The following is a 72089-nucleotide window of genomic DNA, read 5'->3' as shown; positions in this document are numbered from 1 at the left end:
GTCGGGCCAGTGTCGCTGCATCGCGCGCAAAGGCTAGATTAAAATACAGGTAGGTCGTAGGATAAAAACCCGGGTCGGGCCTGTGTCGTTGCGCCGCCGTGGTCGTCGGCTCGCGAAGGGGGGGTGTGATGTTATGGGACATCCTGGTTATGGGCCTGGGTTAAGTATCTATGTCTTCCGCTCCTAACAGGCCGGTCTTTTGGGTAGTATTGGCTAGGTGCTTAACACCCAATCCCAAATACCATACATGGCTTCGTCAGGACAAGCTGATTTTTGGTGCTCTTGTCGGCTCTCTCATGCCATGCTCGTTTTGCTTATCACTCAATCAAGGACCTCTCATGAAGCATGGAATACTCTAGTCTACACTTATGCCCGCCCTTTGCGCACATCAATAAGATCAAGGAACAACTCAAGCATACCACTAAGGGATTTCAATCTATTGCCGAATATATGCAGTTTATTAAAACACGTGTTGTTGAACTTGCGGCCCTAGGAACACCTATGGATGTAGAGGATCTCACTGAGAAAATTTTGGATGGACTCGACGATGATTACAAACCACTCGTTGGTGTTTTCAATGGTTGTGACACGCCGATTCCATTCGAAGAACTGCATGACAAACTTAACAACAAGGAACTCTCACTACATGTCCATCTATCTCCCTCCTCTCCACTTCCGACTTCAAAAAATGCCGCCAATTCTTGCTCCAATTCCGGTAAGTCAAGTAATCATCATCATAGACAACCTGGGGCTTCCTCCTACCACCAACCTACAACTCTAGCCCTCAGTCTCACCAACACCGTCACTATTGAATTTATGGAAAAGTGAAATACTTCATTGACATCAATAACTTGTTGTAATCAGAGTACATGAACCTCTATTTATAATAGAGGAAGGTAGTAGAGTCCAATTACAATAAAACTACCCTTGTCCCAATTACACCCAAACTCTAACACTTAAAGATAAGTCCTAACATAATTAAATAACTCGATATAGATACAAGACAAACATAACTCAAACTAAAACTCTTCTTTGACGTGACCATAAGATAAGATACTTTTGTGAGTCCTTGATCTTCCAACTTATGTGATAAGAATGCCAGCTCATGGTAATCATTGTGGGTCCTACTTCTTATGGGTTTGGGCCCATCTTGTCGGCCTTTATTGGTCGTGTGACCCATCTTATAATAATCTTAGATATGTGCGCCTTCCTTGATCATGTGGGCTTGAGCTTATCTTCCAACACTCCCCCTGAAGCTGGGGGTGAGAGAACAACATGAACTCCAAGTTTGCTGCAATTGATGTATAGAATATTTTTTTTATAAAATGGTACATCTTCCAATACTCCGCTTCACGCTGTTGCATCCTTCCATGAGGCCCTACGGCTTTATATAAGTGAGAGTAAAAATCACTCCTAGCCGTTAAGCCATTGCTTCAAACTCCAGTCCTAATGCTGGATGTAGGGCACACTCCTTCTATCGGTAGTGTGTCTATTGGCATTGCTCTAAAGTGTCCACCACTGTGTCCCTCCACGGGACAATGACTCTCAAGTGGTAGGAGACATAAAAGGCATTATAGAGGGGGTGGGGGGAGGATAACATAGATGTAATAATAAGTTTCTCGGTCATGGTTTCCCAATGTGATATATAACATGAAAGAGAACCCAAGAAATAATGTCCCCAAACAGACATAATAGGTTCAACTGTATATAACACGACCATCTTCCAACACATATAACACAAACCAAATATTAAACTTTGTAAAAGAACCCATGAAATAATCGGATATAAAAATTTCTTCTTAGATCCACAAGCTTCATCTTTTGTGCTCCCCCTTTCTTGAATATTTTGGTCACATAAACTTATTCACAACATATACAATAAAATACCACTTTCTTGTACTTATTCTACTTCTCCCCCTCAAGCTGGGAGGCAATGGCAGTGATCCCAGCTTGAACCAAATATTAGAGATGTATAAATAATCCCTCAAATGAGGGAGAAGTGAGATATTTTCCTAATATATCAACTCAAAAAATGACACTAAACAATCGGCTTACATTCGGATTTTCAATGTAACAGAATACTAGCATGACCATTGATTCTTCCAATGTGAATATATCTTTAAATATAGATCATATTAAAATGAATTTTTCTTCGTCTAAAACTAGACTTAAATACCTTTCATCCAAGTATAACTTCACTTCATAAAATATAATTATTAGAAGATAAATAATCTGATAGCTTTCGGTCTCTATCATCTAACCGAACTACGTACTGTTTCTACTATTTTTTTCCAGAATGACCATTGACTCTTCCAAGATCATCATTTCCTTATAAAAATATCATACAGAGAATTGGTTAAATAGGTAAAAAAAATTACTTATAGATATTTCTTTTTATATATAATTTTCCATATAAAGTCTCTTTCTTTATAGCATAAAATACCTCGGAAGGTGAGGCTTTCTGCTACTGCTCAAAACTCTTTTTAAATTTGACCTTTGCAGCTTCAAATATCAATTTCTCTTTGTAGATAACTCAGATAAAAAATTGGTTAAATATGTAAAATAATATACTTACAGATATTTCTTTTGATATATCTCTTTCCATATAAAGTCTAGTTCTTGATAGCAAAAAATACCTCGGAAGCTGAAGGTTAATATTGTTGCTCGAACCTTTTTGGAATCTGACCTTCACTCATTAAAATATCGACATCTCTCTATAGATAATCCAATTGGAACAAATCAATTTTCTTTGGAAAGTAGACTCAAATATCTTTCCTTCCATATATAATTTTCAATATAAAAAACTGTGTATAGAGGAAAAAACTACAAAGAAATCTATGGGTATAGGGACTAAAAAAAATAACTACGACCTAGACTTAGGGTTTAGGGTTTGGGGTTTAGAGAAAAGGATCACATTACCTCCATGAGTTGACCAAGTCAACTCACAGTACCTGCTCTGATACCATGTTGAATTTATGAAAAAGTGAAATACTTCATTGACATCAATAACTTGTTGTAATCAGAGTACATGAACCTATATTTATAATAGAGGAAGGTAGTAGAGTCCAATTACAATAAAACTACCCTTGTCCCAATTACACCCAAACTCTTACACTTAAAGATAAGTCCTAACATAATTAAATAACTCAATATAGATAAAGACAAACATAAATCAAACTAAAACTCTTCTTTGACGTGACCATAAGATAAGATACTATTGTGAGCCCTTCTTGATCTTCCAACTTATGCAATAAGGATGCCACCTCATGGTAATCATTGTGGGTCCTACTTCTTATGGGCTTGGGCCCATCTTGTGGACCTTCCTTGGTCGTGTGGGCTTGATCTTATCTTCCAACAGTCACACAGAATGGTCGATATCAACCTCAACCCTACTTTGGTCGTTGTCTGTGGTGTCAGGAAAAAAAAGACACACCATTCCACAGTGCCCTATCTTTTGTCAGATGCAACCATACTTGCCACCATCCCAGGCCCTCTCCAACCTCATCACTGGCAACCTAACCCATTGGCACCATGGAAACCATAAGCTCATCTTGCAACCACCAAATTTTCTATTGGTTCTGCTTGGCTTCTAAATAGTGGAGCATTACACCATGTTACTATAGACTTGGACATGTTGTCGTCCTGGGTTAAGTACATGGCTTTCCGCTACCAAATAGATCGGTCTTTTGGTATGTATTGGCTCGATGCTTAACATTTGGTATTAGAGTGGGCACCACGTTGACAGTTCAACTCCCGACATGGGCGATCGCGTTGACCCAAACACAGTGACCATGTAAAAATGGACCAGCGTCACTGAGTTTTAGGTCACCGTGGTCGTCGGCTCATAATGGTTGATGTATTGTTGGGGTCCTGGGTTAAGTACATGGCTTTCTGCTACCAAACAGATCGGTCTTTTGGTATGTATTGCCTAGGTTCTTAGCATTCCACGTTGTTACGGTCCCTGGATCTAACACAATGATTCGTACAAAAGAAGAAGAAAAGAAACGAAAATCAAGCCGAATGGAAGCTTGAAAACCCTCGAGCTCATTTAGGAGAACTCAAACCCTCTATTTTAACCTAAATTAGACTTTCCTATTTTCATTCCATTCCCCCTCTAAATAGGGTTCATGTCCACAAGGTTCAAGAGAAAATCACAATTTTCCTCTCCCCCCCCCCGTCCATGGTATTTAACTTGAAAAGTAAACTAAATGACTCAATCAGAGTAATTGACTTAGCCATGGTGTCTTTGCCTGACTCGGCCTACTATTGGGTTCATAACATTAGAAAATTACAATTTTACCCCTCCATGGCATTTAACTTGAAAAGTAAACTAAATGACTAAGTAATTGACTCAGCCATGGTGTCTCTACCTAACTCGGCCTGCTATTGAGTTCATAATAGGACAATCTCTCTTTTCACCCTCCTTATGATGGCATTGACAACATTGTTGTTGAAGAGAAGATATGGAAGCTTCTTACATGACTCTCACAATAAGAATTCTTACATAGCCAAAATTATTATGGAAGGAGGTCTCATAGAAGATTTTCAGTTTAAAGGTGATTTATTTACGTTACTCTTCTATTTACATTGACTTATTTAATTATGCAAGGACTTATCTTTAAGTGTTAGAGTTTGGGTGTAATTGGAACAAGGGTAGTTTAATTGTAATTGGACTCTATTACTTTCCTCTATTATAAATAGGGGTTTATGTACTCTGATTATGTAGAATTTAGGATCCCATGAGAAGAACTTTAGATCTACTATGAAGAAGAAGAAGAAGAATAAGAGAGAAAGGAGAGGAGGAGAAGAAGAAGAAGAGAGAAAGGAGAGGAGAAGAAGAAGAATAAGAGAGAAAGGAGAGGAGGAGAAGAAGAAGAAGAGAGAAAGGAGAGGAGAAGAAGAAGAATGTGGAAGGAGAGAGTTTGGATTAAGGGAAGAAGGGTTTGTGTCAAATATGAAGGAGGGTTGGACGAATTTGTGGAAGGAGAGGAGAGGGCTTCAATGTTCTATCTCTTATCCCATGCCTTTATTTATAGTTTTACAATGCCCTTAGGGCTACAACTTGAAAAAACAAAAGACATAAAAGGAACACATATTTGCACCTCTATGCCATCTTTATGGAAAATACCATATTTTACACATATGCCACTCTTTTGACATGTGGGCTTCTTATCTTGAGCTTGTGGTCTTGAGCCCATCTTCCCACACTCCCCCTCAAGTTGGAGGAGAAAAGAAATCATAAATACCCAGTTTCCCACATATAAAAGATAGGATTTTAGATGTAATGGGTTTAGTGAGAATATTAGCTACTTGCTCTTGAGATGAAACATGTTTGAGGGAGATTATTCATGCTTGAAACTTCTCCCGTATAAAGTGACACCCCACCTCAATATGTGTAGTTCTTTCATGGAAGACTGGATTTGAAGTAATATGAATGGCTGCTTCGTTATCACAATGCAGACCCATGGAACCTCTTTTACGAAATCCTAATTCGGTTAGAAGGGTCCTAATCCATAAGAGTTCACTAACTGTATGGGCCATAGCTCTGTATTCTGCTTCAGCGCTAGATCTTGCAACCACATTTTGCTTCTTACTTTTTCATGTAACTAAGTTCCCTCCAACAAGAGTACAATATCCCGATGTAGATTTCCTATCATCAGGTGATCCAGCCCAATCTGCATCTGAGAAGCCTTCTATGTTTGTTGGAATATTTGTTTGTATCGACCAGGCCAGTCCTTGTATAAGATCCATGTGGATGCTTTCCTAATAGGTTCGAGCCTTTTAGCACACAGGTTTCAACATGGTATCAGAGCTAGGAGTTTAGGATCCCTCTTGATGAAGTTATTATGGAATCTGTTCAAGAAGTTGTAAAAGAAGGAGTTCAGTAATGAAGAGATAAGTTCATTCTCTTCTTATTTGAATTTTATTTCCTTTCCTTATTTACATACTCCTCTTTACTATTTTTTTTACTTCTTGAAATTTAAATCACGTCAAGTCAAGATAAATTTTTATATGTTGTGAAGATTTATTTTTATGACTAAATTGATGTTATAATCTTGATCTTCTTGTAAATCAATTAAAAATGTGATCAAGATCATTTGCCGTTTACGTCTTATTAAGATTGATGGGTGAGATTCAATTACCTTTTTGTAACTTGGATCAATCTCATTTGAGGTAGAATTCCAGCACATGTTGCTGTTACTTCTCCTACTTAATGTTGCTCATGGGTTTGAATTATGTTGTTGGATGCCCACTATATGTTTGGTGAAATTCCAGCAGCCATTTATCCTTTGTAGTTCCTTTTGAACTTCAACAATTGATTTTTTTTTTACGTTGAAGTATCCCATGAGTTGAAGATAAATTTCTTCCAAGTATCTCTATTTGCCTTTAAATCTTCTCTAAATATTTTCTCTATCTCTCGGTTTGTGTTGGAGTTTGGATTAAGGTCTAATTGGTTGCATGTACCTTCTTCTCTTTGTTTTTAAGAATACAAGAGGAGTTGAGTGATGACTGGATGTTATTCTCACATGCAAAAGGCACAAATTTGTTGATAATTTGGTGCTTGCTATAGTGAAAGAAACTGGTTCTTGTTCTCTTTTTTGGTGACTGATTTGGTCCACAGGTTCTTCAAATTACATTGAGTATTTGTTCTTTGAAGAATGCCCCTTCCCTTGACCTCCACATTTGACTTGCCTCATCATGGAGAGTGGACATAACAATAATAAGAGTGATAAACTTCGTATTACAATAATTCCACTTAGAGGTCTCTCCAATTACATGAACTGGTCAGAATCAGTTCGGAGGGTTCTTATTACTCGTGACCTCTTAAGCCACGTTATTAAATTTCCTCCTCCGATCGATAAAGAAGATGAGACCAACCACAAGTGGGTTAAGCATGATAACATGGTGATAAGTTGGCTCATCAATAGTATGGAAGAGCGTGTGGCCAACAATGTGGTCCACTTATAAACCGCCAAGGACATATGGGACACTTGTGCTAAGCTTTACTCAAGTACTACGTCATTACAAAAAATAAATGATGTCTTAGAAAATATGCTACATACGAGACATGGAGATAATATTCATGAATTTTTAGCACGGTTTCGAGGCCTTGTCCAATAATGGAAACTAGCTCAGCCATACTCCACTTATACAGCCATTCAAGAGTAACAATGAGAAGCTTTGGCAGCAGCCATTTGCTTATCGAATATTAAACCTTACCTTAAAACTCAGCTCCTAAGTTCTTCCACTCTTTCATCCTTCGATGACATTAATGCTACATTACTTCAGATACCGGGTCCATCCCCTCCTTCTCCTATTGATGCCCCATCGACGATGTTCTCCGGCAATCGAGGTACATCTTCCTCATATCGAGGACGGGGCACAAATATGAGAGGGGGTCGAACTAGGAAAGGGGCTGAAAATAGTGGTGGTAGAACGGGTTCGAATTCTTCTCGTACTGAGCCTCGAATTTGCACATACTATGGTGGTCAGAACCACCTTGTGGCAACATGCTAGAAACTTCATGGCAAACCTAATTGGGCTACGGCTAACCCAATCTCTATTAACGTTGAGAAACAAGAAGATAAGGTTGAATCATCCTTTGGAAATATGACTCTTACTGAAGCACTCTCCTCTCTTTCCACAAATTTGCCCAACCCTCATTTTCACTTTGACGCAAACCTCTTTTCCCTTAACACAAACTCTCTTCTTCCACGTCCTTCTTATTCTCCTCTCCTTCTCTCTACTTCTTCTTCTTCCTCATTGATCTTAAGTTCCTTTCATGAGATTCTAAATTCCACATTGTTAAAACTAGTGCGCTAAAAGGGTCGAACCTCTTAGGAAAGCAACCCCACGGATTTTATACAAGGACTGGCCCAGTCGATACAAACAAATATTCCAACACTCCCCCACATAATATTTGTGGGTTGACAAATTTGGTCCCACGGTTTGTGGGGGTTGCCCCGTGTTGTGGGTGTCACACGTGCGGGGGAGTGTTGGAATTGGCTGCCTGTCTTTAATATTCACGTTGCGCCTTCTCTAACTGGTCGATCTTTTAGAGCAATGGTTATAATATGGTATCAGAGCAGGTTGGTCTTGAAGTCGAATCCTGCTCCCACCGAATTTGTCCTAGGTTTTTCCAGGAATTTATCCCAGGTTATTTCGGTGAATTTGTCCATGGGTTTTCCCCGTGCGGGGGAGATTTTGAATATTTGTTTGTATCAACCGGGCCAGTCCTTGTATAAGATCCGTGCGGATGCTTTCCTAATAGGTTCGAGCCTTTTAGGGCACTGGTTTCAACAATGTTGAAGTGCCCATGTATTTATATAACAATCCTCTTCCTGGAGCTCCTTTTAGGTATTGTAATATTCTCTTTAAAGGCTTGCCAATTGGTAATTTGTGGTTTTGCATTAATTGACTCACCACACTAACAACATATGTTATGTCCGGCCTAGTTACCGTGAGATAGATCAGTTTTCCCACGAGTCTTTGATATTTGCCAATATCAATATCTTCTCCATTTGTGGCACACAATTATATATTTGTATCCATAGGTGTGTCAATTGGTCGACAACCCTTCATTCTTCTTTCTTCAAGGAGATCCAAGACATATTTCCGTTGAGACAAAATTATCCCATGCTTGGATTGAAGAACTTCTATGCCCAAAAAATATTTAAGCCTACCCAGATCTTTAGTCTTGAATTCCTAACATATCATATTCTTCACTTCTTGTATGTTCTGAGCATCATCACCGGTTAAGATAATATCATCAACATATACATCCAATAATATTTTCCCTTTGACAGTATCTTTATAATATACTAAATGATCAACCGAGCACCAATGAAAACCAAACCATAGAAGTGATTGACTAAATTTATCAAACCAAGCCCGAAGGGATTGCTTAAGCCCAGATAAAGATTTTTTTAACCGGCATACCGACTCCCCCTCAACCACATAACCAAGTTGTTGAACCATATAAATTTCCCCACATATATCACCATTTAAAAAGGTATTTTTGACATCCAATTGATATACAGGCCATGATGAGTTAGCAACAATTGATAAGATGATACAGACCAAATTAAATTTTGCAACAGGAGAGAAGGTCTCTTTATAATCTATCCCATAGCATTGAGTATAACCTTTCGCAACGAGTCAAGCTTTAAGACGAGCAACCGATCCATCCGGGTTATGTTTTACCAAAAACACCCATCTACAACCAACCGATCTTTTACCTTTTGGGAGTGATGCTAAGGACCAGGTTTGATTTTCATATAAGGCATGCATTTCTTCATCCATAACGGGCTTCCATCTTGAATGCTTCAGAGCCTCCTGATACGATTATGGAATGGAAGTAGAAGAAAGAGAAGCAAGGAACTTAAAACACTCAGAAGACAAGCGATGGAGAGACATAAAATTTGAGATAGGATGCGAAGTCATACATGAACGACGTTCCTTTCTTAAAGCAATAGGCTTAGCATCAAATTCAGACCCAAACATAGGAGGAGAAGGACTTACCTCTGGTGGATCCGACAACTCCGCAGGTGAAGGTACGGTCGGTGTGTTAGGGGGTGGATTAATATCAACATTGAAAGGCACAAGCGGACACGGACTGGCAGAAGGAAATGTTCATCCTGGAGGAGCATCATGGGAGGAGTAAAAGGAGATGTCCTCAAAGAAAGTCACATCTTGAGAAACAAGCATCCTCCGAAGGGTAGGTGTTATGGGCAGGTATGGGCTGGCCCATGGCCCTACCCTGGTCCGCCTAGGGGTTATGGTCCTGGGTTAAGTACCTATGTCATTCACTCCTATCAGGCCAGTCTTTTGGGTAGTATTGGCTAGGTGCATAACATTTGGTATCAGAGCTAGCCTATGTTGCGAGTTCAAATCCCGGCGGAAGCACTCCGCTCTATGTCCCCTATGCAAGGGTCCTGTTTCGGGAGTTGCACAGGGATGGGCTGGCGCAGGGTCATCGTGGACATCGGCTCTTCCAATGGGGGTATGGTGTTATGGGTTGGTATGGGCTAGCCCATGACCCCACCCTGGTCCGCCTGGGGCTTATGATCCTGGGTTAAGTACCTATGTCTTTTGCTCCTATCTGGCCGGTCTTTCAGCCACAAAGATTGTCAATAATCTAACCTCTCCCAATCCCAAGTACCATACATGGCTTCGTCAGGACAAGCTGATTTTTGGTGCTCTTGTCGGGTCTCTCATGCCATGATCGTTTCGCTTATCACTCAATCAGGGACCTCTAATGAAGCATGGAATACTCTAGTCTACACTTATGCCCGCCCTTTGCGCAATCACATCAATAAGATCTAGGAAACTCTCAAGCATACCACTAAGGGATTTCAATCTATTGTCGATTATATACAGTTTATTAAAACATGTGTTGTTGAATTTGCGGCCCTATGAACACCTATAGATGTAGAGGATCTCACTCAGAAAATTTTGGACGGACTTGACGATGATTACAAACCACTCGTTGGTATTTTCAATGGTTGTGACATGCCAATTCCGTTTGAGAACTGCATGAAAAACTTAACAACAAGGAACTCTCATTACATGTTCATCTATCTCCCTTCTCTCCACTTCCAACTTCAAAAAATGCAGCCAATTCTTGCTCCAATTCCGGTAAGTCACGTAATCATCATCAATGACAACTTGGGGCTTCCTCCTTCCACCTACCGACAACTCCGGCCCTCAGTCTCACCAACACCATCACTATTGAATTTAAGGAAAAGTGAAATACTTCGTTGACATCAATAACTTGTTGTAATCAGAGTACATGAACCTCTATTTATAATAGAGAAAGGTAGTAGAGTCCAATTACAATAAAACTACCCTTGTCCCAATTACACCCAAACTCTAACACTTAAAGACAAGTCCAAACATAACTCAAACTAAAACTCTTCTTTGATGTGACCATAAGATAAGATACTTTTGTGAGTCCTTGATCTTCCAACTTATATAATAAGGATGCCAGTTCATGGTAATCTTTGTGGGTCCTACTTCTTATGGGTTTGGGCCCATCTTGTGGGCCTTCCTTGGTCGTGTGACCCATCTTATAATAATCTTAGATACGTGGGCCTTCATTGGTCGTGTGGGTTTGAGCTTATCTTCCAACACTCCCCCTCAAGCTGGGGGTGAGAGAACAACATGAACTCCCAGCTTTCTGCAATTGATGTATAGAATATTTTTTTTAGAAAATGGCACATCTTCCAATATGCCTTCATCTTCCAATACTCTCCCTCATGCTATTGCATCCTTCCACGAGGCCCTGTGGCATTATATAAGTGAGAATAAAAATCACTCCTAGCCGTTAAGCCATTGCTTCAAACTCCAGTCCAAATGCTGGATGTAGGGCACACTCCGTCTTCTATCGGTAGTGTGTCTATTGGCATTGCTCTGCAGTGTCCACCACCGTGTCCCTCCACGGGAAAATGACTCTCAAGTGGTAGGAGACATAATTAGGATTGAAAGGCCAATTGTATAAGGACTCTACCTCTTCCTCTACTTTAAATAGAGGTGTTGTAATTCGGAATTAATCAAGTTACACATCTCCTTCTTGAGTTAATCTCTCTCTCTCTCTCTTTGCTTGGCGCCACCTCTCTTTTCTCTTGTATTTTTTTCTCTCTACCCAAGATCTCTTCTTCCCTTTTCTTCTTTTTTATTTCTTCTTTCTCTTACTCAGGATTATGGAAAAGGGATCCTAAATTCAACATGGTATCAGAGTATTAAATTTAGGACCCCTCGTCAAATGAATGCTCTAAAGAAGTGATGATCAACACTACTCAAAGAAGGCTCTTTTGTGAAGGAAGAACACAAGCAGTGAGATAAGTGTTCAAAAAAATTTTTCTTCATGTTACTGGTTTCCAAATTTTAGAAGATGATTTAAGGATGAGTATGTGAATGTTTTCATCTTATTATATTATGGATATGCATGCCTCTCTATCAAGAAGAAGTTATCAAAATAGTTTTGTCGGTTTGGAAATTTTGTTAACCGAGACCAATCCATGATCAGATTGTTGGATTTTTTTGTGGGAACAAGAGTCCCCTGATATATAAGATTGATTATTGAGTCTCTTATGAGTGGTATTAGAGAAAAAAATCAGAATGATAATTTATCATCCATGCTAAAATTCCCCATACATTGAGTTGTTTGAAGAGTACTACTTGGTGTTATTATTAGAATTTTTTTGAAGAAGGGCCTTTCATGGCTGAAGAGAATATGAATATCAAAAGTGATATACTGAGAATTACCACCATACCCTTACATGGGGTATCAAATTTTATGAGTTGGTCCACATCGGTTCGGAGATTCCTTATAACAAAATACCTACTGGGTAACCTCACCACCCAAGGACCACCTGTTGATGAAGGTGATATTTTTTTATACCAAATGGGAAAAAATGATACTTTGGTGAGTAGTTGGCTAATCAATAGCATGGAAGAACATGTCTCCAACAATGTCATTCATCTTGACACTGATAAACAAATTTGGGAGACATGTGCTAAACTGTACTCTTGTCCGGATACTTTAGATAGACCATATGACATTCTCCAAAGAATGTTGAATACTAAACAAGGAGAAAATATCCATCAGTACTTGGCCCGCTTTAGAGGCTTTCTTCAAGAGTGGAAGTTAGCTCAGCCTTCAACCACAAATATTTATATCCAAGACAAACAGAAGGAAGCCTTAATTACTGCTATTTGTCTTGCAAATATTAAACCCCATCTTGAGATTACCAAGAGTCAACTTCTGAGTGCTTTTGTTGTCCCCAAGTTTAATGTATTATGTGCAACACTAATTCATATTCCAAACACTTCTTCCTCCACTACTGACGTATCATCTGCTATGTATTCCGATCATAGAGGATCATCATCTGACTGCAACTAAGGCCGAGGCAGAGCTTATAGAGGAGGCAGAGGAAGAGGTGGAAGGACTGGTGCAGGAAGAGCAGATGGGAAAGAATGTACTCATTGTAAAAAAATTGGCCACACTATATATCAATGCTATTACAAGGATTCTAAGGCATGCACTTACTGTGGACAATATGGCCATTATAAAGAAATATGCTATAAAGCCAATGGATAGTTAGAATTGACAAGGGCTAACCAAGCCTTTATAAGTGATACAAAAGAAGAACATCCCACAAAATCAACCACACAAAATATTTTTACTGATGGAGAGTATCAGCTATTTCAGAAAATGAAGACAATGCTGGGTTCTTCTACTAGTTCCTCCGCAACTACTACTGCCACTACTGCTTCAAGTATGCTATATGCCTCATCTTCATCCTGGATAATTGACTCAGGAGCCTTCGAGCATCTTACAGGTAACAAAAATTTATTACATTCTCTATCTCCGAGTCTTTCACACAAGTTTGTTACCACAACTGATGGTTCTCAAACCAAAGTTTAAGGGTCTGTCACACCATCACTTCTGTTCACTGATATTCTTTTTGTTCCTACTTTCCTTTTGAATCTATTATTTGTTAGTCACTTGAAAAAATATTTTAATTGCTCTGTTGGTTTCTCACCCACTTCATGTGTCTTTCAGGATCTTATAATGAAGTAGGTGATTGGTGGAGACCATGAACAAGGGGGGCTTTACTACTTGGATGTGCGAAAAATGAATATGGTTTCCACAACTGAAAATGAGACACGATTGGCACAATCGGTTGAGACATCCATCTGCAAAGTCTCTTCATTATATGTTTCCTTCTCTTAAAGTAAGGTCATAATTTCATTGTGAGGTTTGTCAATTGAGTAAACATCAAATGAGTACATATTCTCTTCATCCAGAAGTCAAAAGTGTTACTCCATTTTCTTTAATTCATACTAATGTTTGGGGGCCCTTGAGTGTCTCCAACATTTCTCAAGCACAATACTTTATTACATTTATTGATGATTTCACTTGCACAACATGGTTGTTTATATTTATGGAGAGTTCTGAGATACCATTTATTTTTAGGTCATTTCATGCTATGGTACTCACACAATGTGGTTAGAAAATAAAAATTCTCCGGTCTGATAATGCCAAAGAATATGTTTCCAAATACCTTGACTCTTTTTGTTAAGAAAATGTCATTTTCCATCAAACATCATGAGCCTACACTCCTCAAAAAAATGGTGTAGCCGAACAGAAGAATCGTCATATTCTTGAGGTAGCTCGAGGTTTATTATATGCCATGAAAGTTCCATACTTTGTTAGGATCCTCACGAGCCATGGATCTTGTCACCCTCCTCTCTTCTCTTCCTTCCATTACCTTGCTTGACGTTGATATGGAATGATGGAATGATGAATACAGAATTTTGGAAAAGGAATTGGGGAAAAATGGGAGAGAGCTTGAAGGCGCTCTCAACCTATTTATCTAATTTAATCTAAGCTAGAGTAGACTCAATTGCTACTTTCTCATTACCTAGCTGTCCCCAACCCAAACCAAAGATAAACCCAAACCAAAGACAATTACATGGAAATTAAAAATCACATTAATTAATTCCTACGCTTGTTGGTAACTCGTGATGCTATAGAGTCCACAACATTACACCCCTCATGGACAAAGAGCTTGTCCTCAAGCTCGAAGGAAGGATATAGGAGTTGAAATGCTGATAATGGTTCCCATGTGGTGTCACTGGGTTCGGCATCTGCCCACTAGACGAGAATTTCCCAATCACCCTGAATGTGTCGTGCTTTTAAAACCTGAACTGGAATAGAAAGGACTTTGTCCTCATGTAGTGGCAGCAGTGGAGTGTGCAGTAGGGGTGAGTCACCCTGGAATGGCTTCAATTGGGAGACGTGAAATACATTATGGATCTTTGCTTCCATTGGTAGCTGCAAGAGGTATGCCACGAGCCCAATTTTGTCCAACACCTGAAATGGACCATAATATTTTGGAGAAAGCTTATGCGCTTGGATGCAGTCAGGGACAACTGGTGGTAGTGTTGAAGCTTTAACCACACATAGTCTCCGGGGAAATAAGATACCTCCCGGTGCTTCTTATCATAATAGAGCTTCATAGAGTGTTGGGCCTCCTGGAGATGAGTACGTACCTCAGTGTGCATAGCATCTCTTTATGCTAATGCTTGGTCCAAAGTGACAACTTTGGATACCCCAGGTTCATATGGTAACAAACGAGGTGGATCTCTGCCATAAACTACCCTAAAAGGAGTTGTTCCCAGTGCTGTGTGGTAAGATGTGTTATAGCAAAATTCTGCCCATGAAAGCCATTTCACCCACCATCTAGGTGTGTCCCCCACAAATCAACAAAGATACATTTCAATCGTGCGATTGACGATCTCTGTTTGTCCATCCGTTTGTGGATGATTTGCAGATGAAAATGCCAATTGGGTGCCCTGTAATTTGAATAATTCCTTCCAAAAGATACTGGTAAAAATGGCATCCCTATCACTGATAATGGATGTGGGAATTCTGGGTAATCGGATAATGTTGTCCATAAATAATTGAGCGACCTGAGTAGCAGTATATGGATGCGCCAAAGCAATGAAGTGACCATATTTTGAAAATCGATCAACGATGACGAATATCACTGATTTACCTGATTAAGTGGGAAGGCCAGGAATGAAGTCCATTGAAATGTCGGACCAGATTTGAGATGGTAGTTGCAGAGGTTGCAGTAGGCTGGCAAGACTTAAAGATTCAACCTTGTTTCATTGACAAATCTGACAAGCAGCTACATAATCAGTAATTGTGCTCTTCATTCCCTTCCAGTAAAAGTCCCGACTGATTCGGAAATATGTTTTTTGTCGGCCCTCATGTGTGCTATCATGGATAGAGGACAGGATGGTGTGAAGAAGTGGGGACGTATGATGCATAAAAATCCTGTTTTTGTAGAGTATAAGACGATCCTGAATTGTCCAATGAGGAGTTGTTGTCCCCTATTGAATTTCCTGATATAATGATATGAGTTCCGGATATTGATGTACTTCCTTATGAATAGAATCTAGCAGAAGTGAACGTGGGTGACTGATAGCATAAACTTGTGGTGCTGAAATATCACGATGTGACAAAGCATCAGCCCCCAAATTCGAACTACCTAGCTTATAGTGAACCATAAAATCGAAGCCCATGACTTTAGTTAACCAATGCTGCTGTGGGGATGTGGTGAGGCACTTTTCAAGAAGATACTTGAGGCTGCAATGATCTGTACGAATGAGAAATGGTCATCCCCATAGATAAGGTCGCCAATGTTGGACAACCTTGGCTAACCCAATCAATTCCCTCTCATATTTAGCTAACTTATGGTGGTGTTGTCCCAACTGACGGCTGAAATAAGTAATGGGGTATCCCATTTGTTGTAACACTGCCCCTATACCTCCCCCGAATGCATCACATTCCACCACAAAATCTCCCTCAAAATCTGGTAATTGTAGTTTTGGCACTGAGGCTAAGGCCTCCTTTAACAGCTGAAAGGCCTGATCTGCTGAAGAAGACAAGTGGAAGGCTTGTTTTTTGAGAAGGTTGTTGAGTGGTGGTGCTATCTGGCCATAAGATTGGATAAATTTTCGGTAATATCCCGCTAGGCCCAAAAATCCCCTTAAGGCTGTGATGGAGGAGGGAATCGACCAATCTGTTACTGCTTGTATCTTGCTCTAGTCAACTTTCATGCCCACAACTGATATGACGTGGCCCAAATATGCCACCTCAGATGTACCAATAGAACATTTGGATTTATTCAAAACCAAATGATGAGAGCGTAGAATGGTAAATACCTGATGGAGGTGTTGGAGATGTTCTACCCAATTTTTGCTGTAGACCAGAATGTCATAAAAAAATACTAACACAGTTGCGCAGAAGCGATGAAAATACCTCATTCATGAGGGCCTGAAAGGTGGAGGGTGCATTGGAGAGACTGTAGGGCATGAAGAGGAACTCAAAATGATCGTGATGTGTGCGGAACACAGTCTTCTCCACATCAGCCGGGTGAACTTTTATTTGATGATAGCCTGATTTCAAATCTAAATTGGTAAAAATTGTAGCACAATGTAATGTTAGGATCCTCACGAGCCATGGATCTTGTCACCCTCCTCTCTTCTCTTCCTTCCATTATCTTGCTTGACGTTGAGATGGAATGAGGGGTTGAAGGGGATTGAATTTCGGAAAGGAGAATTGGGGAAATTCGGAAGAGAGCTTGAAGGAGCTCTTGACCTGTTTATCTAAATTACGTTAACTAGAGTGAACTCAATTCATAATCTTCATTACCCTAGCCGTCCCCTTAAATAGGGTGGAGGACGTCCAAAACCCTAAAGACCTCTTGGGTCAATGGTTCAAACCAATAAATGCTAAACCAACCCAAACCAAAGACAATTACATGGGAATTGAAAAACACATTAATTAATTCCTACGCCTGTTGGTAACTCGTGATGCTATAGAGTCCATAACATCACCCCCCTCCTGGAGAAAGAGCTTGTCCTCAAGCTCGAAGGAAGGATATAAAAGTCGAAATGTTGATAACTGCTCCCATGTGGTGTCACTGGGATCGGCATCGGCCCACTAGACTAGAATTTCCCAATCCCCTTGAATGTGGCGTGCTTGTATTACCTGAGCTGGAATAGAAAGGACTCTGCCCTCATGTAGTGGCGGCAGTGGAGTGTGTAGTAGGGGTGAGTCACCTTGGAAGGGCTTCAATTGGGAGACGTGAAATACATTGTGGATCTTTGCTTCCGGTGGGAGCTGCAAACGGTATGCCACGGGCCCAATTTGGTCCAATATCGGAAATGGACCATAATATTTTGGAGACAGCTTATGGCGCTTGGCTGCAGTCATGGACAGCTGGCAGTAGTGTGGAAGCTTTAACCACACATAGTCTCCAGGGCAATAAGATGCCTCCCGGTGCTTCTTATCATAAAAGCGTTTCATAGAGTGTTGGGCCGCTTGCAGATGTGTACGTACCTCAGTGAGCATAGCATCTCGTTCAGCTAATGCTTGGTCCAAAGTGACGACTTTGGATGCCCCCGGTTCATATGGTAACAAACGAGGTGGATCTCTGCCATAAACTACCCTGAAGGGAGTAGTACCCAGTGCTGTGTGGTAAGATGTGTTATAGCAAAATTCTGCCCATGAAAGCCATTTCACCCATCTTCTAGGTGCGTCCCCCACAAAACAACGAAGATACATTTCAATAGTGCAATTGACAACCTCTGTTTGTCCATCCGTTTGTGGGTGATAGGCTGACGAAAATGCCAATTGGGTGCCCTGTAATTTGAATAATTCCTTCCAAAAGAGACTGGTAAAAATTGCATCCCTGTCACTGATAATGGATGAGGGAATTCCATGTAATCTGACAATGTTGTCCATAAATAATTGAGCGACTTGAGCAGCAGTATATGGATGCGCCAAAGCAAGTGCCCATATTTTGAAAACCGATCAACGACGACAAATATCACCGATTTACCTGATGAAATGGGAAGTCCAACAATGAAGTCCATGGAAATATCAGACCAAATTTGAGATGGTAGTTGCAGAGGTTGCAGTAGGCCGGCTGGACTTAAGGATTCGGCCTTGTTTCTTTGACAAATCTGACAAGCAGCGACATAATCAGCAATTGTAGTCTTCATGCCCTTCTAGTAAAAGTCCCGACTGATTCGGAAATAAGTTTTCTGTCAACCCTCATGTGTGCTATCATGGATAGAGGACAGGATGGTGTGAAGAAGTGGTGATGTATTATGTAAAAATATCCTGTTTTTGTAGAGAATGAGACGATCCTGAATCGTCCAATGAGGAGCAGCTGTTCCCTGTTGAATATCCTGATATAAAGACATAAGATCCGGATATTGATTTACTTCCTCACGAATAGAATCTAATAGCCGTGCATGTGGGTGACTGATAGCATAAATTTGAGTGGTGGAAATATCCCGATGTGATAAGGCATCAGCCCCCAAATTTGAACTACCTGGCTTATAATGAACCGTAAAATCAAAGCCCATGAGTTTAGTTAACCAATGCTGCTGTGGGGATGTGGTGAGGCGCTGTTCCAGAAGATACTTGAGGCTGCAATGATCTGTACGAATGAGAAACGGTCTTCCCCAAAGATACGGTCGCCAATGTTGGACAGCCTTGGCTAACCCAATCAATTCCCTCTCATATGCAGCTAACTTATGGTGGTGTTGTCCCAACTGACGACTGAAATAAGCAATGGGGTGCCCCAATTGTTGTAACACTGCCCCTATACCTCCCCCGGAGGCATCACATTCCACCACAAATTCTGCCTCAAAATCTGGTAATTGTAGGACTGGCGCTGAGGCTAAGGCCTCCTTTAACAGGTTAAATGCCTGTTCTGCTGAAGAAGACCAGTGGAAGGCATTTTTTTTGAGCAGGTTGTTGAGTGGTGCTGCTATTTGTCCATAAGATTGGATAAATTTTCTATTCTATCCCGCTAAACCCAAAAAGCCCTTTAATGCTGTAGTGGAGGTGGGAACTGGCCAATCTGTAACTGCCTGAATCTTGCTCTGGTCAACTTTCACGCCCCCAGCTGATATGACGTGGCCCAAATATGCCACCTCAGATGTACCCATAGCACATTTTGATTGATTCAAAACCAAATGATGAGAGCGTAGAATGGTAAATACCTGGTGGAGGTGGTGGAGATGTTCTTCCCAATTTTTGTTGTAGACCAGAATGTCATAAAAAAAGACTAACACATAGTGGCGCAGAAGTGATGAAAAGACCTCATTCATGAGGGCCTGAAAGGTGGATGGTGCATTGGAGAGACCGAAGGGCATGACGAGGAAGTCGAAATGACCGTGATGTGTGCGGAAGGCAGTCTTCTCCACATCTGCCTGGTGAACTCGTATTTGATGATAGCCCGATTTCAAATCTAATTTGGTAAAAATTGTAGCACCATGTAACTCATCCAGCAACTCGTCCACAACTGGAATGGGGAACTTGTCCTTAACTGTGTGCAAGTTTAGTTGCCTATAGTCGACACAAAATCTCCAAGATTTATCTTTTTTACGTACAAGTAACACTGGTGAGGAGAAAGGAGATCGACTGGGCTGGATCACACCCTAAGCGAGCATATGCATGCACTGTCGTTCTATTTCATCTTTTTGGATATGTGGGTAACGATAAGGCCGCACCACTACTGGATCAGTTCCCAACTTTAAACGAATGCGGTGATCGCAATGACGCACTGGTGGTAGACCTGTAGGGTCATTAAATAAATCCGCAAATGCTGTAAGTAAAGGAGCTAACTGATCATCACCCGTATGTTGAATGTGCAAAGTGTGAAGTGCGTAAGGGACCTGTGCCACAATGCCTTGTAATGTAATCTGGCCCTGTGGTGCTGAAAATGTCATAGTCCGAGCCTGAAAGTCCCATAATATCGGTCCTAATAACTGGAGCCATTTGACCCCGAGCACCAAATCAAATCCAGCCAATGGAATGACTAGTAAATCTGCCTGAAAGGAATGCCCCTCAATGGTGAAAGGGGTGTTAGCACATAACCCCACGCTAGCAATTTTGGCCCCATTGGCCACTGAAACTGAGAGACCCCTTTGTTGTTGAATTTCCAAGCCCAATTGTTGCGCGGCTGGTTCACCAATAAAATTATGTGTACTGCCCGAATCAACTAAAGCAAGTAGCATGAGATGATGTAACCTGGCCTTTACCTGCACAACAGGGATGCAATTTTTACCAGTCTCTTTTGGAAGGAATTATTCAAATTACAGGGCACCCAATTGGCATTTTCGTCAGCCTATCACCGACAAACGGACGGACAAACAGAGGTTGTCAATTGCACTATTGAAATGTATCTTCGTTGTTTTTTGGGGGACGCACCTAGAAGATGGGTGAAATGGCTTTCATGGGCAGAATTTTGCTATAACACATCTTACCACACAGCACTGGGTACTACTCCTTTCACGTCTCCCAATTGAAGCCCTTCCAAGGTGACTCGCCCCTACTACACACTCCACTGCCGCCACTACATGAGGGCAGAGTCCTTTCTATTCCAGCTCAGGTAATACAAGCACGCCACATTCAAGGGGATTGGGAAATTCTAGTCCAGTGGGCCGATGCCGATCCCAGTGACACCACATGGGAGCAGTTATCAACATTTCGACTTTTATATCCTTCCTTCGAGCTTGAGGACAAGCACTTTCTCCAGGAGGGGGGTGATGTTATGGACTCTATAGCATCACGAGTTACCAACAAGCATAGGAATTAATTAATGTGTTTTTCAATTTCCATGTAATTGTCTTTGGTTTGGTTTTGTCTTTGGTTTGGGTTGGTTTAGCATTTATTGGTTTGAACCATTGACCCAAGAGGTCTTTAGGGTTTTGGACGTCCTCCACCCTATTTAAGGGGACGGCTAGGGTAATGAAGATTATGAATTGAGTTCACTCTAGTTAACGTAATTTAGATAAACAGGTCAAGAGCTCCTTCAAGCTCTCTTCCAAATTTCCCCAATTCTCCTTTCCGAAATTCAATCCCCTTCAACCCTCATTCCATCTCAACGTCAAGCAAGATAATGGAAGGAAGAGAAGAGAGGAGGGTGACAAGATCCATGGCTCGTGAGGATCCTAACAGAAAAACTAGAGAAAAGAGGAGGAAAAGTTGGAGAAGATAAAAAGAGGGGGTGCGGGGGAGGGGGGAGGGGGCGATGATGAGACACAAAATTTGAAATGGGATGAGGGTCTAGTGCATGATCTAGGTTCCTTCCTTACAGCAATAGGATGGATATCTTATTGAGGGCCAAAAATAACTAGGGATGAAGGACTTACCTCTGTGGGATTTGTCAACTCGGTAGGTGTGGTGTCAACCACTTGCTCTGGGGTTTGAATAATCTCTGTATCATGAGGCACAATTGGTCGAGGGGAACCTAGTACTGAGGACAAACCAGGAGGAGCATTGTCAGAATAAAATGAGTCTTCAAAAAATGTTACATCCTTTGACACAAATAAAAGTTGAAGAGTGGGACTATAACAAACATAACCCTTTTATGTGCGAGAGTATCCCAAGAAGATACACTTGATAGATTAAGGATCAAGTGTCTAGGAAATGAATTATGAATCAAGCATTGACATCCGTAGACTTTCAAAGGTAGTGAAAACGGATAATCATTTGGTAATAATCTAGAGTAAGGAGATTTATTACTAAGAACTGAAGATGGTAGATTTATAAGAAAGCAAGCCGTAAGGATTGCATGAGGCAAATAAAAGTAGGGAACTTCCATGGCATATCATAAACCTTGAGCTACCTCAAGAATATGATGATTTTTTAGTTCAGTTTGAGTGTAGACACATGATGTCTGATGGACAATGTCATTTTCTTGACAAAAAGAGTCAAGGTCTTTGGAAACTGAGTATCAGACCGGAGTATTTTATTTTCTAACGAAACTGTGTGAGTACCATAACATGAAATGACTTAAAAATAAATGATATCTGAGAATGCTCCTTAAATACGAACAACCAAGTAGTGCGAGTGAAATCATCAATAAATTTAATAAAATTTTTTGCTTGAGAAATGTTGGAGACACTCATGGGAGCCCAAAAATCAGTATGTATTAAAGAAAATAGAGTAACACTTTTGACTTTTGGACAAGGAGAGTATGTACTCCTTTGATGTTTACTCAATTGGCAAACCTCACAATGAAATTCTAACCTTGTTTTAAGAGAAGGAAACATATAATGAAGAGACTGTGCATATGAATGTCCCAACCGATTGTGCCATAACCTTGTCTCATTTTCAGTAGAGGAAACAATATTCAATTTTGGCACATCCAGGTAGTAAAGCCCCCTTGTTCATGGCCTCCACCAATCACCTGCTTCGTTATAAGATCCTGAAATACACATGAAGTGGGTGAGAAGGAAATATAGCAATTGAAGTATTTTGTTAGCTTACTAACAAATAATAGATTCAAAGGGAAAGTAGGAATGAAAAGGATATTAGTGAGCGAAAGTGATGGTGTGACAGAAGTGGATCATTTTCCTTGGATCATTTTTGTAATATTTTATCTATAGGGGTATTTTTGTAATATTTTATCTTAAACCTTGTAAGGGTGAACCCTATTTAAGGGGTAAGAGTAATGAGAAAAATGAAGCATTGATTTTGAGTAAACAAGGGTTTTGAATTCTCCTCAACGAGCTCATGGGTGTGCGTTCTCCTTAAAGAACCTAGGGTATTCAAGCTTCCCTTTGGCTTGATTTTCGTCTTTATCTTTTTCCTCTCTACGAATCCATGTGTCAAATCCGGGACCATAACAACTGGTATCAGAGCTGGAACACAAAGAACAATTTTTTGTCCCAAGGAAAATAGATTGTCATGCTCGATTTATTGGAAGAAATACGTGCAGGACTTATAGTATGGGAAGAAGCCTTGCAGGACAGAATGCGTAAAACTTCCATTAAAATTTATGCAATGGAGAGGCATCTCGCTACCGTAGAAAAGATCAAATGACCTAAACTCGCTCGAGACGCTGTCTCGGATGGGGAGAAAGGCCACGGGCCAGAAAAATTTTAAAAATCCTGAGCAGGGAAATCCTCGTCCTACTGTTCACCATCCGAAGTCCCTGTGGACGATTTGGGTGTGACCGCAAATCCAAAATCGGAGGGTTTTGGGGAAAAGAAGTGTTTTTAAAATTGGTATCAGAGCTATTAGAGCTTTCAGTACCATAATCTGCTATGTGTATGTGTGTTGTCAAAAATGGTATTAGAGCAATAGTGCTTTTGGTATCAGTATTCTGTGTTAAAGTCTATTAAAGACTTGTTATGTTTAAAATGGTATCAGAGTGTAGGTTTAAATGTCCTACAAAGCCATGGAATCCGTTTCCTGGAATAAGTATGAGTCAATAATCAAAATTAGCTTTGACTTCTTTCTGTTTAGGTATATAAACTCCTAAGCAGTTACGACCCAAATAGGTCACATCCCATGTAACATTTGTAAAGAACAAATATACAACAACCCAAAACTTCCAATATGGAACAAAGTAAGTCTAATGCATCGATAAGACTTATAAACTATTCGCAACTGTGAGAATATACCATGACTAGAAGGTATAATAATCAAATTGAATTCCAGAAGGTTTGGATTCGTCAATTAAAAGATCGGCTCTTACGAGTTCAAGCCAAACTCAAAGAGTTAGAAGAAAATCCTTTATTTGTCGAATACAACAATGAAGGAGGAAGGATAATCTGTAATGGACGATTCTTAGGACTCGGTCCAGAAGGATTAAAAAGACCTGAAACATCAAATCAGGATTGAACAACTCGAACTTCAAGAATATGCTATCTAAGCAATTCTTAGAAGATTTGGTTATCATTTTGCAAAGAGAAATCTACAGAATGACCCAAGAAGAAATTGTATCTCAACCTGTAGACACCGCTTCAACAGGAGAAGCCTCTACAAGTATATACGAAAAACCAAAAAAAACAAAATATTGGTATGTTGTCTTCATAAGAAGAGAAACAGGAATATAGTACAGCTGGGAAGAAGCCCAAGAAAAAGTCATAGGATATCCCTAAAATTCTCATAGAAAATTTCGGACAAAGAAAGATGCTGAACAAGCATGGACAACATCCCAAAATAAATCGTTTACAGAGAAAGAGAGATGGCCTTGCCTTCAATCTCTTACTAAGAAACATGCTTCAACCTGAAGATGATACATTTTATTCCATGGAAATATACTATTTCCATTGGGAAAGATATACGAATTGCATCCATAGACTACGATGCAAGATCGAACAAATTAAACAAAAGCTAAACCTCTTAGCTTTGTAAAAATGGATGATTTTTTCTATTTAATGGATATGGAAACTCCATTACCATTAGGTCTTCCTAACATCACCGGATGACTTAAAAATCTAGTATACATTGCAACACCTTGCATTGCTCCTAGGAAAAAAAATCCCACACCACCTGCGTTTCGGATCCCATCAAAAACATCAACCTCTACTGATGATGAAGTTTACACAGAATATAATACTTTAAGTTGCCAACCGATTTATTATTTTAGAGAGGAAAAACCTTCCTCTAGTAAACAAAAAGAGCAACACGATAGTGAACCAGAGCCTGGGAATCTGATGAAGTTGGAGAAGAAAATACCAAGAAAACAAACTACTCTGCTAAAGACAAAAAAGCAGATGATCTTGGTAAAAGATTTAGAATGCTTCGAGGTAGCAACCATTTTGAAACAGAAACATCAAGGGTACGAGACACCCACATGGAAGATAGGTTTCAAGATAACTTTCGAAACCGTACTGTGGATCACCCGCAAGAACGAGAAAGTTGCTCCCACTCAAAAATATCTTTGGGAGGACAAAGGTATTCGACAAAAACACAAATGTCGATCCTTCAAATGCTACTAAGGGACACACATCCATAGATAGCATAAACTCTTTTGGATTTTATCTCAACTTGGATTGTCCCAAGGATGGAGAAAAAGTCCTTAAAGAATGGGAAAGAAGCATGAGCAATGCTGAAAATTGTTATGGTTCTGGGTTAAGTACCTATGTCTTCCGCTCCTAACAGGCCGGTCTTTTGGGTAGTATTGGCTAGGTGCTTAACATTTGGTATCAGAGATAGTGCTCGATCGTGAGTTCGAATCCCGGCTACGGCGTAGAGGCTGGATTTAAATACTGGTAGGTCGTGCCGCTGTTGCAATGCTGCGGTTGGGCCAGTGCCGTTACATTGTGCGCAAAGGCTGGATTAAAATACTTGTAGGTCGCGCCACTATTGTGATGTTGTGGTTGGGCTAGTGTCGTTGCACCGCCGTGGTCGTCGGCTCGTGAAGGTGGGGTGTGATGTTATGGTCCTGGGTTAAGTACCTATGTCTTCTGCTCCTAACAGGCCAATCTTTTGGGTAGTATTAGCTAGGTGCTTAACATTTGGCCAGTGTCGTTGCGCCACCATGGTCATTGGCTGGTGGGGTGTGATGTTATGGTCCTGGGTTAAGTACCTATGTCTTTCGCTCCTAACAGGCCGGTCTTTTGGGTAGTATTGGCAAGGGACTTAACATTTGGTATCCCGACTTCGAATCCTAGCACCCCTAAAAATGGATGCGGGTGGTCACGTGCCTGGACTGACCCGGGTTCGACCCGGCTCCGGTTGCTCTGTTGTGGTAGCCTCCACGGTCATTGACTCGGGGAAGGGTGGGGTACTGTTAGGGTCTTGGGTTAAGTACCTATGTCTTCCGCTCCTAACAGGATGGTCTTTTGGGTAGTATTGGCTAGGTGCTTGGTATCAGAGCTAGCGCTCGGTCGCGAGTTCGAATCCTGGCAATGGCACGGAAGCTGGATTTTAATACTGGTAGGTCGTGCCGCTGTTGCGATGCTGCGGTTGGGCCAATGCTGCTGCATTGCGTGCAAAGGCTGGATTAAAATACTGGTAGGTCGCACCGCTGTTGGGATGCTGCGGTTGGGCCAGTGTCTTTGCGCCGCCGTGGTCGTCGGCTCGTGAAGGTGGGGTGTGATGTTATGGTCATGGGTTAAATACCTACGTCTTCCGCTCCTAACAGGCCAGTCTTTTGGGTAGTATTGGCTAGGTGCTTAACAACTCCATAGCATCACAAGTTATCCATAGGCATAGGAATTAAATTATGTCAATTTACTTTTCATGTAATTTCAATTCGGTTTGGTTTACATTAATTGGTTTGGTTTACTTTGGGTTGGTTCAGTGTAATGTGGCATGAACCACTTGACCTAATGGGTCATCTTTGTATTTTCATCCTCAACCCTATTTAGGGGGACGTGAAGGAATAGAGAGGCAAGTATTGAGAAAATTAGATTAAACAGGTCTGATTCTCCCTCAGAGGTTAAGGTTGGATTCTCCCTTTGAGGTCCAAGGTTGAGCTTCCTCCAAAGCTCCTTCATTCTAAATTGAGTTCCACCATTACTCGTTCAAGAAACAAGGGTCCTCTTCCAACGTCAAGATCATCCATGGAGGGAAGAGAGGAAAGAAGGGTGACTCGATCCATGGCAAGGGAAGAACCTAACATCTTGGGATCAAAGCTAGCGCTGCGTCCCAACTTCGAATCTCGGCACCCCCAAAACGGATGCGGGTGGTCACGCGCCTGGACTGACCTGGGTTTGACCCGGCTCCGGTTGCTCTGTTGTGGTAGCCTCCGCGGTCGTCAGCTCGGGGAAGGGCGGGGTGATGTTATGGTCCTGGGTTAAGTACCTATGTCTTCCGCTCCTATCAGGCCGGTCTTTTGGGTAGTATTGGCTAGGTGCTTAACAAAAATATGCATGAATCTTGGGACAAAGATTAAGCTTTTAATTTCTTTACCCATGCTTTACAGGGTAATGTAGCTTATTGGTGGGACAACCTTCCCGCAGACCAAAAACGAGCTAATACCTCAATATCTATATTCAATATCTTAAAAGGATTGGTGGCTAAGATATCAAAGGAATTTCTAGGAATACATCCAACCCTAGAAGCTTACAATATCTTTACCCATGCTTGCAGGTAACTCGTGATGCTATAGAGTCCATAACATCACCCCCTCCTAGAAAAAGTGCTTGTCCTCAAGCTCGAAGGAAGGATATAGGAGTCGAAATGCTGATAACGATTACCATGCGGTGTCACTGGGGTCGGCATCTGCCCACTGGACGAGAATTTCCCAATCACCTTGAATGTGGCGTGCTTTTAAAACCAGAACTAGAGTAGAATAAACTTTGCCCTCATGTAGTGGCGGCAGTGGAGTGTGCATTAGGGGCGAGTCACCCTGGAATGGCTTCAATTGGGAGACGTGAAAGACATTATGTATTTGTGCTTCCGTTGGTAGCTGCAAGCGGTATGCCACAGGGCCAATTTTGTCCAACACCTGAAATGGACCATAATATTTTGGAGACAACTTATGGTGCTTGGATGCCGTTAGGGACAGCTGGCGGTAGTGTTGAAGCTTTAACCACACATAGTCTTCGGGGAAATAAGATACCTCCCAGTGCTTCTTATCATAATAGAGCTTCATAGAGTGTTGGGCCTCCTGGAGATGAGTACGTACCTCAGTGAGCATAGCGTCTCTTTCTGCTAACGCTTGGTCCAAAGTGACGACTTTGGATGCTCCAGGTTCATATGGTAACAGAAAAGGTAGATCTCTACCATAAACTATCGTGAAAGGAGTAGTTCCCAATGTTGTGTGGTACGATGTGTTATAGAAAAATTCTGCCCATGAAAGCCATTTCACCCATCGTCTAGGTGCGTCCCCCACAAAACAATGAAGATACATTTCAATCGTGCGATTGACAACCTCTGTTTGTCCATCCGTTTCTGGATGATATGCAGAAGAAAATGCCAATTGGGTGCCCTATAATTTGAATAATTCCTTCCAAAAGATATTGGTAAAAATGGCATCTCTGTCATTGATAATGGATGTGGGAATTCCATGTAATCGGACAATGTTGTCCATAAATAACTGAGCGACTTGAGCAACAATATATGGATGTGCCAAAACCATGAAGTGACCATATTTTGAAAACCAATCAACGACGACGAATATCACTGATTTACCTGATGAATTGGGAAGGCCAGCACGGAAGTCCATTGAAATGTCAGACCAGATTTGAGATGGTAGTTACAGAGGTTGCAGTAGGCCGGCAGGACTTAAAAATTCAGCCTTGTTTTGTTGACTAATCTGACAAGCAGCTACATAATCAACAATTGTGCCCTTCATGCCCTTCCAGTAAAATTCTCTACTGATTCGGAAATACGTTTTCTGTCGACCCTCATGTGTACTATCATGGATAGAAGATAGAATGGTGTGAAGAAGTGGGGATTTATGATGCATAAAAATCCTGTTTTTGTAGAGTATAAGACGATCTTGAATCGCCCAATGAGGAGCTGTTGTCCCCTGTTAAATCTCCTTATATAATGACATGAGTTCCGGATATTGATGGATTTCCTCATGAATAGAATCCAGCACAAGTGAACGTGGGTTACTGATTGCATAAACTTGTGTTGTTGAAATATCCCGACGTGACAAAGCATCAGCCACCAAATTTGAACTACCTGGCTTCTAGTGAACCGTAAAATCGAAGCCCATGAGTTTAGTTAGCCAATGCTGTTGTGGGGATGTGGTGAGGCTCTGTTCAAGAAGATACTTGAGGCTGCAATGATCTGTATGAATGAGAAATGGTCGTCCCCATAGATAAGGTCGCCAATGTTCGACAGCCTCGGCTAACCCAATCAATTCCCTCTCATATGCAGCTAATTTATGGTGGTATTGTCCCAACTGACAGCTGAAATAAGCTATGGGGTGTCCCAATTGTTGTAACACTGCCCCTATACCTCCCCTGGATGCATCACATTCCACCACAAAGTCTCCCTCAAAATCTGGTAATTGTAGTACTGGTGCTGAGGCTAAGCCCTCCTTTAATAGCTGAAAGGCCTGATCCACTGAAGAAGATTAGTGGAAGGCATTTTTTTTAGAACGTTGTTGAGTGGTGCTGCTATTTGGCCATAAGATTTGATAAATTGTCTATATATCCCCATAGGCCCAAAAATCCCCTTAATGTTGTGATGGATGTGGGAATCGGCCAATCTATTACTGCTTGTATTCGTCTCAGGTCAACTTTCACGCCCACAGCTGATATGACGTGGCCCAAATATGCCACCTCAGAGATACCCATAGAACATTTGGATTTATTCCAAACCAAATGTTGAGAGCGTAGAATGGTAAATACCTGATGGAGGTGTTGGAGATATTTGACCCAATTTTTGCTGTAGACCAGAATGTCATAAAAAAATACTAACACATAGTTGCGCAGAAGCAATGAAAATACCTCATTCATGAGGGCCTGAAAGGTGGAGGGTGCATTGGAGAGACCAAAGGGCATGACGAGGAACTTGAAATGACCGTGATGTGTGCGGAATACAGTCTTCTCCACATCTGCTGGGTGAACTCTTATTTGATGATAGCCCGATTTCAAATCTAACTTGGTAAAAATTGTAGCACCATGTAACTCATCCAGCAACTCGTCCACTAATGGAATGGGGAACTTGTCGTTAATTGTCTTCAAGTTGAGTTGCCTATAGTTGACACAAAACCTCCATGATTTATTCCTTTTGCGTACTAGTAACACTGGTGAGGAGAAAGGAGACTGACTGGGCTAGATAATTCCCTGAGCAAGCATATTCAGGCACTGTCTCTCTATTTCATCTTTCTGGATATGTGGGTAACGATAAGGCCGCACCACTACTGGATCAGTTCCCAACTTTAAACGAATGTGGTGATCACAGTGACGCACTAGTGGTAAACCCGTAGGGTCATTAAATAAATCCGCAAATGCTGTAAGTAAAGGAGCTAACTAACCATCACCATTGTTTTGAAGCTATAAAGTGTGAACTGCGTTAGGGACCTGTGCCACAATACCTTGTAATGTAATGTGGCCCTGTGGTGCTGTAAATATCATAGTTCGAGCCTGAAAGTCCCATAAGATAGGACCTAATAATTGGAGCCATTTGACCCCGAGCACCAAATCAAATCCAGCCAAGGGAATGACCAGTAAGTCTGCCTGAAATGAATGTCCCTCAATGGTGAAAGGGGTGTTTGCACATAACCCCACACTTGCAATTTTATCCCCATTGGCCACTGAAACCTAGAGACCCCTTTGCTGTTGAATTTCCAATCTCAATTGTTGCACTGCTGGTTCACTGATAAAATTATGTGTGCTGCCCGAATCAACTAAAGCAAGTAGCATGAGGTGGTGTAACTTGGCCTTTACCTGCATGGCATTAGAACTACGTAGGCCATGCATGGCATGGAGGGAGAGCTCTGGTTCTTTCTGTACCTCTTCCACCAATTCATTTTCTTGAAGCTCTTCTGAATCTTCTTCCAAAAGGTCAATACTAAATAAATGTTTACAGGTATGACCTGGAAGGAATTGTTTGTCACAATTAAAACATAGGCCCTTGGCCTTTCTATCCTCCATTTCCTGTTTAGTAAAAAATTTGCGTGGAAGAGTGTGGGGAGGCACACTTGTAGACTGGTCTACTCGGTTAGGGGCAGAGGACCCAAAACGTGGACCAAATGCAGTACCCTGTATTCTGTTGTTCCAAAATGGTTTTCGGTGTAAGGATTCTTTTAGAACTCTTTGTTTGTGTTCCACAGCTCTAGCATAATTCATGGTTGAGTTCAAATCTATCAGACCAAATAGTTCCACTTCCAATCTAACCGCCACAGTCAATCCAACATTAAAAATCTGACCGTGTAGATGAGGAGGAACAAATTCACTGGCTCGGGCAACCTTTCTTGGAGTGTTTTTTGGTACACTTCTAAGGTGCCTGTCTGTTTAAAGTTAACCAATTCCCCCACTGGGTTGCTGCTAGCTGGAGATCCAAACCTCATCTGGCATGCATGTTTAAAGTGTAGCCAATCTTGAGTGGAATGGACATTTCGGTAGTGATGGAACCTGTTAAGCACCTAGCCAATACTGGCCAAAAGACCGCCTACCACATGCTCAATGAAGTGCTTCTATGGTACCACCAATTCCGAAATGACCAAGTGGTTCAAGATTGGGCAACTTTTAAACAGTCTTGCATGATGAGATTTGGTCCTCCTGCTAGTAGCAATCCATTGGGCGAATTAATCAATTACAAACAAACTGGAACACTAGAGGTGTACCAAAAGACCTTCCAGGAAAGGTTAGCCCGAGCAAACCAGTTTGTTAGCCACACACAGTATGTTCATATTTTTACTGCTGGTTTGACAGAAGCTCTACGTTTAGAAGTTGAATTACAAGATCCTACAGATTTAGACCACGCTATGGATTTAGCCAGGGCAATTGAGCACAAGCAGCGTGTTCTAAAGGAGTCACTATTAAGAAAACCAGCTTGGCCAGGGAGGCACAATGCCTCTGCGCCAAACCCTTCCTATGGACCTCCAAGAATTAGAGACAATGATGCCCCATGCTCAGACATATCTAATTCGGCTCCACCTGCTCCTTACTTCAAAAAACTTACTAGACAGGAAATGGACCAGAGAAAGGCCAAGGGCCTCTTTTTTAACTGTGATGAACATTATGTCTTTGGGCACCAATGCAAATGATTATTCAGTATATGTCTGTGGGAGGATGGAGAAGAAATACCACCAGAGGAAGAAATTGTGGAAACTGACCAAGAAGGTCCAGAGATTTCCCTTCATGCTATGACTGGTCTACGCAGTGCAAGCACATTGCAGGTTAAAGCCCAATTACATCATTTACAGTTACTGGCTTTAGTTGGCTCGAGTAGTACACATAATTTCATCAGTCAGCAGGTGGCAAAACAACTTGGGTTAGTAGTATAGCAACAGAATGGTCTTTCTGTATCAGTAGCCAATGGGGCTAAAATTACTAGTGTAGGCATATCACCAGCCACACACTTTGATATTGAGGGATATGAATTTGTTGCAGATTTTCTAGTGATTCCACTATCAGGATAAAATTTGGTTCTAGGAATTAAATGGCTACAATCGTTGGGACCAATACTATGGGATTTCCAAGCTCTGACCATGTCTTTTATAGAGGAGCACCATCAGATTATATTGCATGGCACACAAGCACCACTCACCTGCGCACTAGAGGTAGCCCAAGTCCAGTCCACAAACACATGTAAGTTATCTCACTTACAGAATTTGAGAATATCTTTCAAGACCCTACTGCCTTATCGCCACTTAGGCACTGTGATCACCGTATCCATTTGAAAAAGGGGACCGAGCCGGTAGTGGTACATTCGTATCGTTACCCTCACTTACAGAAGGATGAGATTGAAAGGCAGTGCCAACAGATGTTAGCACAGGGTATTATTCAGCCCAGCAGGTCTCCTTTTTCTTCACCGGTATTACTAGTCCGCTAGCATGATAAGTCATGGAGGTTCTGTGTGGATTACCGACAACTCAATGCCCATACAATTAAAGATAAATTTCCTATTCCAGGGGTGGATGAGCTGTTAGATGAGCTACATGGAGCTACTATTTTTACTAAACTTTTATGGACTGGTATGGGTTGGCCCATAACACGACCCTAGTATGGGCTAGGCAGTTATGGTCTTGGGTTGAGTACCTATGTCTTTCGCTCCTAACAGGCCGGTCTTTTGGGTAGTATTGGCTTGGTGCTTAACATTTGGTATCAGAGTAAGTGCTCGATCGCGAGTTCGAATCCCGGTGGGCGCATAGGCTGGATTAAGAGCACAAAGGCGTGAATACTGATAGGTCCTCATGTAATCCTTGGGTCGGGTCAGTGTCGGTGTGCCGCCGTGGTCGTCGGCTCGCGATGGGGGGTGTGGTGTTATGGACTGGTATGGGTTGGCCCATAACACGACCCTAGTATGGGCTAGGCAGTTATGGTCCTGGGTTGAATACCTATGTCTTTAGCTCCTAACAGGCCGGTCTTTTGGGTAGTATTGGCTACCATCAGATTCGGGTTTATTTGGAGGATATCGAAAAAACTGCCTTCCGCACCCACCATGGTCACTACGAGTTCTTGGTGATGCCATTTGGGCTAGCCAATGCCCCATCCACCTTTCAAGTGCTTATGAACCAAGTATTTCACCCTTTCTTATGGAAGCATGTCTTAGTTTTTTTTGACGATATACTAGTTTATAGCAAAACTTGGGAAGCACATTTGCACCAATTGAGACAGGTTTTCACAATTCTCCAAGCACACCATTTGTTTCTCAATCGTGCCAAATGTGACTTTGCCACATCCGAAGTAGCTTATTCGGGGCATGTGATCTCGGCATCTGGGCTGAAACCAGATTTCAGCAAGATACAATCGGTTATGGATTGGCCCACACCTCACTCCGTTACAGCTTTGAAAGGGTTCCTTGGTCTCGCAGGGTATTATAGAAAATTTATCAAAGAATATGGTCACCTGGCAGCGCCATTGAACAATTTACTGAAGAAGCATGCCTTTCAGTGATCTCAGTTGGCAGACTCCTCGTTTAACAACTTAAAACAGGCATTAGCGTCAGCACCAGTTCTCCAATTGCCCATCTTTGCCAAAAATTTCATCATCGAATGCGATGCATCCGGGGGAGGGATAGGTGCCGTCTTGCAGCAACAGGGTCACCCCGTTGCCTATTTCAGCCGCCATCTCGCTCCTCACCATCACAAGTTAGCCACTTATGAATGGGAACTCATCGATTTGGCCAAAGCCGTGCAGCATTGTCGGCCGTATTTGTGGGGCAGACCTTTTGTGATCCAGACAGACCACTGTAGCCTCAAATACTTATTGGAGCAGCGCCTTACTACATCCCCACAACAACATTGGCTCAGCAAATTAATGGGATTCGATTTTTAGGTGGAATACAAACCGAGTTATCTCAACCGGGCAGCAGACGCCTTGTCCCGCAGAGAACTAGGGGATTCACACTTGCACGCACTGAGCCACCCCAAGTCCCCTTTGCTGGACACAATCCATCAGGATACTAGCCATCATCCAGATCTCCTTGAATTACAAGCTCAAATCGACAACCATTCCAAGGACAAGAACTGGACACTACAGGACGGTCTCATTCTATATAAAGGATGCATATATCTTCATCCTTCATCGGTACTCCTTCCTGCCATTATTGCCTCATTTCATGATAGTACACATGAGGGCTAGCAGAAGACATACTTCCGCCTCAGTCGGGAGTTCTATTGGAGAGGTATGAAGCGGCTCATTGCTGAATATGTTGCATCGTGCCACGTCTGTCAGAGGAATAAGTATGAATCCTTACAACCCGTCGGCTTGCTACAGCCACTTCAACTTCCTTCACAGGTATGGGCAGATCTCTCAATGGATTTTATCGATGGTCTTCCTCCTTCTGCAGGGAAATCTGTTATTCTTGTTGTGGTAGAACGGTTCTCGAAATATGCCCACTTTATGGCCCTCAGCCATCCGTATACAGCAACACAAGTCGCTCAGCCCTTCATGGATAATATTGTCCATCTCCAAGGCCTTCCAGAGACCATCACCAGCGATCGTGATGCTATCTTCACCAGTAAATTCTGGGGGGAACTATTTAAGCTCCATGGCTCTAAGTTAGGTTTTTCTTCAGCATACCACCCTCAAACAGACGGCCAAACAGAGGTGGTTAACCGCACATTGGCAATGTATTTGCGGTGCTTTGTGGGGGACACACCCCGACAGTGGATTTGTTGGTTAGCATGGGCGGAGTATTGTTATAATACCTCATACCACACCGCACTGGGTACTACCCCTTTTCGAGTTGCTTATGGACGCGAACCTCCGCGCCTACTTTCTTATGAACCGGGGTCTTCTCGGGTAGCGGCATTGGACCAAGCATTAGCCTACAGAGATGCAATGCTTGCGCAAGTACGCCTTCAGTTACAACGTTCACAAGCAACTATGAAGCATACTTATGACAAAGGACATCGTCCCCTTTCCTTTTCACCTGGAGAATTTGTTTGGCTCAAACTTCAACCATACCGCCAACTATCTCTGGCCGTCATCAAACGCCATAAGCTTTCTCCAAAATTTTATGAGCCATTCCAGGTCATGCAGCGTATTGGCACTGTGGCGTATCGTTTGAAACTACCACCAGAAGCCAAGCTCCATGACGTCTTCCACATCTCCCTTCTCAAGCCGTTCAAGGGAGACTCACCACTGCTGCATACCCCTCTGCCTCCTCTCAAAGATTGCAGGTCCATGCCCACGCCCGCTCAGATCCTTCAAGCCAGGTGAGTGAACAACGCTTGGGAAGTGCTGGTCCGGTGGACTGACAAGGAATTGATAGAAGCCTCTTGGGAGACACTCGAGTCCTTCCAGACTCTATTCCCCACTTTCGAGCTTGAGGACAAGCTCTTTCTTCAGGAGGGGGTGATGTTATGGACTCCATAGCATCAAGAGTGGCTAACCGGAGAAGAGAAGAGATGGAATAACTTGTATTTTAGTACCTTAGGGGTTTAATTGTAATTTGAAGTTCCATAAGGGTCTAATTGTAATTATAGAACCTTTGATGTTTTCCATGACCTATTTAGGGCGTCAAGTGATGGAATGAAAACAAGCATTGATCATTAGTCTAAATGAGATCAGGTTCTCTCTCTAAAGAGGCCTAAGGGTGGAGCTCCATCGAAGGCTCACGTCCCTTCATCATTGGGCGTTCCAAGAACCCCAAATCCTTCCCTTCTTCGTCATTCAATCTGGAAGCTAGAGGAGATCGTCGGGTGACTCGATCCATGGCTAGAGAGCCTAACATAAACTCGATTTGAAATATGGCTATCATCAAATCCGAGTTCATCCATCTGAAGTGGAGAAAACAGCGTTCCGCACGCATCACGGCCATTTGGAATTCCTCGTAATGCCATTTGGTCTGTCAAATGCACCTTCCACCTTCCAGGCCCTCATGAATGATGTATTTTCCCCTCTCTTGAGAAAATATGTATTGGTCTTTTTCAACGATATTTTGGTCTATAACAACAGCTCGGAAGAACATCTTCAGTACCTTCACCAGGTATTTTCTCTTATACGTTCACATCATTTGGTTTTAAATCGGTCAAAATGTTCTATGGGCACATTAGAAGTGGCATATTTGGGCAACATTATTTCAGCATCAGAGGTGAAGGTGCTTAGAGTAAGATACAAGCGATCACAGATTGGCCTATTCCTACATCTATTACAGCCTTAAGATAATTTTTGGGCCTAGCTGGATATTATAGAAAATTTATTCATAGCTATGGCCAGCTTGCAGCTCCGCTCAACAATCTCCTCAAGAAAAATGCTTTTACCTGGTCAGAGACAGCAGCTCATTCTTTTCAGCAATTGAAAGACGCCTTATCATCAGCCCCAGTTTTGCAGCTCCCCGACTTTGAGGAATCTTTTGTAGTGGAATGTGATGCTTCGGGGGGCGGTATTGGTGCAGTGTTGCACCAACAAGGCCACCCGATTGCTTATTTTAGCTGTCAACTGGGCCAACACCACCAAAGGTTGGCAGCTTATGAGAGGGAATGAATTGGATTGGCGAAAGCTATACAGCATTGGAGCCCTTACTTTGGGGACGTTCTTTTTTGATTCGCACTGATCATTGCAGCCTCAAGTATCTTCTTGAGCAGCGTCTCACTACTTCACCACAACAGCATTGGTTTAGTAAGCTTATGGGGTTTGACTTTTCTGTCGAATACAAACCGGGAAGTTTGAATGTAGGGGCTGATGCCTTATCTCGCCGGGACATTCCATATCCACAATTACACACCATCAGTCAGCCCAGAGCACTCTTGTTGGATTCTATACAGGAAGAGGCACAACAGTACCCGGATATTATCTCCTTATGCCAGGATATCTAGCAGGGCATAGACGTACCACATTGGACGATTCAGGACAATCTCGTCCTCTACAAAAACAGAATTTTTCTACACCACACATCCCCTCTGATTAACAACATTTTGGCCTCCTTCCATGACATTACACATGAGGGTCGACAGAAAACATATTTTTGGATCAGTAGGGAGTTTTATTGGAGGGGCATGAAGCGTAGTATAGCTGATTATGTGGCGGCTTGTCAGACTTGTCAATGGAATAAAGCTGAAACATTAAGTCCAGCGGGGTTGCTCCAACCACTTCAGCTTCCGTCACAGGTCTGGTCTGAAATTTCTATGGACTTCCCTCTTCGTCGGGTAAATCTGTTCTCCTTGTAGTGGTGGATCGTTTCTCTAAATATGGGCATTTCATTCCTCTAGCACATCCTTACACTGCTTCTCAGGTGGCTCAACTTTTTATGGATAACATTGTACGATTACATGGGCTGCCTAATTCAATTACCGGTGATAGGGATGCAATCTTTACAAGTACCTTCTGGAAAGAACTCTTCAAGTTACAAGGCACCACGTTAGCCTTTTCTTCAGCCTACCATCCATAGACTGATGGTCAGACAGAGGTCATCAACAGAACCATTGAAATGTATCTCCGCTGTTTCGTGGGGGACTCACCTAAGAGGTGGGTTAAGTGGCTCGCCTGGGCTGAGTTCTGTTACAACACCTCCTACCACAGCGCACTCGGCACAACCCCATTCAAGGTGGTATATGGAAGAGAACCTCCCCGTCTTTTAGCCTATGAACCAAGGGCCTCTAAAGTCGCCACTTTGGACCAAGCATTAGCTGAAAGAGACACATTCATCACTGAGGTGCGTACTCATCTACAAAAGGCACAACATTCTATGAAACAATATTATGACAAGAAGCACCGAAAAGTCTTCTTTTCTCCTGGAGATTATGTTTGGTTGCATCTCCAACACTACAGGCAACTGTCGTTGACAGCCTCCAAACGTCACAAGCTCTCTCCAAAATATTATAGTCCATTTCAGGTGATGGACCACATTGGGACAGTGGCCTACAGATTGCAGCTACCGCCAGAGGCCTGAATTCACAACGTCTTTCATGTCTCACAATTAAAGGCCTTCCACTGTGATTCGCCTTTGCTGCACACTCTGCTGCCACCACTCCCTGAGGGATGTGTACTTTCTACCCCGGCACAGGTATTACGAACTTGCCGTATTCAGGGTGATTGGGAGATCTTAGTGCAATGGGCAGATGCTGACCCCAGTGACACGACATGGGAGCCATTAGCGACGGTTCGCACCCTCTACCCATACTTTGAGCTTGAGGACAAGCTCTTTCTCCAAGGGGGGGGTGATGTTATGGACTCCATAGCATCACGAGTTATCCATAAGCATAGGAATTAAATTATGTCAATTTACTTTTCATGTAATTTCAATTCGGTTTGGTCTACTTTAATTGGTTTGGTTTACTTTGGGTTGGTTCAGTGTAATGTGGCGTGAACCACTTGACCTAATGGGTCATCTTTGTATTTTCGTCCTCAACCGTATTTAGGGGGTCGTGAAGGAAAAGAGAGGCAAGTATTGAGAAAATTATATTTTACAGGTCTGATTCTCCCTCAGAGGTCAAGGTCGGATTCTCCCTTTGAGGTCCAAGGCTGAGCTTCCTCCTAAGCTCCTTCATTCTAAATTGAGTTCCACCATTACTCGTTCAAGAAACAAGGGTCCTCTTCCAACGTCAAGATCATCCATGGAGGGAAGAGAGGAAAGAAGGGTGACTCGATCCATGGCAAGGGAAGAACCTAACAGAACCACATGAGCGCTTCATCGAGCAGGTAGTAGGCGGCTAGTGTAACCTTGTCCATATCCACCATTTGTTGATGATAGAAAATTTGTTCACATTTCGTGAACCAAAGTAAAAGATCTTTAGAGCCATCATATGTTGGAAAGTTAAGTTTAAAGTAACTTGGCACTGTGGTTGGTCCTTGTGTGTGAGTAGCCATGGGAACAGGTTGTTGGCGCAGTGGTGGGTTTGGTGGTGGCGTGAATTGTGGTTGAAAGTTGGTGGCTGGTGGTGGCATTGGTGATTGAACTACAGCAAGTTGGCGGATGACTGTTTGGAGAGATGATTCCAGCGTATGTAATGTATTATGGATGTGAGAAATTTTGGTACCTTGAAGAGTGGATCATTGTTGAAGTTCTAAAAATACTTGACGTATGTCCTCTAGAGAACAGGAATCACAGAGGGTGGACCTATCTGATACCACATTGTTAGGATCCTCACAAGCCACGGATCTTGTCACTCTTCTCTCTTCTCTTCCTTCCATTACCTTGCTTGACATTGAGATAGAATGATGGAATGGTGAAGACAAAACTTCGGAAAAGGAATTGGGGAAAAAATGGGAGAGAGCTTGAAGGAGCTCTCGACCTATTTATCTAATTTAATCTAAGCTAGAGTAGACTCAATTGCTACCTCTTCATTACCCTAGCCGTCCCCTTAAATAGGGTTGGGGACGCCCAAAACACTTTAGACCCCTTGGGTCAATGGTTCAAACCAATAATGCTAAACCAACCCAAACCAAAAAAAATTACATGGAAATGCTAAACCAGCCCAAACCAAAGGCAATTACATGGAAATTGAAAATCACATTAATTAATTCCTACATCTGCTGGTAACTCATGATGCTATAGAGTCCATAACAGCATATCACTGTCTAAATCCATTATATTAGTTAATATTGGATTATTCTTGTCATGCCATCCATGTGGATAGCCTATTATTGGACAAACATGTGTGTGTCCAGTTTTTAACCCAGTGTCGTAAGAAGGACCGTTGAGTTCCTTCTGACCTACCAGTTGGGATCTTTGGTACATTAGTACATTTGTAGTATACTAATGGTACATGGGATGTGACCGATTTGGGTCGTAACTATTTGGGAGTATGTATACCTAAACAGAAAGAAGTCAAAGCTAATCTTTGATTCTTGACTCATACTTATGCTAGGAAACTGATTCCATGGCTCTATCCAACAAGTGCCAGCACCTTGTAGCTGCTCTCAGTCTCCAGCTGGGAAATCCATCTTCTCTGGAAATTGTAGAAAAGAAGATTTCGTCAAAAGATTTTGTCGATATGGGTTCGACCTCAAATTGACACTGTGCAAGATAGTCTAAAGGTCTGTTGTTCACCATCAAGAGGGAAAAATTCCAAGCTGACAAACCTGAAGGGCTGCTATTTAACGACGGGAACAGGTCAGTATCTCACTTTCACTCTTGCTCTCGTCATTCCAGCGGGAAAAGGACTGGAACAATTTTTGGATAACTTCCTAAGATGATTTTCTACCACTTTCATCTTCTCCTTTCTCCCGTCCATAAATGTTTTTTAGAAACAACTCTAGAATTGCATTGAGGGTGTTATGTGGGGCTGAGAAACAGAGGGGTTACTCACCTAAGCTGGAAGGGATTGTCTTTCTTCTTTTTGCATTTTATTTTGCTTATTATTTGGGAAAAGTTGATTCATTAGGCAGTGGAAGTAGCCAATGAATGATAAATTTCTATCAAAATTTTAGGAAAATAAGTAAAAGGGACGATGATAGGCAGTTGTATGATGAAATGCTTGGCAAAAAGGTGTTAAGCACCTAGCCAATACTACCCAAAAGACCGGCCTGTTGGGAGCGGAAGGCATAGGAACTTAACCCAGGACCATAACAAAACACCCCGCCCTCCCGATCCGACGACCACGGTGGCATTAACACAATGACGAGAGCCTTTGGGGAACGTCTGGGGATAGCGGTCGCCCGCACACATGGGGATTCGAACTCGAGACGTAGTGCCTGCTCTGATACCAAATGTTAAGCACCTAGCCAATACTACCCAAAAGACCGGCCTGTTAGGAGCGGAAGGCATAGGTACTTAACCCAGGACCATAACAAAAGGGGGAGTACTTCAATTCTATACTAAGGAGTTTGGGTATTCCGGGTTTGATAGAAAAAATTCTATGGGGGATGAATACTTTTTTTATTGATGAGAACAGTAGCAGTGAGTCTGATCTTGGTCAAATTCACATCGTTGTGCTAAAAGTTTTGGATCCCATATTTGCTGTTCGGGCCCTGTTCATGGAAAATTTTCAATCAGGTGAGAGTTCTGAATATGAGAAGGTAGCCAACGTGGGAAAAATAAGAGATGAATTTTTTTTTTTTTTACCGATCTTTGTAGCTCCCAATTGTTTAAGCTAGGCCCAGTTGAATCTTTGTGTTTCTGTGAAGATTCAAATCTCAAAAGAACTGATGAGAAACCTTATTCGAGGGCAATCACTATTAGATTTAGGACAGAGAATGAATGTAAAGATTTCCATCAAGCATTTGAATAGTGGAAGAAAGATGTTACTGGTACGAGAGTTCGGGCGAAGCTGGAAAATGGACCACTCCTGGTTTCTAAGTGAAAATTTGATGATAAAATAGAGGTTGCTTCTGCTAAAATGTATTTCCATTACTATGGTCACTTCTACATCAGCAAAATATGTTACGGGATTAAGTGAGAACAGGAACCTATTATGCTGCAGTAATTGTGAACCGTTCAGATTTCCTTGATCATGTTGTAGTCGACGTTGGTGCTGGTAGTGGTATTCTTTCATTATTTTTAGCTCAGGCTGGTGCAAGGCATGTTTATGATGTGGAGGCATCTGAAATGGTTGAACATGCATGTAGACTGATTGCAAGAAATCCATCATTTGGACAAAGAATAACGATTGTCATAGGCAAAGTTGAGGTAGTCGAGCTGCCTGAAAAAGCAAATATACTCATTTCAGATCCCAAGGGCACTTTACTTGTCAATGAAAGAATGCTAGAGTCATATGTAATTGTAAGAGATCGGTTTCTTGTTCGCAATGGGAAAACGTTTCCAACAATTGGGAGGATATACTTGGCTCCCTTCAATGATGAATTTTTGTATGTTGAAATAGCAAACAAGTCCCTCTTTTGGTAGCAACATAATTACTATGGGGTTGATCTTACCCATTTACATGGACCCGCATTTCAGGGTTATTTTTCTCAGCCTGTAGTAGATGCTTTTGATCCAAAATTTTTGGTGGCTCCAATAGTTACCCACACATTAGATTTCATGACTCTGAAGGAAGAGGAGCTATATCAATTTGACATCCCCTTAAGTCTCAAAGCTTCTGTTGGGACTAGGATACATGGGCTTGCATGTTGGTTTGATGTCTTGTTTAGTGGGAGTTATGTTCATCGGTGGCTTACAACTGCACAGGGCCTCCAACAACACACTGGTACCAACTTCTTTGTGCTCTCTCTCAGCTGATGGCCGGACAAGAAATTACAAGTCATCTTCACATGGTTGCGCACAATGCTTAGAGCTATACTATGAACCTTACTCTCTTAGCTAAAATGTGAGGTGTTGAATCTGAACAAGGAGGCATAATCCGAAGCTCTATGGGTAAGCTCGATCTTAGAGTACCATATTATCGAATGTCTCAACCACAGGGCTAAAAATGGAGCACTCATATATCTACATCCCTGGGTAGTCTTCTCACCAACTTCTCAGCCCAATTCCAACAACAATGTTGTTGCCAAGTCATCCCTCCAACATACTTTGGTTGGGGACATGCTACATTTTGCCCATGAGGCAACCGTTGGGGCAGCTTGCACAAGGGTTGTTAATGTCGAAGCACCAGTTGACAGTTTGGAGCTGGTGATATTTCAACTTGTTGTTTGGTTGCTTATCCATATTGGGGGGCGCTACAGTAAGTGATGCTGGCAGTGTCAAAAAAAAAATTGCTTCTCAGTTGGAATGCTCTAGTTTTGTCATCTAGAGGGCTGCCATAGATACAATGGATGTTCCTTGGGAATAGGTGGAGACGTCGACAAGCAGACCCTACCTTCGAGCGTGAGGACAAACTCTTTCTCCCTAGGGAGTGTAGTGTTATGCACGCAATAACATTATTAAGAGTCTAATTAATTGTTTTTCCTTAATTTATTTTATTTTATTTCGGTTAAATAATTAATAGGCCACAGGGGCATTATCTACAGGGGTATTTTGTAATATTTTATCTTAAACCTTGTAAGGGTGAACACTATTTAAGGCGTAAGAGTAATGATAAAAAGGAAGCATTGATTTAGAGTAAATAAGGGTTTTGAGTTCTCCTCAACAAGCTCAGGGGTTTCAAGCTTCCCTTTGGCTTCATTTTCGTCTTTCTCTTCTTCTTCTCTACGAATCCATGTGTCAAATCCAGGACCATACCACAGAACCATCCGGATTGTGGTTAATCATTAAGACCCATTTACAACCCATTGGTTGTTTCTTGGATGACCACGTGCGCAAGACATATTTTCGTGTAGGGTTGCCATTTTTTCATCCATCACCACTTTCAATCCAGGATGTTGTAGGACCTCCTGATAAGACTGAGGAATAGAGGTAGATGATATGGATGCAAAAATATGATGACAAGATGGTGATAATCGATGAGTCAATAAAAAAATGGAGATGAGGTGGCAGGTAGACTGTCTAGTTGAAGACCTCGACTCCTTTCGAATAGCAATTGGTCGAGTATCAAAGGGAGGACCAAAAATGAGGGGAAGAAGGAGAACTTACCTCTGAATGAGTTGGGGACTCTACAGATGAGGTGTCAACCAATGCTTCAGGGGGCTGAAAAGATAAGTCATCTAAGCCATGAATCATAGTCTTCGATGGGCACAATAGGCATAGGAAACTCATTCATAGGTGTTAAATTTAGGGACCCATGATTAGAACCTTGTACAAGATGAGAGAGGGAGAAGAGAGGGGAGAGAGAAGTGAATAAAAGAGAAAAGTCAGAGAGAGCACATGTAGAGAAGAGAGAAGATAAAATGGAGAAGAGAGACTGTGAAGGATAGTCCCACATACATTAGTGAGTATAAATATCTTGCATTGATTAGTTGGTAGAAGAGGTTTCCTAAGTGGCTAGTCATTTTGGGATAGGGCCTTCGACCCAATTTAACATGGTATCAGAGCAAGATTCTCATATGTGGGCATCCACCCAAATTATTCACATGCCATCATGTCAGGGCCTCTACCCAAATTATCCACGTGCCACCACATGAGGGGGAGTGTTAAGGATAGTCCCACATACATTAATGAGTATAAAGATCTTGCATTTATTAGTTGGCAGAAGTGGCTTAAGGCTAGGAGAGAGATTCTTCCACGAATTGTGAGAAGGGGAGAGCTTGATTGAAAACCCTTCAACAAAAACGCCTATTTTTACCTTTCTCATTACATATTTAGGGAAACTCCTCAATCAATTTGGATCCCTAATTATATCAATAAAGGAAGATTATAAAATCTTCCACCTCGTGAGATGACACCTCATGCTACGTCTTGGTCGTGTGGGCATGGTGGGCTTGGTCCCACCTTCTAACACTCCTAGTGAGGCTTGGGGTGAGAAAACATCATGGATGTCCAGCTTGTTTCAAATGGTGGACATGATTTTATGAGTGACTAGTTTGAGAGATAATATGCCAGCTTGGAATTTCTCTTGTATAAAGTGGCAGTCCACCTCAAAGTGTTTTCTTCTTTCATGGAAGATCGGATTTGAGGTAAAAAGAATCGCCACTTGATTATAAAAATATAGATCCATAGGGGTTTCTTTATAGAATCCCAGTTCATCTAGGAGGGACTTGATCCATAAAAGCTCATGGACCGTGTGTGTCATGGCGCTGTATTTTTCTTCTGTACTGGACCTCACAACTATATTCTTCTTCATTCTTCTCCATGTAACCAAGTTTCCCCCAACCATCCATCATCCGGGGTATTACCGTTTGTTGGAATGTATATAAAATAGGATTTATGTTTATATTTTGTTGTATAATTTATGTCATGTACATAGGCTAATTAGTTGGGCTGGGCTGCATTGTATTTAGTCTATGGGCTGTAATGTAATTAACCTAACCCTAAGTTCAAATAGAAAAGAAAAGGAGGGGAGTAGCACTCCCGTTTTTCAAGCTTCTATTAGGTTCTTCCCTTGCCATGGATCGAGTCACCCTTCTTTCCTCTCTTCCCTCCATGGTTGATCTTGACGTTGGAAGAGAAACCTTGTTTCTTGAACGAGTAATGGTGGAACTCAATTTAGAATGAAGGAGCTTTGGAGGAAGCTCAACCTTGGACCTCAAAGGGAGAATCCGACTTTGACCTCTGAGGGAGAATCAGACCTGTAAAATATAATTTTCTCAATACTTGCCTCTCTTTTCCTTCACGTCCCCCTAAATAGGGTTGAGGACGAAAATACAAAGATGACCCATTAGGTCAAGTGGTTCATGCCACATTACACTGAACCAACCCAAATTAAACCAAACCGAATTGAAATTACTTGAAAAGTAAGTTGACATAATTTAATTCCTATGCCTATGGATAACTCATGATGCTATGGAGTCCATAACATCACCCCCCAACCCCCCTGGAGAAAGAGCGTGTCCTAAAGCTCAAAGTATGGGTAGAGGGTGTGAAACGCCGCTAATGGCTCCCATGTCGTGTCACTGGGGTCAGCATCAGCCCATTGCACTAAGATCTCCCAATAACCCTGAATACGACGAGTTTGTAATACCTGTGTAGGGGTAGAAAGTACACATCCCTCATGGAGTGGTGGCAGCGGGGTGTGCGGCAAGGGCGAATCACCGTGGAAGGCCTTTAATTGTTAGACATGAAAGACGTTGTGAATTCTGGCCTCTGGCGGAAGCTGCAATCTGTAGGCCACTGTCCCAATGCGGTCCATCACTTGAAAGGGACCATAATATTTTGGAGAGAGCTTGTGACGTTTGGAGGTTGTCAATGACAGCTGCCTGTAGTGTTGGAGACACAACCAAACATAATCTCCAGGAGAAAAGAAGACTTCCCGGTGCTTCTTGTCATAATATTGTTTCATAGAATTTTGTGCCTTCTGTAGATGAGTGCGCACCTCTGTGATGAATGTGTCTCTTTTAGCCACTGCTTGGTCCAAAGTTGTGACTTTAGAGGCCCCTGGTTCATAGGCTAAAAGACGGGGAGGTTCTCTACCATATACCACCTTGAATGGGGTTGTGCCGAGAGCACTGTGGTAGGAGGTGTTGTAACAGAACTCAGCCCAGGCGAGCCACTTAACCCACCTCTTAGGTGAGTCCCCCATGAAACAGCGGAGCTACATTTCAATGGTTCTGTTGATGACCTCTGTCTGACCATCAGTCTGTGGATGGTAGGCTGAAGAAAAGGCTAACGTTGTGCCTTGTAACTTGAAGAGTTCTTTCCATAAGGTACTTGTAAAGATTGCATCCCTATCACTGGTAATTGAATTAGGCATCCCATGTAATCGTACAATGTTATCCATAAAAAGTTGAGCTACCTACGTTGCAGTGTAAGGATGTGCCAGAGGAATCAAATGCCCATATTTAGAGAAATGATCCACCACTACCAGGATAACAGATTTACCTGACGAAGAGGGAAGTCGATCTATGAAGTCCATAGAAATATCAGACCAGACCTGTGACGGAAGCTGAAGTGGTTGGAGCAACCCCACTGGACTTAATGTTTCAGCTTTATTCCGTTGACAAGTCTGACAAGCCGCCACATAATCAGCTATACTGCGCTTCATGCCCCTCCAATAAAATTCCCTACTGATTCAAAAATATGTTTTCTGTCGGCCCTCATGTGTACTATCATGGAAGGAGGCCAAAATGCTGTTAATCAGAGGGGATGTGTGGTGTAGAAAAATTCTGTTTTGTAGAGGACGAGATTTTCTTGAACAATCCAATGTGGTGCCGCTGTGCCCTGCTGGATATCCTTGCATAAGGAGATAATATCTGGGTACTGTTGTGCCTCTTCCTGTATAGAATCCAACAAGAGAGCTCTGGGCTGACTGATGGTGTTTAATTGCGGCTCTGGAATGTCCCGGCGAGATAAGGCATCAGCCCCTACTCGACAGAAAAGTCAAACCCCATAAGCTTACTTAACCAATGCTGTTGTGGTGAAGTAGTGAGACGCTGCTCAAGAAGATACTTGAGGCTGCAGTGATCAGTGCGAATCAAAAAACAACGTCCCCAAAGATAAGGGTGCCAATGTTGTATAGCTTTCGCCAATCCAATCAATTCTCTCTCATAAGCTGCCAACTTGTGGTGGTGTTGGCCCAGTTGACAGCTAAAATAAGCAATTGGGTGGCCCTGTTGGTGCAACACTGCGCCAATACCGCCCCCTGAAGCATCACATTCCACTACAAAGGACTCCTCAAAGTCGGGGAGCTACAAAACTGGTGCTGATGATAAGGCGTCTTTCAATTGCTAAAAGGAATGAGCTGCTGTCTCTGACCAAGTAAAAGCATTTTTCTTGTGGAGATTGTTGAGCGGAGCTACAAGCTGGCCATAGCTATGAATAAATTTTCTATAATATCCAGCTAGGCCCAAAAATCCTCTTAAGGCTGTAATAGATGTAGGAATAGGCCAATCTGTGACCGCTTGTATCTTACTCTGGTCTACCTTCACCCCTGATGCTGAAATAACGTGACCCAAATATGCCACTTCTGATGTGCCCATAAAAAATTTTGACCGATTGAAAACCAAATGACGTGAACGTATAAGAGAAAATACCTGGTGAAGGTGCTGAAGATGTTCTTCCCAGCTGTTGCTATAGACCAAAATATCATCGAAAAAGACCAATACATATTTTTGCAAGAGAGGGGAAAATACCTCATTCATGAGGGCCTGGAAGGTGGAAGGCACATTTGATAGACCAAATAGCATTACAAGGAATTCATAATGGCCGTGATGTGTGCGGAATGCTGTTTTCTCCACATCTGATGGATGAACTCGGATTTGATGATAGTCAGATTTCAAATCGAGTTTAGTAAATATAGTAGCTCTATGTAGCTCATCTAACAGTTCGTCCACCACTGGAATAGGAAATTTATCTTTAATTGTATGGGCATTGAGTTGTCGGGAATCCTCACAGAACCTCCATGACTTATCATGCTTGTGGACTAGTAATACCGGTGAAGAAAATGGAGACCTGCTAGGCTGAATAATATCCTGTTCTAAAATCTGCTGGCACTGCCTTTCAATCTCATCCTTCTATAAGTGAGGGTAACGATACGGACGTACCACTACCGGCTCGGTCCCCATTTTCAAACGGATACGGTGATCACAGTGCCTAAGTGGCGGTAAGGCAGTAGGGTCTTGAAAGATATCCTCAAATTCTGTAAGTAAGTGAGATAACTGGCATGTATTTGTGGACTGGACCTGGGCAACCTGTAGTGCGCAGGTGAGTGGTGCTTGTGTGCCATGCAATATAATCTGATGTTGGTCCTCTATAAAAGACATGGTCAGAGCTTGAAAATCCCATAGTATTGGTCCCAACAATTGTAGCCATTTAATTCCTAGCACCAAATCGAATCCTGATAGTGGAATCACCAGAAAATTGCAACAAATTTATATCCCTCAATATCAAAGTGTGTGGCTGTGTTGTGGACTCAATAGCACACCGAGTCACACAACGAAGAAGACAACAACAACTCACTCAATAGGATTTAATTGTTATATTTCTTTGAGTAGGATTTATTTCTAATATTGTTTTAAGTAGGATTTATTTCTTATATTGTTTTAAGTAGGAGTTATTTCTAATTACTTTTTATGTAAGGGCATTATGGGGAATTATTGTAACCCTAACCCTAAAACTCCCTATTTAAGGGATAGGTATGAATGAAATAGGTAAGCTTTGAGATTTTAGAATAACCTAGTCTAAATAGGTTGGGATCACCTCTTGATCCCGAGTTTAGGGTTTACTCCAAAAATCCAACCTATCATTCACCCTCCATTGCCATCCATCTTCACCCAAATTCATCCACCATCATCCCTACTAAGAAAAGGAGCTTCCTGCCCCTTTTCCGAGCCCAAAGAGGAGATCTATCCTCCTTCTTGGCAGCAGCAACAAGAGAGGCCGAATTCCTCCCTTACCAAGCAGCAAAGTGAGGATTTTTATCCTCAAATCTTGAGCAATTCCTGGTGCAACGTGGGAGCTGATCATAGCATCAAAGAAGAGGTATTAATCTATCCCAAACTCGTGTTTCAAGTTATTTAAGAAAGAAGGATTGCATTCTTAGCTAGAGCAGCAACAAAGAGGGCCAAACCCTCTTTGCCGTGACCAAAAAAAGAGAGCACCTTGCTCTAGCAAGGTCAGCATTGTTGTGGGGTCTTCTACCAAGCACAACAACTCGGTAGGACCCTCAAAAGAGGATCTTTCCTCCTGGCCAAGCATTGGTTAAGGAGAAATACTCATACACAGACCCTTGACGTGAAGTGAGTAAATTCTGAGTGCTGGATTCACAAATCCCACGCGTGTTACTCGATCCATGACTCGGGACCGTAAGAACTTGGTATCAGAGCAGGGTAACATGGGGGATAATATCAGCAATGAAGAAATCCGAATCAGGATACAAAAGATAGAAGATAGCCTTGAAACAGCACAACCAGTGTTGGGAAAGGTTTGTGGTTTGGAAGAAGAGATGAGCCGAATCATTAGCATGCTACAGGAGTTGAGGATAGAGAGACATCAGAGTCCAGAGGTGAGAGAGGTTGCTCAACCATATCACAGAAGAGGGGAACAGTGGCCTGGGCATACTGTTGTCCAAGCACCTCAGCATGGAGGCACAATCCCAAGGTACACCAAGTTAGAGTTTCCCTCTTTCAATGGTTATGTGGATCCCGTAATTTGGTTGCATAGATGTGAAAATTTTTTTTTGAACCAAGGGACTACTGAATGGGATAAGGTGCAACTAGCCTCTTTCCATATGACAGATGAAGCCATGTTATGGGTGACTCAAGTAGAGAAAGAGAGACCGGGAATGACTTGGGGAGAATTTAAAAATCTATGCACAGTTAGATTTGGGCCTCCCGCCAACAGCAACCCCTTGGGAGAGTTAGTCTTATTGAGACAAACGGGTTCAGTGGAACACTATCAAAAACTCTTCCAGGAAAAGTTGGCTCGTGCTGGAGAGAGGGTATTGGTTGACCAGCAGGTCTCCTTATTCACAGCAGGTCTCAATGAGTATTTACGGCTAGAGGTAGAACTCCTTATGCCCACGGATCTAGCTCATGCCATGAATATGGCCCGAGCAATGGAACAACGACAACAGTTGCAGCAACGTAAGCCGGGTTGGTCGAGTGAGAGGAACACTTCCTCCACGTGGCAAGGGCGCCGCTATAATTCATCTCAGGGAACATCTACAGCAGCACCATCCAGACACACTTCGACTACGACTCGGGTAGCCGATCCCCGCCCTGGTAATTCCTTACCAAGCTTTATAAAAAAATTGACGAGTGTGGAGATGGCAGAAAGGCGGTCCAAAAATCTCTGTTATAACAGCGATGAGCAGTATCGGGTCGGACACCAATGTAAACGATTATTTTGGCTCGAGATGGAGGATTCCGAGGATCCAGAGGAACCAGAGGATATTATCGAGGAGGAACCACCAGAGATATCCTTGCATGCTATTACTGGGCAGAAATCGCCTACTACAATGCAAGTCCGAGCTCATGTCATTGACCGAGAACTGGTGGGACTAGTCGACTCGGGGAGTACACACAATTTTCTGAGTTTGACAGCCGCACAACATCTCCAGCTCCAGATACACACTCATCCGACAGCCACCGTCTCAGTGGCCAATGGCAAGAAGGTCCCTAGCTATGGGATTAGTAAGGCGGTAACTTTTTCCATTGGATTTACTTCATTTAATGTGGAATTTTTTGTTATTCCCCTAGTGGGATTTGATATGGTTTTAGGCATTAAATGGTTACAAACATTGGGGCCCATTTTGTGGGACTTTTCGGCTTTAACCATGAGCTTTGATTTGGCCGGAAGTCGGGTGCTCTTACAGGGCTGTCAGGTGGACAGGGCCCACCGCATACACACTTTGCAGACACAGGATCTGCCTGACAGTACTAGTGATGGTCTGGTTGAGGAGTTCTATGACCTCTTCCAGGAGCCTTCGGGGTTGCCTCCCATGAGGCACTGTGACCACAGGATCTGTCTGAAACCAGGTTCTGAGGTAGTGGTCGTGCGACCATACCGTTACCCACACCTTCAGAAGGACGAGATAGAGCGTCAGTGCCATGAGATGTTGAAACAAGGTCTTATTCGTCCCAGCCGCTCCCCGTTCTCTTCACCTATCTTACTTGTGAAGAAACATAATGGGACATGGAGGTCTACGTGGATTATCGGAGTTGAACGTGCAGACAGTAAAAGACAAGTTCCCGATTCCGGTAGTGGATGAGCTTCTGGATGAGTTACATGGGTCGTGGTTATTCACTAAACTCGACCTCCGTTCGGGATACCATCAGGTCCGGATGCACCCCTCTGATATCGAGAAGACGGCGTTCCGCACACACCATGGCCACTTTGAGTTCGTTGTCATGCCATTCGGGTTATCCAATGCACCCTCCACTTTTCAAGCTTTGATGAACGAGGTATTTAGCCCCTATCTTTGAAAATTTGTTCTTGTATTTTTCGATGATATTTTGATATATAGCAAGTCGGTTGAGGAGCACTTGGCACACTTGAGGATTGTTTTCGACTTGTTAAGAGCACATCAGCTCTATTTGAAACACTCCAAGTGTTCTTTTGCGGCTTCACACGTGGGATATCTGGGACACATTATCTCACATGAGGGGGTTACGGTGGATCCCGAGAAGATCCGAGCTATTCACGAGTGGCCGCAACCACAGTCGTGTTCTGCATTACGGGGTTTTCTGGGTCTTGCGGGCTACTACCGTAAATTTATTCAGAACTATGGGCCAGTGGCAGCACCATTGACGAGTTTACTCAAGAAAAATTCCTTTATTTGGAATGAGGGGGCCACCACGTCATTTGTGGCACTCAAAGCTGCCCTCGCATCCGTGCCAGTATTACAACTTCCCAACTTCGACGAATTGTTCGTGGTAGAGTGTGACGCTTCGGGCGTGGGCATGGGGGTCGTTTTACAGCAGTTGAGCCATCCTATTGCTTATTTTAGCAGACAGTTGGCAGTCCGCCATCACAAACTGGCAGCCTATGAGCGCGAATTGATTGGGTTGGCCAAAGCGGTCCAACATTGGAGGCCTTATCTCTGGGGCCGGGCTTTTCTCATACGCACGGATCACTACAGCCTTAAATTCTTACTAGAACAGCGTTTGACGACGTCGCCACAACAGCACTGGATCAGTAAGTTGTTGGGGTTTGACTTCTCGGTGGAGTATCGTGCGGGGAGATTAAATAAGGCGGCAGATGCCTTGTCACGGTGTTTTGAAGATCAGCAGTCGGTCTATTCTATCAGCCAGCCGAGATTTCTCATTATGGACTTGGTGCGAGAAGCACATGCTACTCACCCTGCACTACAGGAACTGCATCAGCAGATCTCAGAAGGGACAATGAATGTGAAGTGGTCCATCCAGGATTCACTTATTTATTATAAGCATCGGATTTTCCTTCCACCTGAGTCCGAGTTGATTCCAGCTATTCTCTCAGCCTACCACGACAGTACACACGAGGGGATCCAGAAGACCTTGCATAGAATTCGAGCTGATTTTTACTGGCAAGCCATGAAAGCCTCTATTGCGACTTATGTTGGCGACTGTCAGGTATGCCAGCGTAACAAAGCCGAGCACTTGAGTCCAGCCGGTCTTCTCCAGCCTCTGGCCCTTCCAACGCAGGTTTGGGCCGACATTTCAATGGATTTTGTGGAAGGCCTACCCCTGTCAGCCGAGAAATCCGTACTTTTCGTAGTGGTTGATCGATTCTCCAAGTACGGGCATTTTATACCGATGGCTCATCCGTATACAGCAACACGGGTTGCTCAGACTTTCCTGGAGCAGATAGTCCACTTATATGGCATTCCAGAATCCATTGTGAGTGACAGAGATGCAGTTTTCACGAGCACCTTTTGGCAGGAACTGTTTCGCTTGAGTGGGACGAAATTGAAGTTCTCCTCCGCCTATCATCCACAGACAGACGGGCAGACTGAGGTGGTGAACCGCACCATCGAGATGTATCTACGGTGCTTGGTGGGGGATCGTCCGCGACAATGGGTTCAATGGCTTCCGTGGGCCGAATATTGTTACAACACTTCGTTCCACTCTGCATTGCAATCCACTCCTTTTCGGGTTATATATGGTCGGGATCCACCTCGCCTCCTCTTGTACAACCCAAGGTCCACCCGCGTGGACACGATTGATCAGGCACTCATAGACAGGGATCTACTGCTACAGAATATCACAGAACGGCTACGACGTGCCCAAGCTCGGATGAAGGATGTATACGACAGAGGCCACCGTGAGGTCTCTTTTGAGGTTGGAAAGTATGTGTGGCTACGGCTCCAGCCCTACCGTCAGCAGTCTCTAGCGGGACCTCCACGTCATAAGCTCTCACCCCGATTTTTTGGGCCGTTTCCCATTCTTCGACGCGTGGGACCAGTCGCCTATCAACTCAAATTACCGGACACCGCCAAAATTCACGATGTGTTTCATGTCTCTCTTTTGAAGCCGCATTTCGGAGCACAGCCTACATCCACTCCATTCCTACCACCAGTTGATCATGGCGAGGTTATTCTTAACCCAACTGCGGTGTTACGTGCACGCTTGACCAATGATCATTGGGAGATTCTCGTTCAGTGGACGGACACTGACCCCGACGCTGCAACATGGGAACGTGTGGACATCTTCAAACAAGTCTACCCAGCTTTTGAGCTTGAGGACAAGCTCTTTCTCCATGGGGAGGCAGATGTTGTGGACTCAATAGCACACCGAGTCACACAACGAAGAAGACAACAACAACTCACTCAATAGGATTTAATTCTTATATTTCTTTGAGTAGGATTTATTTCTAATATTGTTTTAAGTAGGATTTATTTCTTATATTGTTTTAAGTAGGAGTTATTTCTAATTAATTTTTATGTAAGGGCATTATGGGGAATTATTGTAACCCTAACCCTAAAACTCCCTATTTAAGGGATAGGTATGAATGAAATAGGTAAGCTTTGAGATTTTAGAATAACCTAGTCTAAATAGGTTGGGATCACCTCTTGATCCCGAGTTTAGGGTTTACTCCAAAAATCCAACCTATCATTCACCCTCCATTGCCATCCATCTTCACCCAAATTCATCCACCATCATCCCTATTAAGAAAAGGAGCTTCCTGCCCCTTTTCCGAGCCCAAAGAGGAGATCTATCCTCCTTCTTGGCAGCAGCAACAAGAGAGGCCGAATTCCTCCCTTACCAAGCAGCAAAGTGAGGATTTTTATCCTCAAATCTTGAGCAATTCCTGGTGCAACGTGGGAGCTGATCATAGCATCAAAGAAGAGGTATTAATCTATCCCAAACTCGTGTTTCAAGTTATTTAAGAAAGAAGGATTGCATTCTTAGCTAGAGCAACAACAAAGAGGGCCATACCCTCTTTGCCGTGACCAAAAAAAAGAGAGCACCTTGCTCTAGCAAGGTCAGCATTGTTGTGGGGTCTTCTACCTAGCACAACAACTCGGTAGGACCCTCAAAAGAGGATCTTTCCTCCTGGCCAAGCATTGGTTAAGGAGAAATACTCATACACAGACCCTTGACGTGAAGTGAGTAAATTCCGAGTGCTGGATTCACAAATCCCACGCCGTGTTACTCGATCCATGACTCGGGACCGTAACAGGCTGGTGATATGCCTACACTAGTAATTTTAGCCCCATTGGCTACTGATACAGAAAGACGATTCTGTTGCTGTACTACTAACCCAAGTTGTTCTGCCGCCTGCTGACTGATGAAATTATGTGTACTACCCAAGTCAACTAAAGCCAGTAACTGTAAATGATGTAATTGGGCTTTAACCTGCATTGTGCTTGCACTGCGTAGACCAGTCATAGCATGAAGGGAAATCTCTGGATCTTCTTGGTCAGTTTCCACAATTTCTTCCTCTTGTGGTATTTCGTCTCCGTCCTCCCACAAACATATACTGAATAATCATTTGCAGTGGTGACCAAAAACATATTGTTCATCACAGTTAAAACAGAGGCCCTTGGCCTTTCTCTTCTCTATTTCCTGTCTAGTAAGTTTTTTGAAGTAAGGAGCAGGTGGAGCTGAATTAGAGATGTCTGGGCGTGGGGCTGCACTGTCTCTAAATCTTGGAGGTCCAAAGGAAGGGTTTGGCGCAGAGGCATTGTGCCTTCCTGGCCAAGCTGGTTTTCTTACTAGTGACTCCTTTAGAACACGCTGCTTGTGCTCAATTGTTCTGGCTAAATTCATAGCGTGGTCTAAATCTATAGGAGCATGTAATTCAACTTCTAAATATAGAGCTTCTATCAAACCAGCAGTAAAAATATTAACATACTGTGTGTGGCTAACAAAATGGTTTGCTCGGGCTAACCTTTCCTGGAAGGTCTTTTGGTACACCTCTAGTGTTCCAGTTTGTTTTTAATTGATTAATTCGCCCAATGGATTGCTACTAGCAGGAGGACCAAATCTCATCATGCAAGACTGTCTAAAAGTTTCCCAATCCTGAACCACTTGGTCATTTCAGAATTGGTGGTACCATAGAAGCACTTCATCGAGCATGTGGTAGGCGGCCAAATATACTTTGTCATCCGCAGGAGTTTTTTTATGGTAAAAGAACTTATCACACTTGGCTAACCAAATCAAAGGGTCCTTAGACCCATCATAAGTAGGAAAGTCAAGTTTTAAATACCTGGGCACAGTGTTAGGTCCTTGAATGGCAGGCCCTAGAAGGGAATGGTGTTGACGCATTGGTGGTTGTGGGGGAGGTGGTGGGTGGAATCGATGGTGTTCAGCCAGTGGAGGTTGGGCTCCTGTATCATGGTCCTCTTGTCGCCGGAGGAGAGCTTGGATGGCAGCATCCATTGATTTTATTGCCTCATGCAAATCAGAGGTTGTTTGACGCACCTCTTCCAGGGCATGAGCCTGGTTATCTATCCTTTGCCTATTATCTTCCACTAACTGTCTCAAATCGTCATGGGAAGAGGAATCTCCAAGGGTGGACCTGTCTGATACCAAGATGTTAGGTTCTTCCCTTGCCATGGATCGAGTCACCCTTCTTTTCTCTCTTACCTCCATGGTTGATCTTGACGTTGGAAGAGAAACCTTGTTTCTTGAACGAGTAATGGTGGAACTCAATTTAGAATGAAGGAGCTTTGGAGGAAGCTCAACCTTGGATCTCAAAGGGAGAATCCGACCTTGACCTCTGAGGGAGAATCAGACCTATAAAATATAATTTTCTCAATACTTGCCTCTCTTTTCCTTCACGTCCCCCTAAATAGGGTTGAGGACAAAAATACAAAGATGACCCATTAGGTCAAGTGGTTCATGCCACATTACACTGAACCAACCCAAATTAAACCAAACCAAATAAAGTAAACCAAACCGAATTGAAATTACATGAAAAGTAAATTGACATAATTTAATTCCTATGCCTATGGATAACTCGTGATGCTATGGGACTTAACAGTATGTTGCAGTGTGCTAGGTCTGTCAGAGGAATAAGTCTGAATCCTTACAACCCACCAGTTTGCTCCAGCCACTTCAACTTCCTTCATAGGTATGGGCAGATCTCTCAATGGATTTTATCGATGGTCTACCTCCTTCTGTAGGGAAATCTGTTATTCTTGTTGTGGTAGATCTCTCAATGGATTTTATCGATGGTCTACCTCCTTCTGCACTGAAATCTGTTATTCTTGTTGTGGTAGACCGGTTCTCAAAATATGCCCACTTTATGGCCCTCAGCCATCTGTATACAGCAACACAAGTCGCTCAGCTCTTCATGGATAATATTGTCCATCTCCATGGCCTTCCGGAGCCCATCACCAGCGACCGTGATGCTATCTTCACCAGTAAATTCATGGGGGGAACTATTTACGCTCCATGGCTCTAAGTTAGCTTTTTCTTCAGCATACCACTCTCAAACAGACGGCCAGACAGAGGCGGTTAACTGCACATTGGCGATGTATTTGCGGTGCTTTGTGGGGGACACGCCCCGACAGTGGGTTCGTTGGTTAGCATGGGCGGAGTATTGTTATAATACCTCATACCACACTGCACTGGGTACTACCCCTTTTTGAGTTGTTTATGGACGCGAACCTCCGCGCCTACTTTCTTATGAACCGGGGTCTTCTCGGGTAGCGGCATTGGACCAACCATTAGCTGACAGAGATGCAATGCTTGCTCAAGTACGCTTTCAATTACATCGTTCACAAGAAACTATGAAGCATACTTATGACAAAGGACATCGTCCCCTTTCCTTTGTACCTGGAGATTTTGTTTGGCTCAAACTTCAGCCATACCGCCAACTATCGCTTGCAGCCATCGAACGACATAAGCTCTCTCCAAAATTTTATGGGCCATTCCAGGTCATGCACCATATTGGCACTGTGGCATATCGTTTGAAACTACCACCAGACACCAAGCTCCATGACGTCTTCCACATCTCCCTTCTCAAGCCGTTCAAGGGAGACTCACCACTGCTGCATACCCCTCTGCCTCCTCTCAAAGATGGCAGGTCCATGCCCACGCCCGCTCAGATCCTTCAAGCCAAGAGACTTAACAACGCTTGGGAAGTGTTTGTTTGGTGGACTGACAAGGAATTGATAGAAGCCTCTTGGGAGACACTCGAGTCCTTCCAGACTCTATTCCCCACTTTCGAGCTTGAGGACAAGCTCTTTCTTTAGGAGGAGGGTGATGTTATGGACTCCATAGTATCAAGAGTGGCTAACCGGAGAAGAGAAGAGATGGAGTAAACTTGTATTTCAGTACCGTAGGGGTTTAATTATAATTTGAAGTTCCATAAGGGTCTAATTGTAATTATAGAACCTTTGATGTTTTCCTCGACCTATTTAGGGCATCAAGTGATTGAATAGAAGGAAGCATTGATCATTAGTCTAAATGAGATCAAGTTCTCTCTCTAAAGAGGCCTAAGGTTGGAGCTCCTTCAAAGGCTCACGTCCCTTCATCATTGGGCATTCCAAGAACCCCAAATGCTTCACTTCTTTGTCATTCAACCTAGAAGCTAGAGGAGATCGCCGGGTGACTCGATCCATGGCTAGAGAGCCTAACAGTCAGTCGCGGCCTTAAAGGGATTTCTAGGCCTCGCAGGGTATTATAGAAAATTCATCTGCGAGTATGGTCTGATTACAGCTCCGCTGAACAACTTACTCTAGTGTAATGCCTTCCAGTGGTCTGATATTGCAGCATCATCCTTTTAGCAATCGAAGCAGGCCTTAGCTTTGGCCCCAGTTCTACAACCACCCAACTTTGAGGAGGCTTTTGATATTGAATGTGATGCTTCAGGGGGAGGCATTGGAGCCATCTTACAGCAACAAGGACACCCCATCGCCTATTTCAGCCGTCACCTTGCCCCACACTACCACAAGTTAGCCACATATGAACAAGAACTCATAGGCTTAACCAAAGCTATTCAGCATTGGAGACCTTATCTGTGGGGTAGGACCTTTGTGATCCAGACAGACCACTGCAGTCTGAAATATTAAATGGAACAACGCCTCACTACTTCGCTATAAAAACATTGGTTGAGTAATTTAATGGGGTTTGATTTGTAGTTGGAGTACAAACCAGCCCATCTCAATAAAGGGGCTGATGCATTGTCATGCAAGGAAGTAGGGGACTCACACCTACACGCCATTAGTCAACCACAGGCACTTTTGCTAGACTCCATCCATGAAGACATCCAGCACCACCCCGAACTTGTGGAATTATATGCTATAATTGAGCACCATGCCATGGACAACAACTGGGCAATTTAGGACCGTCTCATAGTGTACAAGAGTCGCATCTATCTTCATCCTACTTCCGCAGTACTTGCCAGCATTATTTCATCCTTTCACGACAGTTCCCATGAGGGCCAACATAAAACATACTTCCGCCTTAGTCTACACTTTCATTGAAGGGGTATGAAACACATGATAGCTGAGTATGTGGCAGCATGTCAAGTATGCCAATGGAACAAGGCCGAATCTTTACATCCAGCCGACCTGATCCAACCACTTCAGCTATCGTCACAGGTATGGGCAGATATTTCCATGGACTTTATTGATAGGCTTCCCCCTTCTTTAGGCAAATCCGTTATTCTCGTTGTGGCAGATCGGTTCTCTAAATATGCCCACGTCATGGCCCTCGCACATCCTTATACAGCCACCCAGTTAGCTCAGATCTTCATGGATCAGATTATTTGCCTTCCTGGCCTTCCAGAGCCCACAACCAGCAACCGTGATGCAGTTTTCACCAGTAAATTCTGGACTGAGCTCTTCAAGTTACACGACACCAAGTTAGCCTTTCTCCTCTGCCTACCATCCTCAGATCGATGGGCAGACCGAAGTGGTAAATCACACTCTAAAAATGTATTTGAGGTGTTTCATTGGTGACTCTCCCCGGCATTGGATCCGTTCGTTGGCTTGGGCCGAATACTACTATAACACCTCTTACCATATAGCATTGGGTGCCACTCCCTTCTGGGTAGTCTATGGATGCGACCCACCACGTCTATTATCGTATGAACCGGGATCGTCTCGGGTTGCGGCACTGGACCAGGCTTTAGAGGAAAGGGATACTATGCTTACTGAAGTTAGAACTCCCTTGCAGCACTCTCAAGACTGTTGGGATCTTCCCGGGCCATAGATCTTGTCAACCTTCTTCCCTCTCTTCCCTCCAGATTGGTTGTTGACCCTGGAAGAGAACTCCTATTCTTGGAACGTGTAGTGGTGGAAATGGATTGAGCCTTGAGGAGGCTCGACCTGGACCTCTAAGGGAGAATCCAACCTAGCTAAAACTAAATGATTCAATGCTTAATCTTCATTCAGCTTTTTGTCCCAATAAATAGGTTTGGGGACGAAATTAAAACTCAGACCCATGCACATGGTTCATGCAAAATTACATTCAAACCAAACCAAACCAAATTCAACTTCATGCAAAGGGAAATAGCATACTTTAATTCCTACGTTTGTTGATAACTCGGGATGCTTTGGAGTCCATAACAACACCCCCCTATTGGAGAAAGAGCTTGTCCGCAAGCTCGAAAGAGGGATAGAGAGCCCTGAAAGCGGCTAAGGGCACCCATGTAGTGTCAATGGGGTCAGTATCAACCCACTGCACTAGAACCTCCCAATCGCCCTGAATGCGGCGAGCCTGCAACACCTGCAAGTGAGTAGAAAGGATCTGACCCTCATGTAGCGGTGGCAGAGGTGTGTGTAGGAATGGGGAGTCTCCTAGGAAGGCCTTCAATTGGGAGACGTGAAACACATTATGGATCTTGGCTTCTGGTGAAAGCTGCAAGAGGTAGGCGACTGTGCCAATGCGGTCCAGCACCTAAAAGGGCCCATAATATTTCGAGGAGAGTTTGTGACGTTTGGAGGCTGTCAATGAAAGTTGTCGGTAATGTTGGAGACATAGCCACACATAATCCCCTGGAGAGAAAAACACGTCCCGGTGCTTCTTATCATAATAGAGTTTCATGGCCTGTTGGGCCTCCTGGAGATGAGTGTGTACCTCACTGAGCATGGCGTCCCTTTCGGCGAAAGCCTGGGCCAAGGTGGCAACCTATGATGTACCTGGTTCATACGATAAAAGTCAAGGCGGATCTCTGCCATACACTACCTTGAACGAAGTAGTGCCGAGAGCGCTGTGGTATGATGTGTTATAACAGAATTCGACCCATGCCAGCCACTAAACCCACCATTTAGGTGAGTCCCCCACAAAACATAGAAGATACATCTCAAGCATCCTATTGATCACCTCGGTCTGTCCATCAGTCTGCGGGTGGTAGTAATTCTTTTAGAACACGCTTCTTGTGCTCAATTACCTTGGCTAAATTCATAGCATGGTCTAAATCTGTAGGAGCATGTAATTCAACTTCTAAATGTAGAGCTTTTGTCAAACCACCAGTGAAAATATGAACATACTGCGTGTGGCTAACAAGCTGGTTTGCTCGGGCTAACCTTTCCTGGAAGGTCTTTTGGTACACCTCTAGTGTTCCAATTTTTTTGTAATTGATTAATTCTCCCAATGGATTGCTACTAGTTGGAGGACCCATCATACGTAGGAAAGTCAAGTTTTAAATACCTGGGCACAGTGTTTGGTCCTTGAACGGCAGGCCCCAGATGGGGATGGTGTTGACGCATTGGTGGTTGTGGGGGAGGTGGTGGGTGGAATGGATGGTGGTCGGCTGGTGGAGAGTAGACAGCTGGTGGTTGGGCTCGTGTATCATGGTCCTCTTGTGTTATGGTCTTGGGTTAAGTACCTATGTCTTCCGCTCCTAACAGGCCGGTCTTTTGGGTAGTATTGGCTAGCTGCTTAACATTTGGTATCAGAGCAGGCTCCCACGTCACGAGTTCGAGTACCGGGGAGCGCAAAGGCTGGATTAAAATTACTGGTAGGTTCGAAAGGGGCGACCTAGTGGAGGGGGTGACCTAGAGAATTGCGAAGGGGCACTAGGAGTAGGCCGCCACTAGAGTAGGCCACCGGGTTGGGCCAATGTCGTTGCACCGCCGTGGTCGTCAGCTCGCGAAGGTGGGGTGTGATGTTATGGTTGGGGATTCCTCTTCCCCTGACGATTTGAGACAGTTAGTGGAAGATAATAGGCAAAGGACAGATAACCAGGCTCATGCCCTGGAAGAGGTGCGTCAAACTACCTCTGATTTGCGTGAGGCAATAAAATCAATGGATGCCGCCATCCAAGCTCTCCTCCTGTGACAAGAGGACCATGATACATGAGCCCAACCTCCAGCTGCCTACTCTCCATCGTCCGAACACCATCCATTCCACCGACCACCTCCACCACAACCACCAATGCATCAACACCATTCCCATTTGGGGACTGCCATTCAAGGACCAAACAGTGTGCCCAGGTATTTAAAACTTGACTTTCCTATGTATGATGGGTCTAAGGACCCTTTGATTTGGTTAGCCAAGTGTGATCAGTTCTTTAACCATCAAAAAACACCTGCGGATGAGAAAGTGTATTTGGCCGCCTACCACATGCTCGATGAAGTGCTTCTATGGTACCACCAATTCTGAAATGACCAAGTGGTTCAGGATTGGGCAACTTTTAGACAGTCTTGCATGATGAGATTTGGTCCTCCTACTAGTAGCAATCCACTGGGCGAATTAATCAATTACAAACAAACTGGAACACTAGAGGTGTACCAAAAGACCTTCCAGGAAAGGTTAGCCCGAGCAAACCAGTTTGTTAGCCACACACAGTATGTCCATATTTTTACTGCTGGTTTGACAGAAGCTCTACGTTTAGAAGTTGAATTACATGTTCCTACAGATTTAGACCACGCTATGAATTTAGCCAGGGCAATTGAGCACAAGCAGCGTGTTCTAAAGGAGTCACTGGTTAGAAAACCAGCTTGGCCAGGGAGGCACAATGCCTCTGCGCCAAACCCTTCCTATGGACCTCCAAGATTTTGAGACAATGTAATCCCACACCGAGACATCTCTAATTCGGCTCCACCTGCTCCTTATTTCAAAAAACTTACTAGACAGGAAATGAACCAGAGAAAGGCCAAAGGCCTCTATTTTAACTGTGATGAACAGTATGTCTTTGGACACCGCTGTAAACGATTATTCAGTATATGTTTGTGGGAGGATGGAGAAGAAATACCACCAGTGGAAGAAATTGTGGAAACTGACCAAGAAGGACCAGAGATTTCCCTTCATGCTATGACTGGTCTACGCAGTGCAAGCACCATGCAGGTTAAAGCCCAATTACATCATTTACAGTTACTGGCTTTAGTTGACTCGGGTAGTACACATAATTTCATCAGTTAGCAGGCGGCAGAACAACTTGGGTTAGTAGTACAGCAATAGAATGGTCTTTCTGTATCAGTAGCCAATGGGGCTAAAATTACTAGTGTAGGCATATCACCAGCCACACACTTTGATATTGAGGGATATGAATTTGTTGCAGATTTTCTGGTGATTCCACTTTCAGGATTCGATTTGGTGCTAGGAATTAAATGGCTACAATCATTGGGACCAATACTATGGGATTTCAAAGCTCTGACCATGTCTTTTTACAGAGGACCAACATCAGATTATATTGCATGGCACACAAGCACCACTCACCTGCGCACTATAGGTTGCCCAAGTCTTGTCCACAAACACATGTAAGCTATCTCACTTCCTTACTGAATTTGAGGATATCTTTCAAGACCCTACTGCCTTACAGCCACTTAGGCAGTGTGATCACCGTATCCATTTGAAAATGGGTACCAAGCCGGTAGTGGTACGTCCATATCGTTACCCTCACTTACAGAAGGATGAAATTGAAAGGCAGTGCCAGCTGATGTTAGCACAGGGTATTATTCAGCCCAGCAGGTCTCCTTTTTCTTCACCGGTATTACTAGTCCGCAAGCATGATAAGTCATGGAAGTTCTGTGTGGATTACCGACAACTCAATGCCCATACAATTAAAGATAAATTTCCTATTCCAGTGGTGGACGAACTGTTAGACGAGCTACATGGAGCTACAATTTTTACTAAACTCGATTTGAAATCTGGATATCATCAAATCCGAGTTCATCTATCCGATGTGGAGAAAATAGTGTTCCACACGCATCACGGCCATTTTGAATTCCTCGTAATGCCATTTGGTCTATCAAATGCGCCTTCCACCTTCCAGGCCCTCATGAATGAGGTATTTTCTCCTCTCTTGAGAAAATATGTATTGATCTTTTTCGACGATATTTTTTTCTATAGCAACAGCTGGGAAGAACATCTTCAACATCTTCACCAGGTATTTTCTCTTATACGTTCACATCATTTGGTTTTAAATCGGTCAAAATGTTCTATGGGCACATCACAAGTGGCATATTTGGGCCATGTTATTTCAGCATCTGGGGTGAAGGTAGACCAGAGTAAGATACAAGCGGTCACAGATTGGCCTATTCCTACATCTATTACAGCCTTAAGAGGAATTTTGGGCCTAGCTGGATATTATAGAAAATTTATTCATAGCTATGGCCAGCTTGCAGCTCCGCTCAACAATCTCCTCAAGAAAAATGCTTTTACTTGGTCAGAGACAACAGCTCATTCCGTTTAGCAATTTAAAGAGGCCTTATCATCAGCCCCAGTTTTGCAGCTCCCAGATTTTGAGGAGTCTTTTGTAGTGGAATGTGATGCTTCGGGGGGCGGTATTGGCGCAGTGTTGCACCAACAGGGCCACCCGATTGCTTATTTTAGCCGTCAACTGGGCCAACACCACCACAAGTTGGCAGCTTATGAGTGGGAATTAATTGGATTGGCGAAAGCTATACAGCATTGGCACCCTTATCTTTGGGGACGTTCTTTTTTGATTCGCACTGATCATTGCAGCCTCAAGTATCTTCTCGAGCAACGACTCACTACTTCACCACAACAGCATTGGTTAAGTAAGCTTATGGGGTTTGACTTTTCTGTGGAGTACAAACCGGGAAGTTTGAATGTTGGGGTTGATGCCTTATCTCGCCGGGACATTCCAGAGCCGCAATTACACGCCATCAATCAGCCCAGAGTACTCTTGTTGGATTCTATACAGGACGAGGCACAACAGTACCTGGATATTATCTCCTTATGCCAGGATATCCAGCAGGGCACAGTGGCACCACATTGGACAGTTCAGGACAATCTCGTCCTCTACAAAAACATAATTTTTCTACACCACACATTCCCTCTGATTAATAGCATTTTGGCCTCCTTCCATGATAGTACACATGAGGGCCAACAGAAAACATATTTCCGGATCAGTAGGGAGTTTTATTGGAGGGGCATGAAGCACAGTATAGCTGATTATGTGGTGGCTTGTCAGACTTGTCAACGGAATAAAGCTGAAACATTAAATCCAGCGGGGTTGATCCAACCACTTCAACTTCCGTCACAGGTCTGGTCTGATATTTCTATGGACTTCATAGATGGACTTCCCTCTTCGTCGGGTAAATCTGTTATCCTTGTAGTGGTGGATCGTTTCTCTAAATATGGGCATTTCATTCCTCTGGCACATCCTTACACTGCTTCTCAGGTCGCTCAACTTTTTATGGATAACGTTGTACGAGTACATGGGCTGCCTAATTCAATTAATAGTGATAGGGATGCAATCCTTACAAGTACCTTTTTGAAAGAACTCTTCAAGTTACAAGGCACCACGTTGACCTTTTCTTCAGCCGACCATCCACAGACTGATGGTCAGACAGAGGTCGTCAACAGAACCATTGAAATTTATCTCCGCTGTTTCATAGGGGACTCACCTAAGAGGTGGGTTAAGTGGCTCTCCTGGGCTGAGTTATGTTACAACACCTCCTACCACAACGTACTCGGCACAACCCCATTTAAGGTGGAATATGGTAGAGAACCTCCCCTCTTTTAGCCTATGAACCAGGGGCCACTAAAGTCGCCACTTTGGACCAAGCATTACTGAGGTGTGCACTCATCTAGAGAAAGCACAACATTCTATGAAACAATATTATGACAAGAAGCACCAGGAAGTCTTCTTTTCTCCTGGAGATTATGTTTGGCTGCGTCTCCAACACTACAGGCAGCTGTCGTTGACAGCCTCCAAACGTCACAAGCTCTCTCCAAAATATTATGGTCCCTTTCAGGTGATGGACCGCATTGGGACAGTGGCCTATAGATTGCAGCTCCTGCTAGAGGCCAGAATTCACAACGTCTTTCCGCTGCACACCCCGCTGCCACCACTCCATGAGGGACGTGTACTTTCTACCCCGGCATAGGTATTACAAACTTGCCGTATTCAGGGTGATTGGGAGATCTTAGTGCAATGGGCAGATGCTTACCCCAGTGACACGACATGGGAGCCATTAGCGACGTTTCACACCCTCTACCAGTACTTTGAGCTTGAGGACAAGCTCTTTCTCCAAGGTGGGGGGGGGGGGGGGGGGAGGTGATGTTAAGGACTCCATAGCATCACGAGTTATCCATAGGCATAGGAATTAAATTATGTCAATTTACTTTTCATGTAATTTCAATTCGGTTTGGTCTACTTTAATTGGTTTGGTTTACTTTGGGTTGGTTCAGTGTAATGTGGCGTGAACCACTTGACCTAATGGGTCATCTTTGTATTTTCGTCCTCAACCCTATTTAGGGGGACGTGAAGGAAAAGAGAGGCAAGTATTGAGAAAATTATATTTTACAGGTCTGATTCTCCCTCAGAGGTCAAGGTCGGATCCTCCCTTTGAGGTCCAAGGTTGACCTTCCACCAAAGCTCCTTCATTCTAAATATAGTTCCACCATTACTCGTTCAAGAAAGAAGGTTTCTCTTCCAACGCCAAGATCATCCATGGAGGGAAGATAGGAAATAAGGGTGACTCGATCCATAGCAAGGGAAGAACCTAACATTTTGGTATCAGAGCGGGCTCCCACGTCGCAAGTTCGAGTCCCGGGGCGCGCAAAGGCTGGATTAAAATTACTGGTAGGTTAGAAAGGGGCGACCTGGAGAACTGCGAAGGGGCACTAGGAGTAGGCCGCCGCTAGACTAGGCCACCGGGTTGGGCCAGTGTTGTTGAGCCACCGTGGTCGTCGGCTCGAAAAGGTGGGGTGTGATGTTATGGTCTTGGGTTAAGTACCTATGTCTTCCACTCCTAACAGGCCGGTCTTTTGGGTAGTATTGGCTAGGTGCTTAACATCTTGTCGCCGGAGGAGAGCTTGGATGGCAGCATCCATAGATTTTATTGCCTCACGCAAATCAGAGGTTGTTTGACGCATCTCTTCCAGGGCATGAGCCTGGTTATCTATCCTCTGCCTAGTATCTTCCACTAACTGTCTCAAATCGTCAAGCGAAGAGGAATCCCAAAGGGTGGACCTGTCTGATACAAATATGTTAGGTTCTTCCCTTGCTATGGATCGAGTCACCCTTCTTTCCTCTCTTCCCTCCTTGGATGATCTTGACGTTGGAAGAGAATTCTTGTTTCTTGAACGAGTAATGGTGGAACTCAATTAGAATGAAGGAGCTTTGTAGGAAGCTCAACCTTGGACCTCAAAGGGAGAAATCCGATCTAGACCTCTGAGGGAGAATCTGACCTGTAAAATATAATTTTCTCAATACTTCCTCTCTTTTCCTTCACATCCCCCTAAATAGGGTTGAGGACGAAAATACAAAGATGACCCATAGGTCAAGTGGTTCACGCCACATTACACTGAACCAACCCAAAGTAAACCAAACCAACTAAAGTAAACCGAACCGAATTGAAATTACATGAAAAGTAAATTGACATAATTTAATTCCTATGCCTATGGATAAGTCGTGATGCTATGGAGTCCATAACAGGTCGGCGGAAGAGAATGCCAATTTGGTGCCTTACAGCTTAAAGAGTTTTTCCAAAACATACCCTGTCACTAGTAATGGACGCAGGCACCCCATGTAACCAGACAATATTATCCATGAAGAGCTGAGCCACATGAGCTGCTGTGTAGGGATGTGCCAAAGGGAAGACATGGCCATACTTGGAGAAGCATTCAACCACTACAAATATAATGGATTTGCCTGAAGAGGTGGGAAGGCCATCAATGAAGTCCATAGAAATATCTGACCATACCTGGACTTAATGATTCAGCCTTAATCTGTTGACAAGTCTGACAAGCTGCCACATACTCTGTTACACTTCTCTTCATACCCTTCCAAAATAATTTGCAACTGAGGCAAAAATATGTTTTCTGTCTGCCCTCATGTGTACTATCATGGAAAGAGGTTAAGATGTTGGTAATGAGTGGCGAGTTGGGGTGCAGAAAAATCATGTTTTTGAATAGGATAAGACGATCCTGGATCGTCCAATGGCTATCCGAGGTTCCCTGCTGAATATCATGATATAAGGCAATGAGTTCTGGATGCTGATGTGTCTCCTCCCTAGTAGATTCCAACAAATGACTTCTGAGCTGATTGATAGCATGCAATTGTGGCTCTGGAACGTCCCGGCGAGACAAGGCATCGGCCCCCACATTCAGATTGCCAGGTTTATACTCAACGGTAAAGTCAAACCCCATCAGTTTACTCAACCAGTGCTGTTGAGGAGAGGTGGTGAGACGTTGATCAAGAACACACTTCAGGCTTGAATGATCAGTCCAAATAAGAAATGGGCACCCTCAGAGATAGGGTGTCCAATGCTGGATGGCTTTAGCTAAACCGATCAATTTCCTTTCATAAGCTGGGAATTTTTTATGATGTTGGCCAAGCTGTTGGCTAAAATAAGAGATCTAGTGGCCTTGTTGTTGTAACACTGCACTTATACCCCCACCTGAAGCATCACATTCCACTCAAACAACTCATCAAAGTCCGGTAGTTGCAAAACTGGTGGTGAAGATAAGGCTGCCTTCAACTGCTGAAAAGAATGATCCACTGGCTCAGACCAGTGATAGATGCCATATTTTGACATGAGAACTAGGTTAATTATAATAGAATAACCTTTATAATTGTATTATAGGTAGTTACTTATCGGTTTTCAAATGAAATGAGCATTTATTGAATTTGGCATTAATCATTGTCGATATTGCATATTTCTCTCTCATGAATTATATTTCATTATTTTTTAGTCTTATTTCTTCCTGAAATGCTTTTTATAGATTCAATTATGGAATTTCAGGAGAATTTGGGTGGAGAAGAAGATATTTACCAAAATACCCTTAGTGAAATGGAGGTAATTTCTAGGGCAAATCGTTTTAAAATAAGAAAATCATATTTAAAGAGAAGAGGAGCGTGAAGAGGAGGGGGCGTAAAGAGGAGAGGAGTAGAGACCAAAAGGGAGGACCCGAGAGGAGTTCCCCACCGCTGTTCGCCGGCCAAGACCTTTCGCCACCGTCGGCCACCGTCGTCCACCGTCGTCCACCACCATCAGGCAACCGAGAACAGACCCGAGGAGAGCTCGAGAGAGTCTCTGTCGCGGCGAGTTCGACGCTGCCATTCTTCGCTCGCCAGCCGGGAGGGGATCCGAGAGGGCTTCTCCGGCGCCACTTCTTCTTTCGGACCATCCTCCGGCGTCGTTTACGTATTCCGACCAGTCCCGGAGCCATTCCGACTCCAACCGAGACTCGAGAGAGCCGGTTAGAGAACGTCAGCTCTGTTTCGCTCTTCGCCGGACGTTACCTCCGTCCATCGGCTTCTAACCGTCATCGCCGGCGTCGTCTCTACCTCCGGCCACTCACTATTGCTACCCGACGCCACCAATTTCCGAAAATCGCAGCACCCGTGAGAACGAGTTGCTGCCCGAGCGAGAGGAGGAAGAAGGGGAGTAATTCGTCATTATTGAATTTGATTTTTTATATGGTTTGAACTTAGGTTTTGAATGTTAATTGAATCTGATTTGATAATTAAGGTTTATTTGAGATTTGTTTTCTTGATATTTGATTAAATTAGTTAATTAGGGTAAGATTATAATTGAGGTTAAATTTTGGTATTTTAATCCGATTTCTGTCTTTAACTCTAGGCGTCCGAGAGGGGCTAGACGCAAGGATTGAGAAATATGGATTCGTGGTTACGTGGCGCTCGAGAGAGGCACGAATCACGGTATAATCCAGAGTTGACGTTTCCTGTTGTGCAAGTAGTTAATTAAATTATTGCTTGATAATTTAGGATATAATTAGTATTTAGTTCATATTAATTCATCATATTTGGTTAGGCTAGTTGACTGAAGAATACACGAAATTCAATCCTCCCTGTGGATATGACCCTCGCTTACTGCTAGATTACATGAACGATTCGTACGCTTGCGAGGTATAAAAGTCGATGTAACTAAAATTCTACATCAACTAGCTGAAAGCATTTTTCTTGAGGAAATTGTTGAGCGGCACTGCAATCTCTCCGTAGCTGCTGATAAATTTTCTGTAATAACTAGCGAGGCCCAAAAATCCCTTTAACACTGTGTTAGGTTCCTCACAAGCCATGGATCTTGTCACCCTCCTCTCTTCTGTTCCTTCCATTACCTTGCTTGACGTTGAGATGGAATGAGGGCTTGAAGGGAATTGATTTTCGGAAAGGAGAATTGGGGGAAAAACGGAAGAGAGCTTGAAGGAGCTCTTGACCTGTTTATCTAAATTACGTTAACTAAAGTGAACTCAATTGATAATTCTTATTACCCTAGCCGTCCCCTTAAATAGGGTGGAGGACGTCCAAAGCCCTAAAGACCTCTTGGGTCAATGGTTCAAACCAATAAATGCTAAACCAACCCAAACCAAAGACAAAACCAAACCAAGAAACAATTACATGGAAATTGAAAAACACATTCATTAATTCCTACGCCTGTTGGTAACTCGTGATGCTATAGAGTCCATAACATCACCCCCCTCCTGGAGAAAGAGCTTGTCCTCAAGCTCGAAGGAAGGATATAAAAGTCAAAATGCTGATAACGGCTCCCATGTGGTGTCACTGGATCGGCATCTGCCCACTGGACTAGAATTTCCCAATCCCCTTGAATGTGGTGTGCTTGTATTACCTGAGCCAGAATAGAAAGGACTCTGCCCTCATGTAGTGGCGGCAGTGGAGTGTGCAGTAGGGGCGAGTCACCCTGGAAGGGCTTCAATTGGGAGACGTGAAATACATTGTGGATCTTTGCTTCCGGTGGTAGTTGCAAGCGGTATGCCACGGGCCCAATTTGGTCCAATATCGGAAATGGACCATAATATTTTGGAGACTGCTTATGGCGCTTGGCTGCAGTCAGGGACAGCTGGTGGTAGTGTTGAAGCTTTAACCACACATAGTCTCCAGGGCAAAAAGATGCCTCCCGGTACTTCTTATCATAAAAGCGTTTCATAGAGTGCTGGGTCTCCTGCAGATGTGTACCGTACCTCAGTGAGTATAGCGTCTCGTTCAGCTAATGATTGGTCCAAAGTGACGACTTTGGATGCCCCCGGTTCATATGGTAACAAATGAGGTGGATCTCTGCCATAAACTACCCTGAAAGGAGTAGTACCCAGTGCTGTGTGGTAAGATGTGTTATAGCAAAATTCTGCCCATTAAAGCCATTTCACCCATCTTCTAGGTGCATCCCCCACAAAACAAAGAAGATACATTTCAATCGTGCGATTGACAACCTCTGTTTGGCCGTCCGTTTGTGGATGATAGGCAAACGAAAATGCCAATTGGGTGCCCTGTAATTTGAATAATTCCTTCCAAAAGAGACTGGTAAAAATGGCATCCCTATCACTGATAATGGATGAGGGAATTCCATGTAATCAAACAATGTTGTCCATAAATAATTGAGCGACCTGAGCAGCAGTATATGGATGCGCCAAAGCAAGGAAGTGCCCATATTTTGAAAACCAATCAACGACGACGAATATCACCGATTTACCTGATGAAATGGGAAATCCAGCAATGAAGTCCATGTAAATATCAGACCAGATTTGAGATGGTAGTTGCAGAGGTTGCAGTAGGCTGGCCGGACTTAAAGATTCGGCCTTGTTTCTTTGACAAATCTGACAAGCAACTACATAATCAGCAATTGAGCTCTTCATGCCCTTCCAGTAAAAGTCCCGACTGATTCGAAAATATGTTTTCTGTCGATCCTCATGTGTGCTATCATAGATAGAGGACAGGATGGTGTGAAGAAGTGGGGATGTATTATGCAAAAAGATCCTATTTTTGTAGAGAATGAGACGATCATGAATCGTCCAATGAGGAGCAGTTGTCCCCTGTTGAATATCCTGATATAATGACATGAGATCCGGATATTGATGTACTTCCTCATGAATAGAATCTAATAGCAGTGCACGTGGGTGACTGATAGCATAAATTTGTGTGGCGGAAATATCCTGACGTGATAAGGCATCAGCCCCCAAATTCGAACTACCTGGCTTATAATGAACAGTAAAATCAAAGTCCATTAGTTTAGTTAACCAATGCTGCTGTGGGGATGTGGTGA

At 43.2% G+C, this 72089-nt stretch overlaps 1 pseudogene; it reads left to right on the top strand.

Moving 5' to 3' along the window:
• The first annotated feature begins 41414 nt into the window (after positions 1-41414).
• On the top strand, positions 41415-42717 carry LOC137943674 (probable histone-arginine methyltransferase CARM1; annotated as a pseudogene).
• The last annotated feature ends 29372 nt before the right edge of the window (positions 42718-72089 follow it).

The sequence above is a fragment of the Aristolochia californica genome, unplaced genomic scaffold (assembly GCF_029961685.1).
Source record: "Aristolochia californica isolate CCGP_79_NKW_82.1479 unplaced genomic scaffold, dmAriCali1.0.hap1 SCAF_11, whole genome shotgun sequence".
Taxonomy (NCBI): Eukaryota; Viridiplantae; Streptophyta; class Magnoliopsida; order Piperales; family Aristolochiaceae; genus Aristolochia; species Aristolochia californica.
Note: the sequence above shows the minus strand (reverse complement) of the source record. Positions and strands in the feature narration are given on the sequence as shown.